At 37.9% G+C, this 53,890-nt stretch overlaps 1 protein-coding gene across 3 annotated transcripts; it reads right to left on the bottom strand.

Moving 5' to 3' along the window:
• Positions 1-5,672: 5,672 nt before the first annotated feature.
• kita (KIT proto-oncogene, receptor tyrosine kinase a) lies at positions 5,673-30,896 on the bottom strand. 3 transcript variants are annotated; one of them, XM_084431515.1, is made up of 21 exons: positions 30,738-30,896; positions 26,307-26,567; positions 25,276-25,560; positions 24,318-24,457; positions 23,377-23,545; positions 22,886-23,072; positions 22,284-22,399; positions 21,669-21,783; positions 19,812-19,996; positions 16,390-16,496; positions 15,679-15,805; positions 15,104-15,208; positions 14,620-14,730; positions 14,398-14,536; positions 14,204-14,286; positions 13,456-13,586; positions 12,555-12,677; positions 11,532-11,643; positions 11,349-11,448; positions 9,919-10,024; positions 5,673-8,721 (listed from the first exon to the last, which is right to left on the bottom strand). In XM_084431515.1, the coding sequence occupies exons 1-21, from the start codon at positions 30,790-30,792 to the stop codon at positions 8,548-8,550; spliced, it is 2,931 nt and encodes a 976-aa protein (XP_084287641.1). In that variant the 5' UTR covers positions 30,793-30,896; the 3' UTR covers positions 5,673-8,547. The 3 variants fall into 3 exon arrangements, with proteins under 3 accessions (XP_084287641.1, XP_084287640.1, XP_084287639.1); XM_084431514.1 differs by having other exon boundaries at positions 25,276-25,563; XM_084431513.1 differs by having other exon boundaries at positions 25,276-25,575.
• Between the last annotated feature and the right edge of the window lie 22,994 nt (positions 30,897-53,890).

Consider the following 53,890-nt stretch of genomic DNA (forward strand, 5'->3'; position numbering starts at 1 on the left):
GTGTTGAGATCGAAAATTGCCTTTGTTAAATGCGAAGGTGGTGTCCCCAGTCCCATGCCCCGCTCTAGTGTTTCTTCTGGGCCAACTTCCCAGAAGAAGGCTGGAGTGCCGCATGGGTTGGGTGATCTGAGGATTACAGTGAGGGGTAATCAACCCGGCAAAGCCCCGTGGATCCCTAACTCCTTCACACCGCAACTGGTGGAGCTCCCCGAGGAACGCATTTCGTTCGGGCCCCTCCAGAGGACAGGATGTCCATCGCAGCATCGGAGGGAGAGCTGGGCTCTGGAGATGACGACTCAGCTCCACTGCCTCCCTCTGGGACACCAGCTCTGCCCGAGCCAGATCCAGAGACTGTAAGTAGTCGGTAGGGCTCGTCTGGAATCCTCCACCGAGTCCCGAACCGTCTCGGTTGGTTGATTGGTTTCTCGGGGCGCGCCGCCCCAGTACCTTTCTTCCCTGAAGTGATGCCACTGCTCAGCAAGCCTGCACTGCTCAGTACAGCAACCGTTGCTCATACGCTTCCCTCGCATGTCACAACTTCCCTGCCACCTCCTCCTATGGAGTCAGAAGCTTCTGAGGTCGCTTCTTCCACTTTAAGTTCCGGCCTGCTCAATCGTGCCGCCCACGGGGCCTCACGACAGCCTGTAGCCGAGGAGAGTGGAGACTCCATTCCCAGGCGGTCCAGCTGTTTTGGGATCACTTCAGGGCCACACAGTTACATCTGTTGCCTCTCCAAACTCGTCCCCTTGCCAGTAGTTTACTCCCTGAAACACGGAGACACTGGCATACAGCTGACCCCAGGGCCTACGCAAAATGCGTTTCCCCAATAAGCCTTCTTGCACAACATTGTGCTAAGTCAGGAAGGAGAAGGAGCAGGAGCTCTAAGTTTCCCTGTAATGGCCCAACTGGACCTCGTTCCCCCGAACTTATGCTCCTCTCGACAGCCCCTCCTGACGCATTCCTCTGAGACATCTCAGGGATGGGGCACTGTTGGCACCCGCACCAGACCTCTGGAAACTCCATGTCTCATTGCGGAGGTTCAGTTATCTACCTCAAAATGGCCGTAGATACTATCACTTCAGCAAGAGCTCCCTCTAAAAAGTGAGGTTTGCTTACGACCTGAAGTGGAACCTGTTCGTTGTTGGTGTTCTTCCCAAACGGAAGACCCCCGAAGGTGTTCAATCACTTGCTTCTTTCCTGCAAGATGGGTCGGAGCGAGGGCTGTCTCCCTCCACCCTCAAAATGTATGTTGCCTTTATATTAACGCACATCATGATGCAGTGGATCTAATCCTTAGAGAAGTACGACTTGATCGTCGGGTTCCTGAGGCGAGCAAGGAGACTGAATTCGCCTTGTGCCCCCTCTATACCTTCTTGGGACTTATCTCTGGTGATACTGCACTCAGAGACCTCCCCTTGAGTCACTGCAGGCAGCTGAGTTAAAAAATCCTGTTTTTAAAGAAACAGTTCTCCTGCTTGCTTGCCTCTATCAAGAAGGTAGGGGACCTGCACACATTTTCGGTCAACGATTCATTCCTGGAATTCGAGCCGGCCAACTCTCACAATATCTGAGACCCCGGCCTGGATACAGAACAGAGTGCAAGCCTCAAGACCTCATCCAGCTCTTGTGTGTTACGGAAACCAGCAGAAGGGAAGACTGTTTCCATGTAGAGGTTGGCCCACTGCATAGTGGTTGCCATCACCTTGGTGTGTTATACCCAAGGTGCACCGTGCCCACCTGGGTGGTGAGCTCCTCCAAAGAGAGAGTGTAGCTCCTTCCTGGGCGTTGACTTAGAGTGCCTCGCTGACAGATTTTTTAGAGCTGCGGGCTGGGCGACACCAGCACATTCGTTAGGAAAATAGCCTATGTGTCGAGCCGGTTGCTTTCCGTGGGCTCCCTTCACATGAAGCCAGCTTCACTGTTAACCCAGTTTGTAGTGTCGGCTTGCTGCGTCATTCCCCTCCTATGGACTGGATACGTGTGCCATTTGCTCCAGTTGAGTTCCCCTTAGCCGAACCCTGTTGAGTTCATCCACACCCCTTCGGCATTGGACGTAGCAGAGCGTCCGATGTAAGCCTACCACTCGTATGCAACTTGTGGAACTTGTGCTAGGCTGGGTCCATATGTTGTGATCCCTACTGCGATCCCATATGTGTATTCTTCCACGGTACGGCTCCCTCCGGCGAGCCTGTGTCTTCCCTTGGCAGATCCTGCTCTGCCGTCACTGACCTGTTGCGTCTCCCCCCGTTATAGGCTGGAGCCACCTCAGTGACATTCCATATGTTGTACTGCCGGCTATTCGCTCAGTCCATATGTGTTATTCTCCACACGTTACTTCCCTACAGGCAGGATGTGGCTTCCGCAGCATATGCCTTCCAACGAAAGGTTAACAGCAGTGGCTTTCCTGGCCTAAGCCCTGTCCTATCTCCGCCTCAATTTGCGGGAGGATCAGCAGGCTTTTGTCTAGGCACTGGAAGGTGGCAGCACTAGTGGCGTTTTTATAGGGATCCCAATCAGTCGACATGTCGACTACGTTGAACGTGAACGACTGAAAGGGAACGTCTCGTTAAAGTATGTAACCCTCGTAGTCCCGTCGCAACTATTGATGGACCACCGCTGACCCCGGGCTCCACTCGGCTCCTCGGCGAAAAACAACTAGTGCGTGCATCCACTTCCACATACCCGGACTGCGGGGCGGAGCGTGTGATGCAATTCACGCACGCCAATGTGCATTGGCTCGTTTTTACAATACTCGAAGATGATAGGCTCCCTAAGCGTGATCCCAATCAGTCGACACGTCAGGTTAGTGATGTCACTAATCCAGGAGGAATGTCGTGTAGTCACTACCAGCCGTTTGTTGTAGTCCTTAAAAAAATATTTCTTTAAAAGCAAATATCTTCCTTTGCTCTAAACTTTGAGCGTTGTAACTTTGCAGGTGTTGTTTATGCTCAAACAGCAACATTACACACTAACTAAAGTTAGAAAAGTGAAATCATAATCAACCACCCCTTAAAATCATTCAATCTGTCTGAGCAATGAGTTTCAAACCTAGAAAAATTAAAAAAATCTTTGTTTTGGATGCTATTTATGCAGTTTATGAGTATGGACTTTATGAGAAGTCACGGTCGGCAGGTTAAAGGGATAGTTCATCCAAAAATGAAAATTACCCCATGATTTACTTACACTCAAGGCATCCTAGGTGTATATGACATTCTTCTTTCAGACGAATACAGTCGGAGTTATATTAAAAAATGTCCTGGCTCTTCCAAGCTTTATAATGGCAGTGAATGGTCGATTCTGTTTTGAAGTCCATAAAAGTGCATCGATCCATGATAAAAGTAATTCACACGGCTCCGGGGGGTTAATAATCCCTTCTGAAGCGAAGCGATGCCTTTGTGTAAGAAAAATATCCATATTTAAAACTTTATCTACTAAAATAACTAGCTTCCGATAGACGTCCGTACGCATCGATTTACGGCGAAGAGTAACCCCTGACCTGACGCATGATGCATCGACCAACGTGGAAGTGCAGAGGATAGAGCTAAACAAAACACCATTCGCAAATTAGAAGTCTAAAACCATAATTTGTCGGAGGAGCTTGAGTTTGTTGCCCAGTCCTGTTTGTTAGAGGCATAAAAGCTTACACTACTCCTACATCCTACGTCATACATTGTTTCAAGTGTTACTCTTTTGGCGCAAGCCGACTTGCGTAGGCCGTCTGCTGGAAGCTAGTTATTTTAGTCGATAAAGTTTTAAATATGGATATTTTTCTAACACGAACGCATCGCTTCACTTCAGAAGACCTTTATTAACCCCCCAAAGCCGTGTGGAGCAATTTTATCATGGTTGGATGCACTTTTAGTGACTTCAAAACAGAAACGGCCATTCACTGCCATTATAAAGCTTGGAAGAACCAGGACATTTTTTAATATAACATTGTATTCGTCTGAAAGAAGAATGTCATATACACCTAGGATGACTTGAGGGTGAGTAAATCATGCGGTAATGATTCATTTTTGGGTGAACTATCCCTTTAAGACTCCTCCTCTTTCCATCTCCACACTGCATTTCTTCATCTTCATTTTTCATCACTTCTTTCATAAACCCCTCCAGCCCTGCCACCTTCCCTGTCTTGCTCTGAGCACATTGAACAGGTCAAACTGTCAGCAATGCCACAAAAACCACAGGAAGGTGACGCTCATTAGAGAAACCACTCCGACTAAAGTGCACACTAAAAGTAGTTTTACAGCAACTTACAAAGACACAAGGGATGTTCTTTCAATATATAATAATTTCAATATATTTTTCTAGCTAGAGTCAGAAGTTTTAAAATTCTTCACATTTCAAGGATTACAGTAGGGTTAGGCTACAGTGTATATGTGTCATGGAGATAAAGGAACAGCAAGACCACAGTTAGGCGGCTGTAATTAAGGACGTTCTGAGTGTCCTTTTTGAAAACTGTCATTATTTTTGCAATTCCTTTTAGTGGCGCCAATGGAAATTACACACTTCAGGTTTAAGTAAATATTATCCCTTCAATATCTGGAGGTCACTGCAGGTGTTTCTTGTCTCACAACAAAACTGTAATGTGTTGTAAATCTTTATTCACTCATTCCCTCTTTCTCTTTTGGCTGGGCAGTGAGTGAAGTCCTCAGGTGCTGCTGACTCACTGTATGTATATTTGGTCATCTTCAATAGTGGGAAATCCTTTGCTTCTTATCAGATATGTGAACAATAAACTCTGACTGTGCTGGGATTCACAAGCTCAGAGAGCTGTGAGTTGTCTTCAAGACAACACAGAGCTCAAGTACCAGCTAAGATCTTCCAAAATATAAACAAAGCACTTCAACCAACTGTTAAGGGCTTCAAATAAACATTTTAACTGAACGATTTAAACAAAACTCGTGACATGGGTTCATGTCTGTGGCCCATTAGAAACAGATGTCCAGATCTGCTTCAAAGCCAAAATCACAGTCCCTGTCTCAGACAACATGGTTTTAACATATTTTACAGCTCATTGGGCATAATCAAATACGAGACATAATTTCTTCTGACAGTTGCATTTGCCGCAATCTGCAGAAGCTATACTGCATGCTCCCCCAGATGGCTGACAATATGGCCCAAAATCATTTGGTTGAAGACTGTATTAGACACAGTTTGATAGCGTTTATTTTAAGAATATACTAAAATGGGACACACTGTTAAATTATTATTATTATTATTATTTTTATTTTATTTTTTCTACATTTATAAGGCAGGCAAATACCGTATATTTTCATGTATAAAGAAGACCCATTTATACTGTTGAAAATAAATAAATAAATAAATAAATAAATAAATATATACACTCATCATTAGTTAAACACTGAAGAGACATTTATACATAAAATTATGGCTGTCAATTAATAAATTAATTATGATTTCAGAATAAAACAATAACATTTCAAATAGGACATTTGTTATTTTACGTATATATTTGTTGTACTTCTTTTTACTTTTCAATGGACCCCCTTGAAGATCTTTCGAAAACACATGTAGTCTATTTTTTTAAACATTTAGTTTTCAAAGTAATGTCTCACAGTGTTTTTAAAATGTATTTATGTATTTATTTTTTTAAAGAACACCAATAATATTGCTCCATGATGGAGCTAATAATCTTAATAACTGCAAGATTCATAGTTTCAGTTATTTATTTACATACTGAAGTAACAAGAGCTACACACAGGATTTGCACATTTGTCTTCAAAATAAAAACTGTAAAATAAATATACAATAAAATACATTAAACAATCTTTTCTGGGGCAAAACACCTTTCAATCATTTCAAAATGCATATGAGAACTGTAGTGACTATGCGGTCACAAATGGGATTCCTGGACCATCTGTTTATTTTCATGTGTTCCTCCTTTCATCAAAAATGCAAACACTGAAAATACTGAAATAACAAGCAACGCTGAATATAATATAAATGGATTAAATATAACCAACTGTACCTGGTGTGTGTCTGAAAACTGCACTTATGAATAAATGAATCAAGAGGCAAAATAATGACAGAAGATGATAACGTGAAATTACATGGAAGTGACAAACTGTAACATACAAAAATATATGCAGCACATGAGAGAACGTACCGTGATAACAAAACAAGAAGCAACATTTTGATTTACATATATATATTATTTACATACAAGAAAAGAGCAAACAGTGATGGTATGTATGTACCAGGCTGAACATCGATTGCTTCAGCGCTATAATTCAGACAATCTGAAGTTCATTAACTACAGTCGTTCTATTGGAGGAACCCATCAGATTTTAACAGCAAATGACCTGCATTTACACATTCATACACGCTCACACAGATGCACAAAACTCATTAGCGCAAATGCAAGCAAAAGCCAGTGCACAACAGGAACAATGTCCCAGTGTGGTGAAAACGAGCGGTGGAGATGGGATACGGGCTGAGTTGGATCTCCCCGGCTGAGTCTTTGTGGAAGTGAGACATCCGCCGGAGGAAGCAGCTGGACACAAAGAACAGACGGAGACCTGGAAAACGAGCTACTGACTGAGTGCCCAGACTACTGATGTTTGCACAGCTATGAGTACTGCGGTTGGTGTCGACTGAATCATTCAGTACCTAGCTCATATTCGGACGAATACTCTGCCCTTTTTCCTTTTGGCAGTGGAATGAGAATCCTATTGGCTCATCTAAGTAACAGAAAGCCACTCTTTTTGCCCTAGGTCTGAAAGCCACCCGTCTATTGGCAGATCCTTCATTGGCTAATTCTACAGAGATCAAGAAGCCATTGGCACCCATTTCTACACAGCAGCAGCAGCTTTCTATTGGCTCAACCTTCAACAGCACGATTCTCATTGGCTAAAGAGCGGAGAAAACATTTCAGGCACAACAGTTGGTGTGGTAAGTAGAAGTAAGATTAACTGAGTCAAGTCTGTAGGAAATGATAACCAGCGATTTCCACAAACACAAGAAAGCAGAACGACGATGCCATCTCAGAGCGGTCTCTCCTTGAAACTACCAGACCCCCACCTTACTTTTTATGCACAAAATTAGACGCAACACAGAAACTGAGCAAAACCATTACAAATATACAAAAGAGCACTACTCTTCCAGTTTCATGAAAGATAAAATGTGGAATCACTCCCATTTTTTTCTGGAATAAAGAACAGAACCAATGCTACAGATGCTACTGATCTTCTACAGTCCACCATTCTGGAACCACATCATACATAAAACTACTCAAAGAAGCATTTTCAGTTTGTTGAAACAAGCTATGTCTGTGCCATACAAATGAAATAAGTATTTTATTTACCAATTATTTTCCTTAAAACACACAGGAGAAGAGGAAGAAACTGTTTCAAGTGATCCCTAAAAGAAACACTGTCTAAAAGTTTGATTCGTCAAGCTTGAATTACTGCTTGACTGGATCATTTTGCTGTCCCAAATTACATTTCTTGGAAAACGAAAAGACGACACAAGCCAATAATATAATACTGCTGTGGAATCAAAATATCGCTGAGTGTTTAAAGTAAACAATGAACTTTGATGAATTGCCTCTTCGTGTCTCAACACCTTTCCTGACAGCGTACTGAAATGTACCTTAATTTGGTCTATTTAAACGTAAAATGTCTTACAGATTCAGCTGCCAACTGACAAAATACTATTCCAAATGCAACATGCATCAAGTAGCTTGTTTTTGGCTTGTGCAGCAACATGATCATGCTGTCAAAGTTACAGAGTTATTGCTGCTTATACATATCATTTCCAAATAGTGTAGCGTTTTGTGTTTGATATTTGAATTTATGAATTTATTGGAAAGACCTGCAAAATATTTGATAGTAAAATAAGTGGGATTTACTCTCACGCCAGGCTCTTTTACTACTGACAGTCTGACATATTCAACACACGAGTGTTACAATATCTTAAAGGTGCGTTGTAATGCATTTTCGGCTAAACGATCACATCAAATTGAACGCCAAGACTTCAGAGATGGTTTGGGAAAGTCTAACTTCCAATTGTTTCATAGTGATCCATCATGATTTTACTAGTCTCTGACTTGAAACAGCCTGTTTGACTTCTGTCACTTGTAAAGACTTGACAATTAGCAAAATAAGCATTATTGTGTTTATATATCCCATATAATAAAGGGATAAAAAAAGAAAAAAAAAAGTTCAGTCCTCCTGCAGACTCACATTGAAGATATAGTACCATGGGATGATACCAGCATGGATTATTAGCTGTCTCAAAAGTTTGATGTCCCACAACTCCAAAGAAATGAATACATGAAATATAAAAGGAAAGCACACCATCACTGTCCTTTCTGGCAGGGGGGCTTATATACACAATCTGCGAGAAAGGTGAATGGAAAGAATACGACTGCTCTTGGACCCTAAAAGAGATTTTTGATCAGTGTTTTCCACCAAAGTCCTCATGCATGTCAGACAGCTACAATGACGCTTAGCTAAGGCGAAGGGTCTCAGTAGATGAATGGCATCTGTTAGAATGCCTGCTTTTTTGCTTGGAATCAGATCTTCACACTGGAGGGTGATGTGAACCTGTCCCTTCCAAGAAGACATCATTGTTGGACAGCAGGGGCTGAGTGGCGGTACTGTGACTGCCTACTGAGTTTAGCCGCTGGACAGGAGAGCTGGATTCCTCACGGGGTCCCGGAGCAACAGGCAACCTGGAGCTGAAGTTTAAGTAAATCTGAAGAAGAGAAAGGAGATGTGGTGTCCACCACAAAGAAAATGACATTTAAAAAAAATAAATCTACTGTCAAGTTCTGAGAAAAGTAACATTTGTATTCACATCTGTTTTTTTTTGTAGAAATGAAAATGTTATGTGATATAAAGTGAGAAGAGAAAAATAGGAACATTTTCTTTACACCATGAATACATGTGACTAATTTTCAAAACAGCTTTTAAATATATTTTCAAGGTAAAAAGTATACAAATATCATGATTTATTAATTAAAGGTGCAATAGGTGATTCTCTACAGAAACATTTTTTGGTTTATGCTGGTTGAAAGTCTCCTCATATCCTGATAGCAATCACTATGTTAAGAGGTCTAAATATATTTTTTAGAAATATATATCATCTGTGGAAGGCGTAGGACCATAAAATGTTCGTTCGATCATTGCATTCGGTCCGAATTAAACAATAGCATGTGCTCCGTCAGTCAACGTGTTTTTGCATGCCACGTATGGAGTGACTCTGATGATGTATGATTTCTGCGTGAACAGGCGCAGACTGAATCATTTGCCATCAGCACGTTTCACGTACGCTTATTGTAGTACTGTTACTTACTGTACTGTAAAGTTTTCTCACCGGTGAATGATACATGATATAATCCAATAACGTTGTCTCTGGTCGTCTCGCTTCTGGTCTGTTGCTTTGGACTGCGATTTGCAGGCTAAAGTTAGCATTTCCCAGATCCCCTATTGCACCTTTAATGTTTTTAGGGAGTCGCACACCATGGCATTTCACAACCTGAACTAACCTTGCCTTATCATTAAAAGATCAAATTATTTCTGATATCTTATGACACTTTGACAGTCATGTGGGGGTCTTCTCTATGATACCATTTTTATATGCTTCATGTGGTTTTTTTTTAAACAAATATTAACACAATTAATAAAGATTATATTGAGGCATTCTTTTAATGAGGCTTTTTTCTTCATTAGTATATCATATATAATATTGTATCTCTTTCTTTTTCGACTTTATGCTCCACCCTCCTAAAAACATGTTTATCATGTTTCAAATCATTGTATAAACTGCATTTTCAATATACTTTTGCAAAAATTTATAGCATCATGTCATTGATCCATGCATATGTAACCCCTCAGTTATACTTTTACAATGTTTTGTGTTCTAAAAAGGAAAAAAATAAGAAAGACATACGTGTTTGGTGCTGTCTGAGATTTGCTGTTCGATTTTCTCCACTATCTTGCTAAATGAGGGTCTCTTGAAGGGGTCGGCATCCCAGCATGAGTGCATGATCTCGTACCTGAAACAACAACACACGCTGGTTTTATTGGGAACATTGCAAGGTTATTATAGTTTTGCATTTTTAAATTAGTTAAATTATTTTAATATTATTTTCAAATTTCCTATCAATTTCAGATTGAACAAAGAACCAAACAAATGCAAAAATTAAAAAGTAAAAATAAATACTCATTCATATTATAGATGAAATCTTGTTAAATGTGGTGTATAAGAAAAAATCCAAAATATTTTAATATTATTATTTTATGGTTATTTCTATGATTAATCCTTTTAAATATTTTTTCTGGTATTGATCCATTTATGCATTTTGTCTATTGCACATTTTTATATCATATACTCATAGCTATACTCATGTTCATAAGTTCTATTCAGACCAGACATTTAGTTTACTTCTACTCTGAAAATGTAAGTCTATTTGTGGGCTAGACATGCTATTTGTTTTCTGCTCAGTTTCTTCTATGTGGGCACGTCTCTTTCTGTCACACACATGAACAGCGTCGGCCAATAGTGAGCCTACGTTCTGATGTACAACAGAGAAGCGCTGCGCTGTTACACTACGCAAACTATGTATAAAGTCGTTATTTTTGTTTGTTTTTTTTTGCGCAAAAAAATTATTCTCGTCGCTTGATAAACTTATGGTTGAGCCACTGTAGTCACTTGGACTATTTTAAACATTGTCTTTACTAACTTTCTGGCCCGGCAAGTTTCGATCCCATAGAAGCCTATGGAGGAGTGATCCAGCTCTCAGATTTAATAAAAAATATCTTAATTTGTGTTCCAAAGATGAACGAAAGTCTTGCAGGGTTGGAACAAGTAATTAAGGGTGAGTAATTAATGACAGAATTTTGGGTGAACTAACCCTTTATGGTACAGCTGTATTTTCACATGGTCTAGGCATGATGGAAATGCTTATTTGGCCATTTCTGCTTCTTAGGGCTGGATCACACAGAAAGCGTTTTTGCTTTGAAAAACGAGAGAGCGCAATGGTCATACATGTCCGTCTAGAGCATGTTTAAATTGAAAAATAAAGTCCAATGGTAAAACGTGATTTTCCGGTACAGGATGAGAGCTTATTAATTACGAAAACAATTATTTATTTTTGCTAATTATTCTTTTATTTCAGTTAGTTTTCAGTAACTGTTGTTAGTTTCGTTTCGTTTCATTTTAGTTTTTCATTTTCATTTAAGTTGAAATTTCTATTTTATTTCAGTTTTCGATGTCTTGGTTTCAATTTTCGTTTATGAATGCCAATATCATATGTTTACATGTTACATGACATGTTTATCTACAGAAATGTATTTTAACTAATTAAAGCTCAGTCTTACATTTCACTTGGGGAAAACTCTGGTGACTCCATTCGGTATCCTTCCTTGATCATCTTATAGAATTTAGAGTCCACAGGCATGCCCGGGTAAGGACTGCTCCCTAAAGACGCACATTATTAATATTTGGATTAAAAGCAGTATATCATGCCAAGTCAAAATAATTATGAGATAAGTTTAACTTACCGAGGGAGAAGATCTCCCACAGCAGGATGCCATAAGACCAAACATCACTCTCAAAGGTGTACACACACTCAAAGATGCTCTCGGGGGACATCCACTTCACTGGAAGACGGGCCTGTGCAGAGAATATCCTCATTAAATACATTCCTTAACAACATAGGTAGAGCATGGAGGCATGCAGTACAACACACATTACTTGAAGGATTCAGTCTGTGACTACCACTGAAACAATTTACAATCAAAAGCTGTGCTTGGAAACGTCCTCAATCATACAGTTTTGTTCTAGTTAGCAAGCGATAGATTGACATTACCTGACTTGGTTGCGGAATAAAGAATACGAACTCAAAGACTATCAACACTATAGTCCAAGTTTGCTTGACTGTTTGTTGCTTTGGGCTTCTTTTAGACCATGAATCCAAGATGCAAATGGAGTAGTAGAATATTATAGCAGCATTAGCATTATGCTTTATGCAAATTCTGGAAAATAAATCAACTGTCTTAAAATTGCAGAAATTACCCCGTTCCCGGCTTGTTTTGCATCAACCTCTTGCCATTGTAAGACACTGGGTAATTCACGCCTAGTACATGTCTCAACATGAATAAAAGCTCTTGTATTTTAAACTGAACATTGTCATTTTGCTTTAGCAGGGATTTCTTCGCAGTAAGCTCTTTGGATAAAGCACATCCAACACCCACAGAATAGATTTAAGAAGAGGGTTTGACAATGTTGGATGACAGCCATTAGCAGTGCACCAAAGCAAAGTAAAAGCATCCAAAAAGGAAGTGTCTTATTTATGGATTACACATTCTTTTTTCCACAGCTTTTCATGATTATGTGTAGTTAAGCTCTGGTTCCTAAATCAAGCATCACGTAAGAAAACTATGATCTGTGCTTGACTATTCACTTAATCCGATAATTAGTATACAGTGTGACATGCAAAACCTAGTGGGAAAATCAACAAATAAAATAAAGTTAAGGTTAAAGTTGTTTATATGTCGCAGCATGTAATGACAGTTTATACTTACATTGCCCTTAACAACATAGTTTGAGTCAGTAGTGATGTCTCGGGCTAGTCCAAAGTCACAGATCTTGGCCACTCGGCCTTGGGTGAGGAGAATGTTTCTGGCTGCCAGGTCTCTGTGAATACACTGCACAAACACGCATACAATAAACACACATGAAGAAATACTAGCCATCATACACACTAATATGTTATGTATTAAAACAGAGACAGTACAAGGGATAGAGACAGACCACTTATACTGTAGAAAAATGAATGGGAGAAACTGGCCGTATTAATGGATGTCTTGTTTTTTATCCTGATTTGAGCAAAAGAAGCTAAATTTACGATACAACTGTGGTTACGATACAACTAATGCCTGTTAGCTGCATAGAATTTAGTGTCCTGGAGGCACTAACAAAGTGACCACCAAGTGGACTGGCTTCCCTTGTAAAGGTTTTGCTTAATATTGCTTTCATATGTCAGGACTGTCACATATTTACAATAACAGTGTCAATATTCAAAACCTCATTAGCAAAAAAGTGTTGGAAATACCATATTCTAAGTTAGCGTTGAGGTGCTGAAATGAATTCACTGACAGAAAACTCACATGCCCACTTAACAGCGGGACTAATTTAGTTTCCTTCCACTAAATTGAATACTGGACCTACTGACCAGGTGGGGAAATGTGATATTTCTCAGCATGACCCTCTGTGAATGAGTGTGTGCATGTGCTTGACAACTTGTGTGCATTTGTGCATGACTTTGTGTAACCCGATCTAGGACTGGGCAGAGGTAATGGAATGTGAGCCAATGGCATTGTAGAGGAAAAGAGAGATCTGCAGTATGGGATTACTGCAAACACTCGGAATATAAAACTCAACATTCGTCAGAAAGAACGAATGCAAAAAAAAAAAAACACTCACGTTCTTGGATGCCAGAAAATCCATCCCTTTGGCTACTTGGTAGGAGAAGCTAAGAAGATCTTCAGTGTCCAGAGTCAAGCCATCTTCCTGCAGAATCTCACTGACGGCATCCGTATCGCTGTATGAATCACCTAAAGGGGTGATAAATTCTGTTAAGAATAGACAAGAAGGGACAAGATAAGATGAGACACAAAGAGCTGAGACGAGAAAAGAAGGTACAAGGTGAGACGAGACGAGAACAGACAAGAATAGAAGACAAGGCACAAGACAAAACAAGATGAAGTGAGACAAGACAAGAAAAGAGATGAGATGACATGAGAGGAGACAGGGCAAGAAGAGAAGGCACGAGACAAGAGGAGGTGAGACAAGAAGAGATGAAATGAGATCACAAGGCACAAGACCAAGAGATGAGATGACATGAGAAGAGATGAGAAGACAACAAAAGAGACGAAGAAGATAAGAAAAGAGAAAACTTAAGAAGAGAGACAGAAGGTTAGATGAGACGAGAAAAGAAGATAACAGACAAGAAAAAAGAAAAGAAGGAGAATAGATGAGACATAAGGGACAAGACAATATGAGAGTCATGAGACAAAAAGAGATGAGACCAGAGAGAAAAAACAGGAGGAAAGAAAAAGAAAAAGATATAGGACAAGATGAAATGGGACAAGAAGAGATTAGATGACATGAAAAGAGATGACAAGAAAACAGGAAAGAAAAGTTATGAGAAGACACAAGACATTGATCCAACCTTTATTAAGTGATCTTCTGTTTTCTGAGGACAGAATTCCCAATACAGAGGGCTTCATGGTCATGTATCCATTCCTGCTCTCACTGTGATCAAACATTAACTCTATTTAGTGAACCCAAAAGCAGTTCACACTTTCACAGTTGCACTGATCATGACTTTCCTAACTAACTACCAGTTGCATTGATCATACTTACTTTGGTTCTGGCTGCAGCATGATGTTTCTATAGTAAGAGTCTTCTCCCAGTGTAGAGAAGTAGAAGGATTCTCTCCTTTTGCGCAGGAAGTTCAGCAGGTCACCAAAACAGCAGTACTCTGTTATAACTAGCGTTGGACCTGTGCAACAGACCATTTCAGTAATGAAGAACAACACTATACACACAAACCTGGAAAAAGAATATCTAGCCTTAGCCTCTCACCTCCTATAGTGCAGGCCCCTAGCAGGTTGACAATGTTAATATGGTTGCCAAGATAACTGAGCACCTTTAGCTCAGACATCAAAGCCTCTTTCTCAGTGGCATGGGCACTTGCTGCGGGAAAAAAGACCAAGACAAATAAAAGCATTAATAAAAACAATTTCTTTAAAGTAATACATAAAAATACACAGAGAGAATGTTCCCCTAATGTTAGTGTATGGTTCCCTTTTGGTTATTGTTCTAAGAACATTCTGTTTAAAACCATAAATCAACATTATTCCCAGAATGTTCAAGGAACCAAAAATTGTGGGTTACTGGAAATGTTTAACCTCCTTTCTTCAAATCATGCATGTTTGTGTACTTTCTGGTGTGTCATTACACACTACCTTATTTGCTTAAATAAACATGCTGGTTAAACACGCCTTGGTGTTACTGTGCTACTCGTATTTCAAAATTATGAACATGGTCTCTGTTGCTTTTCACTCACGTTTGAGCATCTTCACAGCTACAGTCATCACAGTGTCTGCTTTGGACATCCCATAAGCAGTGGCCTCCACCACCTTTCCAAATGCTCCAGATCCTAGAGTTTTTCCTGGGGATGCAGGGAAGCAAAACTGATTCAGAAATGGATACAGCATGAACGGATCAATTTCACTTTTCCCTGATAAAGTTGTTTACAATCAATGGATCAGCCTGGAAACTGGTCCAAAGCCAGTTTTCAGCTGGAACATTAACTTGTTTTTGAATCCAAGGAGGTGTGGCTTTTGGGGAAGCGTGATATGCTAGATCCTGTTGGATCCTGTTTGTTGACGGATACAGCTATTCCTTCATGGGGAAGATATGATCACAAGGCGCTAGCTATCAGTGTCAATAAACCATGTATACAAACCATGTTTTGTAAAAATTCAAAAGGATTTCATGCTTTTTGGTGCGTCTAACCTTGTAAACATTTCCAATCATAACGTATAAACGAAAGAAATTTTCCAGATAAGAACGATTATTTGGAATATGATTTACGAGGCCCAACAAGTCAAAGCAGACCGATTCAGGAACTTCACTCACCAAAACGCAGCTTATCTCTGGGAAACTCCCACTGGTGGTCGTATGGAAGCTGGGTAGGGTCAATGTACACGTAGCTATTTCCATGAATACCTTCTATGACTTTCCACTGTATTTGGTATTTAGGTTTCTGTTGGAGACAGACATGAGAGAGGGAGAGAGAGAAAGAAAGAGGGATGGGGGAAGAAATAAGTAATGAGCGACGTTTTCAGACAAGCATAACCAACCTTTTAGATCTAGTTACTGCAAGTGTAATGAGGTGCTCTGATAGACAAAAGTAAACAGAGTCCACTAATAAAAGCTTAGTGTAAATGCACATCAATTATTCAAACCCAAATTTGGACAGTAATTTGGTGTGTGTGCGTGTGTGTGTATACATATATAGCCAATAGCTCCCCTATGCAACAGTGCGAAACTGCACAGTGAAGCATCAGGTCTTATGACATGCTAAGTAAATATTTTTTTTACTCGAGTGTTTATTGTTTCAGAGTTTCCCTGAAGTGCGATAGGGCTGCCAGGTGTGACAGGTAAATTGCATTGAATTTGAGGATCAAGCTTAATATTAAATAAACATAAACAAGTTACGCTATAGAATAACAGTAGGTTACAATATTTATTACTATAATAGGGAGAGAAGTAAAACACCTCAGTGAGTCAGCATGCATGAACTTCATGTGTTGGAAGACAAGCTATATGTAATGAATGACACTTTACCTGCATGTATTTGTAGGACAGCACAATCAGGATGAGAACAAGGATAACAGCTGCGGCAACAAAACCGATGAGCAACGGTGTGAAGAGTTCATGAGGAACAGTGTTCTCTGTGAAGATTAAAGCATTCAGTGGCCATTAAAAACATATGTACTCCATTAACTGCAAAACACAAATGTGTTCCTTTTAATTATAGGGATGCACTAATATTTAAAATTCTGGCTGATATGATATAAACATATTAGAAACAATTAAAGATACTTGTGCAATACTGATAACCAATATGTTGCCAATATATTGTGCATCCCTACTTTTGGATCAAATTTAGTGTTATCATTCAAATTATTTCAATTAATATTAATCACATTAATAATGTAATGTAGTATTAATGTAATCATGTTTTTAAATGTATTAAGTGTAATTTGATTGCAAATCAGATTGGAACCAGTTGGGAATCACTGCACTAGACAGTGTGTTTGCGTAAAGAAGGCAATCTCTCACAGACACCGATGGATAATCAATATACATGGCTCATCCCTGAGGATCAATTCTGTTAGCACAAAAAAAAAAAAAACACACACGTCCATCTGATGCTTGTCTTGGGACTTGAGCCAGAGGATTAATGGAAATAAAAAATGATTATTGCACTAAGTACAGATGTTGAAAGAAAACCACAATAGGCTATTTACACTGTTGGAATACCTATATAACAATACATTCCCATCAAAAATAATGAATAAGTACCTAAATAGTGGAATTATGTCCTAAGTGCTTGCATTTAAAGAGGTGTGAATAATACTCACTAATGAATTGAGGTAAAACTCTTTACTGAAGATTTATGTGACTCAATTTTCTTTCACATTTTGAAACTATAGCAGTGTGTTTTTTTTTGCAATGTGTGTGTATGTGTTCATGTGTGTTGTGTTATTGTTTTTCTGTGTTGTTCTGAGCAGTGTAGTAAGCTCTTAAGCTATAAGAAGCTTTCTCTCCATTTCAAGTCAAAGAATGCAGACTCTGCAGTAAGTAATCCCATGTAAACCTGCCACTGGCTTTTACAGTCCTCTTCTGCTCCCTCTCTCTATCTCTCTCTCACCCCCCATCCTTCCCCGTCCATCCATCTATCATCCCACTGCATCAAGGCATACCATCAAGCCCTACCACAAACCAACACACACCATAACAAAACACTTCTTTTTTCTTTTTTTTTTGCATCTCGTTCAGCTGAGGTCGAACAGTTTTAACAGTCTAGCCTAAGGCTCATTGTCCCACTGGTTTTCCTGGATCTGCTGCAGCCTAAACCTTGAGAGTCTAAACCAGTTCTCACATCCTGAGGCAACTGGACTCAATTCATGCTCACAAACCTCAAAATCTCCAGTACAACTCCTGATGGACTCTACAAAAAGGTCAACGTTCAACTAGAGGTTTTTTAACCTTCCAGCTAATTTAGTTGAGAAAATGCAAAAACAGGCAATGTAGTCAACAACTTTTACCAAAGACAGGATTATAAAAATAATAAAAAATTGTACCAGACACAAGCTACGCTGAACGTGGATGACCTTTTGTTAACTATTCTGTCTTTAAAAATAATACCAGCACTAACTGGGGTGGAAAAACTTGGTGTTTTGCAACAAACCAAACCGTAACCCCCCAAAACCCTTGAGATAATCCCCAACAGTTGGTGATGCTAGGTTTACAATGGAAACAAGATTAGGGATAAAACTCTGCACCTCTGTTTATATAATAGTCTGCATATCTCTTATCCAAAAAGTCTGCCTACACAGGTTGAGCTGGAGCAGGAGTGGTGACCTGCGAGTTGGCAGCTGGTTTAGATTTCCTTAAAAAGATGCAGCCAGCAGATAAAGCACAGCTGGATAGAACGTGAGGAGATGAGCGTTTCCTCTCGTTTGGTTGTTTAACCATTCCTGGGAAACCAGAAGCACCTGGGTCGAGGTCTCTGAGTCTCATTCCACTTCCTCGTTTTCTATGATGTGCATAAGAATAAGATGAAGGCTAAACATTGGGACTCTGATGACTGAAGGTCAAGGTTCTTCATCTTCATTGTAGGTGTACACTGCCATTATGAAATATGCGCTATATTCTGTATTTCCTTTTAATGGGCAGAACAGATCATGTACATATAACATTCAAAGGTTTTGGGTAAGAATATATATAGCAGCACAAAAAAAGAAAGAAATGTTTCTTGAGCTCCAAATCAGCATATTCAAATGATTTCTGAAAGACTGGAGAAATGAAGCGGGAAATTCATCTTTGTCATGAATAAATGAATTACATACTAAAAATATATTAAAATAGAAAACAGTTATTTTAAATTGTAAAAGTATTTCACAATTCTACTGTGTTTAATATTTTTTATTTGATCAAATAAATGCAGATTTGGTGAGCATAATCAAAATCTTACCCCAAACTTTTGAACAATAGTGTACATAAGGGCATACTTTAAAACAAATAAAATAAAATAAAAGCACAAAATGATTAAAATATAAATATTCATACCTATAACGATAACTATATTAGTGTCCACACCAGCGGACGATATCATTCTGTTTATGTTAAGCGCGTTCTTGTCTGTCAATTTAAATGCTCGAGCTCAGGATTCTGATTGGCTCTCAATGTTTTTATCATTCATCAGCTGGATAAAATCGTTCTGAAAGTGATTCATTTCTCTGTGCAATTATCGTTATAGCTGTGGTGTGAACTCTGCTATTCTTTCATTTTGAAAAAGATTTTTAGAACTATTTCTTTATCGTTATCTTTATAGTTATCATCCTTGGTGTGAACGGGCCTCAACACTACTTCATGTATAATATTTAAAGTTTGCAGGATTGTTTTCTTTTCATGCACATTAGAAATATACTGTGGGACCGTGGGACAGACTGATTCCCTGGCCAGTGCAATGACTACTTAACTAGGGAGAGAACTGAGACACACCTTCAGAGTCAACGATGGAAGACAACCAAAAAACAAACAAGTCAACAAAATGAACAGAATAGTTTACTACTAGCACACCAAAGCAAAGACACACACCCAGACCTGTGAAAAATGAGCAAAACCTAGACAGGCCACGCTGGGACAGTGTGCGTGTAGGCCTATGTGATATGCAAAGGTCCAGTGTCTGAATTCATAAAATCAAATCTCAGATATATTCAGGTAAATAAAAAAACATCTTCAATGTGCCCTAACTCTCAGAAGTTGCATAAATCAGTCAACCAGATTATATCCTGCAGATAATGAAAGTGCTTTCCAGTTTTGTGAGTAGTATGGATCAGAGGGTCAGCAAACAGACTGTAGTGGGAGTCGTCTGAGGCTGATACTTAGTAATTACAAACAAGAGTCTTCAGTCAATGTCTGAAGGGGTGTGTATGTGTGTGTGTGTGTGTGTGTGATTTGGGAAGTTATTTGCTCACCGCTGATGGAAAAAAGAGTGTACACGATTTCCCCATTGGCAGATGCCACACATTCAAGGGTGGCATAATTGTTCTTGGTTATGTTTAGACGGCTCTCCACTGCGCCTTTCCCAAAGGGAGGACTTGTCATGGTGACAGTGACAACATCCTCCTCCTCCTGAGTGGCATTCAGCAAATTAGAGCACCTGAGGAAGCATGCAACACGGATGTAAATTCTTAATCTTGCACTTCTCAAGAACATGTAATTACTTTGTAGAACTGTTTCCCAGAAACACTCCATAAAAGGAACTATTGAAAAATACTACTACTAAAAAGGTCTTTCATGCACAGTTCTAAACATGTTTAAAAAAAAAAAAGCTCATAACCCTAATATTCAAGATAATATTCAGTACTTTTTTCATAGCCTTTAAAGCAGCGTTTTATTATTTTTATTTTTAGTATTATTTATATACAACTATAGTTTTTATTAACATTATGAATTAGATTTTATTTATATATTTAAGTATTCATTTTCAGTTCATAGTAAATTACTCATTTGTATTAGTTTTTATTTATATTTAAATATTATTTTAGTATCCAGTTAGTTTAGTAATTTTCATGATTCTACTTATTTCAGTTAGTTGCAGAATTTTTTAAGTTCGTTTTACATTTTTCATGTAATATTTATATTTGAGCTAAATTAAACTTTATTTCAATTAAAAGAAATTCCTTAACGATAATAACCCTGCTTTAAAGTCAAATTAACTGCCCATAGCAACCCATTTTATATTTTGAGGAAATATTCCGAAGAGTAACATTTTTCTTTGAAAAATGCACCCATGAATTGTTCACACTAACACCAGGAGCATATGGGGTCAATTTTCGTTTTATGTAGATCTTAAGATCAAATGTTAAGCGCAATTGCATGCTCTAAGGATAATGATAAGCATCTCTCGCTGCATTCAGGGTCTGTGACGGATTTGTACAGATATGTGTGAAATAGATTCTTGCTTAAGAATGCAAAATATCAAGCTGTGAAGTGACAGACCTCGAGGGCTCTTTTTAAAAATAAAAAAAACAAACATGAGAGTGGAATGCAATGCTGTCAAGTGCTTTGATTTATTTGCTTAATTTTTGTACAATTTTTTTTTGTCTCTCTCCGCTCTCAAAATGAAGTGCTACTGAGTTGAGTTCAAAGGTAGCTTTTAAAATAAAGGCAGAACAAATAATCTCAACTGGTTTAAATTTCTTATTCATCTCTTTCTTGTTGAGTGATATTGTTAATTACTTTATTTAGCATGGTGGAAACCTCTCATTATGTTTCTCTGTTTGCTGAGAAAACCACCAAACCGGTGACAGATAAAGCAAGCATCACACGAACAAGATCAAAAGACAAATTGCACTGCATGTTTATATGCTCAAATTGAAGCAGGTCATCTTATCCTGATCGCATTTGATCACCATGAGGAATTGATTGGATAAGCTTGTGACTAAGTCTGTGCTAAGGTGTTCTGTCAACACTGTTACTATCCAAGAATAAACAGCCCCATGGGAGTGGCTTGTTCCCATGTTGTCAGGCGTTGTCACATGACTGATAGCAACCAATCGCTTTTGTGAAGTCACAATCATGACAGAGTCAAATTGCTTATCCCCATCAATAATAGGCTAAAGCTTTGTTGTCCAATCATCAAACATCAAGTTAACGGTAAGTGGCTAATCCACGCTGCGTCACAATGTACCCTTGGAGAAGCTAATATGTTAACGCTGCTCAAGGGAGGTACCGCTAATTGTGGAAACCAACTTTGGAAGCCCATTGTAGGAACTTTTCCAAAATTGTGGGTGTATTCGAAACAAACAAAAATGTAGAAAGCCACGTACCTGGAATGGGGTTGGTCACAGTAATACCACTTGATCTGAGGAGTGGGGTAACCCTCTGCAGCACAGCGCACCTGTCCATCAATCGGCCCCTCATAGGACACAATCTGTGGTTTACCTAACAGTCACAGATTAATTCAGGGTCAGTTTTACAATTCTGGTTCATGGGATGGATGTTTGTACAGCTGTCTCATTTGCGATTACTTTCTAAAATATAGACAAATTGACCTAAAATGGCAGATATAAAAAATTTCACTGTTTAAAATGTGGGTCGAATGGGAGACCTGTTTGATGAAAAATGATATCCGTTTATAATGGGTGATCAATAATTCTAATTGAAAAGGAAATGATTGATGATAAATTATAATGATAAAAGGTATTATTTGCAGTCCTTTCATGTCTGTTTTTACATGGCCTCTACTATTGTTAGTGGGCTTTAAGCCAGGGTCTTACCTAGACAATTAAGTTATTTTACCCAGCACAATGTCCAAGAAATATGAGTGATTATTACTGAACAAGAATACACACAAAAAGTCCTAATCACATACGTTCTATACTCTTTTCTGGCAAGCGAAAAGTGCAAATATTTGCCATTTGCATTCAATTTTTTTCACTCACTTATGACATAGACTTCGAACGTTTGATGAACAGTTGTGTCTCGGTTTGAGCATGAAAATGTGTAAACTCCGCTTTCTGACACCTTGAGACGCACTAGTTTCAGCTCGCTGGTGTAACTGTTGAATAAAGAGAAAAAAAAACATGAATTACTTAAAGTATTTTTAAGTTCATTGAATTAATGGAATAATACTGATGAGCCAATAATTATTTTCATGTTATGGCTGATAACCTATAAACCTATAAAAATAAATAAAAGTAAATCACTTTAAATGTCGCAAGTGAATGTAGGCTTCACAACATTATAATGCACCGTATTAAAAAAAAACTATTATATTGAGAGATTTGTTAAAGATGATACATGCTTTTAAATTATTAGTGTTTTTAAAAATGAATTATAACTGAGTTACATGATGGCAAAGGTGATCTAAATTTAAAAACACAGTACAATTAAATGCACAATATCGACAAATATTTCCAATAATAATATAAAACCAATATTGTCCAGATAACTGATATGGTACCAATATGATGCACATCCCTAGCAATTGCTACATATGAAAGACAAGAAATGTTAGGAGTAAAAAAACATTACAAAATCATACCTGTTCCCATGTGACCGGCTGGTAATGACATGATCAGTAGTATTGGTTAGTTTTACACCCCTGTAGCTCCAGGAAAACGCATGAGGTTTTGGGTAAGCGTCCATTACCACTCGCAGGGACAGACTTTCTCCAGCGCGCACTCTCTTAGTGCTGTTATTCACACTTGTTAGGTTAATAAAGCCTTTTTCTACACACACAAACACATAAAACATCATTTTATCCTTCGAAACAGTCTCAATAAAGAGTCTCATGATTTTTTGGTAACAATTAATGTCACAGTGTCCTTGTTACATGTACTTACTGTAGTAATAACTGTAAATTATGCATAACTACATGCAAATAACCTCATTCAAACGCTAACTCTAATTACATAGTAAGCACATGTTGTTAATTAAAATTACTCAGCACTTAAAATACGTAGTTAGACTGTAACAAGGACCTTAAAATAGAGTGCAAAATTGAAAATGGTGTTTGAAACAACAGAGACCTACCATAGATGTCGACCCAGATCGGCTTTGCACTGGTCCCTTTTTCGTTCATGGCCTCACAGTTGTAACTCCCTGCATCCTGCGTCGTCACAGACCCCAGGCTGAGGATGGCGGTCCTCACGTGAGAAATAGGCTCAGTCAGGAGACGCGAGGACAGCTGCACTGACGGTTGCTTGGCACATGCAGAAAGAAAACAGACACAAAGCTGATTGGGCAACTCTGGAGAGATGAGGCATAGACCTTGTCTTGGGCAAAGTGCTTGTGGTTGTCTATATGTGTAGGTGTGGCTGTTTTTATAATCTTTATATGAAACAAAGCGTGTTATTCATCTCTCAAATATCAGTCTCTGATGCCAGTTTAGTCTCAATGCAAGACTGAGGACCTGTCCATCCATCCGTCTATCCATCTCTTCAAACTTTTCTCAAAACTTTTAAACAAGGCTTTAAACAACATTCAGTTTGAGTTAGTTTTAATTCTACTTCGATTTGAAATTCTGCATCCTGTTTGCAACCTCAATTAAAATATAAATCAAAATTGGAATTTAAATGTCATTTTCAATTCACTTCTGAATGACACACGACTCTGCTGACAGTCGTATTCTGCTGCTGTGTAAACATGATCATTTCGAATTTTGAGGTGTACCTTGAACCAATTAAGGTCCAATTTGTCTCTGGGCATAATATCAAGAACAAACACTCACACTCAGTCTACAAACACATTAGAACATAAGTAGGTTAACTGGGACGTGCACCCATACCTACTGTATGCTTTTCTATAAGTATGCTTTTCGTAAACATTGGTTTTACTTGATTGATTGAAGCGGTTGATGTGTTTACAATAATAAAGCCTGCAGTATGTACTGTATATATGTGTGTGTTATGGTCATGAAGAGTGTCACAGTGTGCTCAGGTAAATAGGTGAGAGCCGGTTAGTTTTTGTCTTACCACTCCGCGTGGAGCCTTCCACTTGATTGTGATGTCGCTGTTGACATTTGAGGTGGAGCAGGATAGGGAGAGCTTTTCCCCCTGAGTGAGCAGCACTCTTTGAGGCTGACCCAGTGTGATCTGAGGAGGCGCGCCTGGAACTAAAAGCAAAGAAGTATGATGCATTGTATCTAAGCAGCAGGAATATGTGGGAAAGGAAGAACAAGTATAGTGGGGTGACATGGACATGCACGTGCCTGGTGTCTGTCTGTGTCCACTTGTTATTGCATTTGGACTGGCAATCAATTACATTTTTAATCAAACTAATTATATGATATGGTGATTAATTAATCAATCAGTCTATAAATTACCATTCAAAAGTTTGGGGTTGGTAAGATTTTTTTTATGTTTTTGAAAGAGGTCTCTTATGCTCACCAAGACTGCATTTACTTGATCAAAAACAGTAATATTATAAAATATGATAATTTAAAACTTTCAGTGTCTTCAGTGTCACATGATCCTTCAGAAATCATTATAATATGCTGATTTTCTGCTCAAGAAACATTTCTTATTATTATCAATGTTTTGTGGAAACTGGGATCCATTTGTTAGGATTCTTTGATGAATAGAAAGTTCAATGAACTGAGTTTATTAGAAATAATATTCTGTAACATTATAAATGTCTTTACTCTCACTTCTGATTAATTGAATGCATCCTTGCTGAATAATAGTACAATATTAATGTCTTTAAAAAAATCTTATTGATGCCAAACTTTGAATGGTAATGTGCGTATACCATCTGCTTTGAACGCAGGAGCATATCCTGCATGAATGGTTCCGTACTCATTCTCTGCTGCCCATTCTCGGGAAGATGGCACTTCAAGCTTGAATTAATTTGCAGTGGGTTTTTTTATTCATTATTGACAGCCCTCTAATTTGACAGCCCTTATATTTATAAATGCCTCTCTTTTTTTCTCACCAAGACGGACATTAAGTTGATATTGTCCGGATTTAACCGTGGCGCCTTCTAGAGTCCCGACGCAGACGTAACATCCCTCAAAGTCCTTCCTAACAGCATCCAACACCACGCCCGTCTCGATGCTGGATGAATATCGCAGGTTGTTGGGAAGGGGCTGTCCGTCACATTTTTCCAGGTGCAACTCCATCATATTTGGGTCTGTGGCCAAGCATGGGATCATGGCCGTGTCTCCTTCTCCCGCAACAATGTCAAACACGATGCTCCTCCTGAAGAGATTTTCAGGATCTGCTGAGAGGAATGCTAAATCAAAAACCAATGAAACACAACCAATGGGGCTTAGATCATGACATTACAGCTCAGGGAAAGAGAAAGAGTGTCACAAATAGAGTGAAAGTGAAAACTACCCTCCATCATACCTAATAAACAAATAAAAATAACCAACATCTGCAGTGTAAACATTTGTAAAATCATGTAAATCTGTCCACTTCCAAAACTGCCAGGGATCAATTTGAAGATTCTATTATATGGGATTATAAGAACATGCATGAAATAACACATGACATAGATGTACTGTATATATATTAAAGGCCATGTAGGTCACAGGTGAATACAGAGAGTTGATTGCGGGTATTTAGGGCCCCTAAAGTGTGTTTTTGGCACAATATGGAACCACACAGGAAGATGAGAGATGCTGGAGTGTGTGTTCATAGAAAGAGAGGGAGAGCGAGAGAGTGTTAGAAAGTACTATAAGATCATGCAAACACATGTAACGTTGCAGACACATTACCTATACGGTATGTATATTACTATACAGTATCTAATCACACATATAGCCTACTGTTTCCTACAGGCTTGTACAAACATAAAATGTACAGTAGCTGCACTCACACGAAGGTATAACAAGACAAGGTACACACATAAAGGAGGGTTCCTCATTACTTCTTTAAATACTGCCCTACAGACATGTCATTCAGCCAAGACAATTTACTACACCCAATTAAGATACTCGCGAATGCAGAAGGCTGACTTACCTTTTACATACACATAGATGGAGCTCTTTTCACCAGACGGCTCCTCATGGCATGAATATTTGCCCATGTGATGAGGGGCTGCTTTGCTCACTTTAAAAACTGTTAGGTGACCCTGCCTTTGTTCGTCCTTCAAGATTCGCGTGGGACGGTCTTCTCGCATCCAGCGCACTGAACTGTTGCTCTGGCAGCGCAAGCTGAAGTCGCCGTTCAGTGGTACTGTAAGCCGGGGTCCTTCTGGGGTGATCGTGGGCCTGGACCTGCCTGAGAGGAAACAAGAATGTGAACATGGCACACAGCTGGAAGATAAAGAAGTTTAACACTTAATAAACTTGCAAGAGGATAGATTATTTCTAAAGTAAACATGACAAGTTATGAAGCTCTGCAGACTTCATTGTATTTTGTCAAATGCATTTAACTCTCCAGTATACTATGGTAGGCCTACTGATTTTGCAAAAAAAAAAAAAAAAAAAAAACAGCAACATTGATAAACAGAATATACCAGGCACATACACATTTATACACACATACAAATCAAATCCCACTCAAGTAAGTTGCATAAATGACAGTTAATGGTGTGAAATAAACAGTTTCACAACTTAACAATCCAAAAAAGTATGTCTTCTGAGTTCCTCTCATTCTAATTTCTCTAGAAATGGTCATTTGGCATTAGACAATTCTACAAAAGTCTACAAGGGCTGTGCTAATTCTTGGTTGGTACAGCATCATTCTCCATTCAAAGTGATGTGTTGCCTTATACAGCTACAAGGCTTAAAAGCAACAGATTAGTGTTTTAAACCAACAAAAGAGTCATTGTCCTCCCCACCCCGTATGACTGGGAGAATGGTGAAATATACAAAGAAAAGGGGGAAAAAAGTAAGGTTTTAAGTAAAGGTTTGAAAATAATCAAACTGAAAAACCCTATGTAGCATGACAGTAAAATACATACTTGGAGAAAAGCAAGCATTTGGGGAAAAAAGGCTGCAGTAGAAAATAGAATAGGGTTCCATTTTGAATATACATCCAGGTCCAAACATTATTAATCTCGCATCCTATCATCTTTATCAAGCATCATTAGCTTTGAGTGAAAATTCAGTTCCTTTACATCACCTCTTTTTTAAAGACTCATAATGGTGTCGTAATGGCGTAATCAAGATAAAAGCTCTCTTTGCATGGTTTAAATATTTACCAGAGAAACGGTTGGGTTCTATGTGTGTGCGTGACCAATTGGTCTTGTTATTGTTTAAGGCTTTTCTTTCATGCAGTGATTCTTATGTGTCATTTTGATGTCGACAGTGTTCACTGGAGAAAACAAGTCAACATTAACAGTTGTTCTGTTAGGGTTTTCTCTGGAAAAGCACCTGACTTTGCAGATGCCGTTTTCGTGTCATAGAGTGACAGTTTGCATCGGGAAAGCTACTCATCAGGCTAAACCACAGTTCACGTTTTTATCATGTTATCTCATTTTAGCCTGAAGCAACTATGGAAGCAACATTGCATACTCTACAACCCCCTGTCCCTCATGTTATCAGAGAAAAAAAAAGAAAAGAAAAAAGGTTCTTATAAACAAGAGAGAAAAAAGGAGATGCAAATATGTCACATTTGCTTATTTGGACACATTTTGAAGACATTACCATTGACAATCGTGATTGCCTTAATTTGCCTATATCCATCAAAACTACAGAAACCAGTTTCCAGGAACCAAGAGTACACATTATTATTACTACATAATCTTTGAGTATCCATGCAATCCTTTACCTGCCAAACAGATGTTTACTTGCACTTTTGCCCTTTGTTCACTGCTTACTCTTGCTCCCTTTATTTGTATTATTTTTATTATTAAGTATTTGTTATTTATATATTTTAATATAAGCACATACATACAGACACACTTATATATATTATCACTACAATCAGAGGGAAATGATAGGTGAATAATACTGATGTAGAAGCACCTAACCCTGTGGTTGTAAGTATAACTAAACTTCACATAAGCTGTGAACTGTCCCTCAAATCTGATTGGTTGATTTGAACGTTGTTCCAGGATCAGCAAAGATGTTGATCCAGGAACATGATGTACTTGGTGAAATCACGTTGACCATAAAGGTCTGTGCATGTTCTCTGGTCACACTTTTATTATTAAATATATATTTTTTATACATTTTTAAGAAATTGTACACTGTAAAAAAAGATTATTGGACTATGTTTTACAAGAAAATAAAATTTTAGTCGAATCGAATTGTTTCAAAGTAAATCCTACACCAATTTATTTTCCAATGTATATATTAGATAAAAGTACTATAATTTATATCTGGCTGTAGTTTCGTAACTTACGTTACCACCGTCAGCCACAAGGGGCACTAGCCCGAACATAGCACGACCACCTCCATTCAGACACCCACCAGAATACTGACTTCTGGGCGTAATTTCTATATTTCAAACAGTGTACAGTAGGCCTATGCCTATATCAGAGCACTCTACTGTTAACTAGCCTATGGATATTTCCATGTAAATGGTTTTCTCATGGCTGTTATTATGTGAAAGTATCGCTATTTGTTTGAAGGAACCCGATGCAAAATAGTCACTTGAGCGGTGAAGCCCTCTGGCGTTACAAAGTTGATCTTCAGATTCATGCCAAAACCACAGCAAAAGTTAACCGCATGTGTTCAGTATTGTCCACGCTCACTTTAAACCTGGTCATTTGAATGCATTGAAATGTTTCATAATAAGACTTGGGTTTACATAACCGGGTTTCTCCATAGGCTACACAGTAACACATTGTGGTGGATTTCAAATTAGTGAACCTTACAGACCTCTCTCCCCCCCCCCCCAAACAAACAAACAAACAAACAAACAAACAAAAAAGGAAAGCTAGCCTGTATGTTCCTTTTTTGGAAACTTGAATGTATCACCCCCCCCCAAAAAAAAAAAATCTTTATCACAGCAGCTGAAAGGACAAAAAGCGGTATCTTTTCCAAGCACGAGTTTTCCAAGTATACAGGTCTGGACACGTGATGCGCAATGGTCAGTTAACAGATGCAGTCCAGATAATCATCTTTTTTTATCTGACCACCACAAAAGACCATCTGATATGACCATGAGGTGCAGCATTCGCAGGCAAAAAAAAAAAAAAAAAGTCAAGCTGCAGCATGCAAAACAACTTCTCTGGCTTTTGGAATTGACGATCATTTAGCTACATGTAACAGCTATCCATGCTGATAGGATGAGATAAAAATTAACTGCAAATGAAAACCCATATAAGGCACCTTTTAAAAACTGAAGCCTACCTGTTCCAACAAATTAACCGTAGGCTACAGAGTCTTTTCAGCCTACCGTCACATCAATGCAATAGCCTGGGGCTCAAATTGAGCGCGCGACGTTTGGCGACACAATTATAAAGACATCTTAAACATAAGCGTGACGTGAATCTCTAATGAAGTATTTAAAAAAAAAAAAACACGAATTGTTTAATTTTACTGATACGTAACGTGCTCGAGCTGCCTGTTGCTATGGCTACCTCCTCAGATGAAGTTTGCCGCTTTTTGGTTACGAAAAAGTTGCTATGCATTAAATATGTAGGCTATAACGTGTGGCCTATAAAGTTTAATATTCTGTAAGACCCGCATTTTTTTCTAAACCTTTTGGGGGGCTTAGGGCTTGCTTAGCGGAGTCAAGCCACCCAAGTTCTTACCAAGCTGTTATGCTATCTGAACTATATAAAGTTAATCATATCAAAGTGCAATTTTGTTCAGCGTTAACACTCTTTCCTTCACATCGTTCGCTAATTATAGGCTACCTGAAACAAGCATCGTATTCCTATACACTTGACGCGAAGACGGGCACGCGCGAGCCTGAGAGATGAATAATTGAGAGCAGCGCGCGAGGATCGGCTTTACTTTACATTCTCACCTGCGCTCCGGATCAGTATCTTATTTCAATGATCCCGTAACCCCTTCAATTGATGGTATGTAGAGCCTCCACACGGCAAGTGAAGAGGATAGGATTCACTGGGATTATCAGTGGGAATTCTCGTGCGTTAGAATGTTTCATGTTCAGAGTTCTGCACTGATAGAAGGTGGACCGAAGTGCGAAAGCTCCTTATGGACAGTGATATTCATCATGAGGGAAAATAAGAGAGCACACATGGGGTCGTTTAGTGATAACAGCCAAAAAGTACGATTCTATAAAGAACCTACATCTAGATTAGTTAAAAGTAAAAAGCAACAGGTCCATACATTATTCTCTGAATGATCGCATATCCGTTTTGTTTTGAGTTATAGCCATAAAGAATAATTCAACAAGGCTGCCTCACATCTACAGCAAGTGCAATATACATCCCTAGTCTTCAATGAACAACTTTCTGGAATCTTTCCTCTAAACTTGGAAAGCAATGTGAGATCATAAAGGACCAATAAATGATAAAACTCATCCTACCTGGTTGGATGATTAACTGCAACAAAACAGTAAACAGAACGCAGTGATATTCCATTGTTATAATTCCATCTATCTCATGTGTGTTGGTAGCTCGATAATGCCGCGGAACGGTCGCCAGCCGAGCGATCACTCCCGTCTTAAAGGGCCAGCGTTGTTTTCTACCTTGTACTCTGCGCGCGGGTCATGCGGAACGACGAGCGAACATGGGCGGGGACAGTGAGGTAACATCAACAGTAATAGCACTAGTCATACCTGAGACGCACAAAAGAGGTTACTAGTGCCACAGGGTGACACGTGGCTTGTCAGAAGGAACTCTGAATTGTCCATTACAAACTATGATAACTATGGAAAGGGGTTATCTAATGGATTTATCAGGCATCCTTCAAATTCAATAAAAGCTCCTCTGTGACTGATAAGGCCGATCTGGCAATGATAAATTCCTAACACAAACTAAAACATTTAAATTGTTACAGACCAGCATGGATTGTTATCAGAGCAGAAAAATCCATCAGTTGCATTTTAATCTGCTGAAATAAAGGATTGCTTAACAATTGTTTTACAAAACAAAATGGCACATTATCTTATCTCAGGCAAGCCATTTTATTTACAGCATTAAGTGATAGGTGACTAATTTAGAGAGGTTGTATATGTCCATTCTTTTTCATAAAACGTTGATTTATTTCACTGTTATCACTAAATGTGACAAACGGCTGTGTTTATGAATGTTGGAACCATCGAGATGAGTCTCATCTGTGCAGTCCTTTCATTTTGCCTGAGAATAAAGAGAAATGAAGAAATTAGGCATAACCGAATGAGTGGATATAACGATGGCATTGTTTTATGCGTTTGTTTGTCATTCATGTCTGTGACAAGCTCTATATCTCTACTAATCTGCTCTCCTGATGGGAGATCCATCATTATGAACAAAATTTGTGTTGGTTTATAAAATGCCATCATTGATCTTATGCTTTTATTATTGCTCATCTTGCTTTAGATGCTCTAATAAAGCCAAACTTGTGACCCAAGACATTGTGATCAATGTGACACCCCTGACCTCCCTTTCACCCCATTTACCCCATTTCTCCATGACTCTCTAGTCATTTTTAATTATAAAAAAGTTGTCTTTTCTGTATTCCCATTCTTCCATATATCTTGTGATTTGACATCATTCCAGCCTCTGAGATAAACACATTTGTTGTTTTCTTTTAGCATCAATATTGAATCTGAAATAAAACTGCTGAACAAGTTCGACAAGCCAAATAAAACCTTTAGGGAAGTCAAATGTATTGACTTTGAATGATTCTTGAATTTTACTGACTATTGCATTACAACAGAAAAAAAACCATAAAAACAATTCACATGACAATTTTTTTTTTTTTAAACCTATAAGGACTGCTAGGAAATATGTATATGATATGGCACAAACAGTTATTTAAGTCAGGGTAGAATGAACAGAAAGAAGTTGAACAGAAGTTTGTTTCAAATACAAAAAGAGTGTATGCTCAAAAACATTGCACTCTGAAACTGATATACTGATATACAGGTCAGATATCCTGTGTACTAGCAAGAGCCCAGACCTGGTGGAAGAATTTTAAAACAAAACACAAAAATGTATGACTAGCAATAGGAAATAACCTAACAGAACACGTCCACTTTCTGTGTCAGCAAAGAAAACCTTCCTGATTAATTACACTATACTTTAATGCCATTGCAATTTAAAATATTTAATCCCTTTAAATTTGCACATTAAACCAGTTGCAAAATATGCATATTAGAAAATCTATCACTACACCAAGTTCTCTAATTTTCATTATGAACACCCCAAGTAAAGGTATAACAACCCCGAGCTATTTACATGTGGGTATATCATTACTCTATACTAAACCAGTCACCATACTTTATCGAAACCAAAATATTTACCTTTCTTCCTCTTATAAAAAAAAAATCACATGAATCCAAGGCTATGTGTACAAATGTAAATTACTGCTCCCCCCCCCCTCCTTTCCACTGCATTTGCTTATCTTTTAATCAAACTGCTATTCGTTTTTGTGTGTGTTTTTTTTTTTTTTAATAAGTGCATTTGGAAAATAGGTCAGTCTCGGAATATTAATGTGATCTCTTTTCAACACATACTCTGCCATCCTTTCATTTTCCTTTTCAGAATAATCTATACTGTAAAAAGAGAGAGAAAGAAACACTGATTCTGCTCAATTGTAATATCCAATTATTTAAATTTTGCTAGTCATTTTAAGCTCATCTTGGTAGAAGAGTAAAAAAATGTAACTTCAATGGCCCTATTTTAACGATCTAAGCGCATGGTCGCGCAGGGCGCAAGTGCAGTTACGTGTCCGAATCCACTTTTGCTAGTTTAACAACAGGAAAAATGTGTTTTGGGCGTAACCAGGGGTTAAAGTGGGCGGAACGGTCCGAAACTGCGTTCCGGCACCTCAGATAAATTGTTAAATAAATAGATTCATTGATATCAATGATAGCGCGATGGTAGGCTATTGTTAAAAAAATGTCGCGTGCACCGTCAAATTGCAGCCAGCCTGGTCCTCCTTCTGGAGGAGTCCTTCCGCATCAAATCGAAACGTAATATCACAAACGCCTTCACAAACACGATTCCCGACGTTATGTTCTCAGTCACGGTTCTCCTGTCTGATTTGAGTGCATCTAGATTCAAGCATACAGACAAAGTCCTTCCTCCCCTCCCCGCTGAACGCCAGCGATTACAAATGCGTGAAATGGACTCACGGTGGTTGAGCGCGGTAAAGTTAGTTTTGGGTTCAATATTCGTCGGACATTTGTTTTACCTTTCCACTGTTCTATAGGGTCGGCAGTCTTAAGATATCAACAGGATTCGTTTGAACACTATGTAACCATTGTATATCGACACGAAATATTCATTCAAAATCACCCACGTGCCTTAATGCTGCATATTTATACCTGAGAACGCTTCGACGTGTTTCCACAGCGCCTGGAACACACCAAGCCGACGGTCGATCGTCGGGCAGTTTTTGTGCGTCGGCCGACTAAGTTTTCTCAGTGTTCTGCAGTCGGCTGAAATTTGACCTCGGCCTTTAACCAACTGCTGTAAACGTAGCCTATAGTTTGTATTAATTCAAATTACTTTTAACATTTAAAAACAGACGTCTTCAAATTCCAAAGCTTGTAGAAGGTTCCTATACTGACTCAGCTTTCCTGGTAGCCTTGAGTAAATTAACTTAAAATGATTAATAAAACATATAAATATCAGTTGAGCCTATGTTTACTTTCTTCACTGACACAGACAGAAATGAAAAGACTATCAGTCAGCGTTCAGCTTTAGGAGGAGAAGAAATAGCGCAGGATAAGGAGACTGAGAGAAAAAGAAAGATGGAGATGAGGAGAGAGCAGGTATTGAGAAATAATCTAATGCCCACCGGCATGGTTTTAGGTTTTTGACATGAAAATGACTGCGTCGGGCTGAATCTTGCAAAAAACACTCGCGTTGCGTCTTGCGCTGCATTGCACCGGGTGGGCCCCAGGACTGCAAAATGAGCCCAAAAATATCTCTATGCAATTTCTTCATGTTCATCCTTTACGCTTCACATGCAATCATTTCATTTTTGCTCCACCTAAGTTATCAGGAAAATCAGATAATATTCCAATTAAGGTGTACTGCTGTGTCAAACGAAGCAAACATTAAGCAAAGCAGTCATTTTGGAGAATTCACATGGGCATGCTGTTACTTGTTTTAAAGGTTTAACTGAATGGTATCTAAACTAAAACCACACCATAAAAAAGTGGGTTAGATGCAGCAGGCTTTATTAATACAACATATCTTTCAGGATCTGCTGGTGTCCAAGGGGCCTATCGCTTGTGCCTGGTCATGCTTGTCAAACCTCATGAGATGATTTCAAGCTCCTGGGCTCCCTGATTCATCTAATTCCCATGAACACAACGGCTGTATTTGCTTATGACTGCCGTGTTGAACTGTAAGACAAAGCCTGACAGAAAAACTAGTCCGGGGGTTGAAGGGTAGTTAAGGTAAACATGTGATAGGAGTATGGATTTGCCTGTAGTTATATTTTCCCATAGAATGTTATCATTTATTGTGAAATGCTTTGCATCTGAAGTGATGTCTGCTAGCTTTAAGGAACACAAAAGGAGATATTAAAATGTCCAAGCTGCTCTTTTCCATTTAACGAAAGTAGACCGTGATACAAAAAAGCATCATAAAAATGTAAGAAGTGGTCTGAAACCAAACCAAAAGTTAAGTAATTAATAACTCATAAATTGACAGGTGTGGTCACCTTTCACTTTCATTGTATGGAAAAGAGCAGGTTGCACATAATACTATAAATGTCTCACTTCACTGAGAAAAAAACAACAACTCTCTCTGCAGCTTTAGGTTTACTCTCAGGTTATCTATCTTAAAATGTTGTTCAAGAGCACACATCAGTTTGAAAGAAAGAAACTAACATAGCCTACAGCAAGGTTAAAGAGCACCTGTTTCAAAAAGTCAGATGAGTCTCTGTATTTGTTGCAAACACAATTTTTTTGACCTGCAAGATATGTGAGAAGTCGGCGAAGAGGTGCAGTTAAAAAGTGCATACAGATTTATCTTCCTCTCCATCTCTCTCAGCTATTTCAAGTTTTTTCTGATTATCAACAATATTAGTTAGATATTTCTGTTCTTCCAATTACATTCCACGCAACTACCACTTTGATGGTTTAAAAAGCTCATAAAGAGGTCGTGAAACTCGGATCGTAAAAAAAAGCGGTTTAGTCCGAATTTTCTGAAGAGGCACGATTGCTTTTTGATGAACAGATTTAATTTAGGTTTTATTTACAAACATTCATCAACTCACACATCTCACACAGTATGTTCGCTTGACGTGCAAGAAGCAATGAGGTTCATTCTCGTGTCACGCAGCACGTTTGAGCTTCCTCAAGAACCAATGAGGATCATTCTCATGTTATGCAGCATGTTTGAGCTTACGCAAGAACCGATGAGGTTCATTCTCGTGTTACGCAGCACGTTTGAGCTTCCGCAAGAGCCAATGAGGTTCATTCTCGTGTTACGCAGCACGTTTGAGCTTCCGCAAGAGCCAATGAGGTTCATTCTCATTTTCTCTGGGACGATATGAGGGTGAGTAATCGGTGATTTTTATTTTAATTTTGGGGTGAACTAACCCTTTAATGCATTTTTAATTGCTACTCGCTACATTGCTTGTCAACCACAAAAAAATCTATATTAAGAATTATAAACTATATATTTATAGCCTATATATATTCATAATTCAACATAGTCATTTGAACATTGGTAATAATAATAGTATTGTTCCCACTAGAGTTGTGGTAGCCTTCTTGGACTCGAACTGCAATTAAGAATGAACTCGGACACACTCGGGTGGATTTGTATTAGACTCTGACGATATATAACGACATAAAATTAAGATGACAAGACATTAATAAATGTCTCACACTCAAACTCAGTTGTTCAAGGCCTGGGACTCGACTGGGACTCAGCCAGGCGAACTCAGAGTTGGACACAGACCCAATACTAGTTCCCACCATTTTTTAAAAGAATTGACTCAAGTCTATGCTAACACACAAACTCTCATGGCTTATTACTGTATTAAAGGAGAACTCCGGTCAATTTTAACATTGAGCTCATTTTTTTGTACATTTGGAGTGCTGTCAGTACAGAGAACAACGACAAAAATCGGTGTTGCCCGAAAACAGGATGTAAATACAGGTATGTGCGCTGGCTGAATAAACATCATTTTTTATATATTTCTTTCACATCTACTGCAGTCAGATTCACCCGCGTTCACTCCGAAGGAATCACTCACATGACCTGTGCACTTGTAATGACACATCAAGGATGTTAAGAGGCTAAAAGCAGGTTTAAAACTTGCCCCATTGAAGTCAACAGGGTGCAAATTTTAAAACGAGGATAACACGTTGTAGGCAACACCGATTTTTGTCGTTGTTCTCTGTATTGACAGCACTCCAAATGTACAAAAAAATTAGCTCAATGTTAAAATTGACCGGAGTTCTCCTTTAACATACAAATGGATGACATCCTACATTCTCAATAAAGTATAAAGGTAGAGCGTGCCAAACAATTATTTGTTTTTATAATATTAATTCCAGCTGTATGTATAATATTAACCATATTTTATTAAATGATAACCATCTACCTCTTATCACATAGTTCTAGCCTGGTCTCTCTCTCACGCATAGCCAATAAATGGGGTCAGGCGGTTAGCCTCAAGTGGAACTCGATATCCATCTAATTTAAATCAGATCACTTTAAACTATTAACCTCCTCAGAAAGTCCCATAATATTCACTCATAACACCACTTATTGATCCACCACCCAAACTCTCGGACATTCAAAGTACAACATTTCACAACCCAGGGGAGGTGTTTCTTCTGTTTAGGTAATACTGATCTTCAGGCCACTTGCATACATTGCAGATAATGTTTCATGATAAAAGGCGCCATACTTTATGATCCATTTAAGACAACATTTAAGTGGCATCACAAGAGAGTGCAATAAAAAACTGAATAGACAGCTTCCTTGTGCGATGTGACCAAATTTAAAAAAAGTGGTTGTTGAGCTCCCTGAATGCAAGCAATAATCCCCCATGTCTTTCCGCCTCATACATTCACATACCCCAGCAGTCTCGGACAGAGGCCCCTCTGTATGTGCTTACGGAGCCACCCCACACCATGCGTGTCCGCGGGCCATGCACAGAAAGAAAAACTATTTTTATGTCGGCTAATAACTCTCTATCCAATGACACATGACTATGAAACAGATGTGTGTGTGAACTCACATAAGAAGAGTGTGTGTTGCCTCTTTGTGCTATCTCAGTTGATAGATCATAGATCACACTCATTTATCCCTCATACTGTATATAAATACATTCCATAACACACACATTGACTACTTCGACAACGTTTTATTTATTATGATTATTAAAGGACAGTAAAGAACTTAAAGGAAATTGGGAGGAGAAAAAGAGACAATGGGATTGGGAAATGACCCAGGATTTAAACCCAGATCTTCATGAGCATGACAGCCCTACACACTTCCGGTCAACATTTTGGAATACGTTTTTGAAAGAAGTCTTTTATACTCACCAAGGCTGCTGCATATATTTGATTACAATTCAAATAACTGTTTTCTATTTGAATATATTTTAAAATGTCATTTATTCCTGTGATGGCAAAGCTGCATTTTCAGCATCATTACTCCAGTCTTCAGTGTCACATGATCCTTTATAAATCATTCTATGCCGATTTGCTGCAGTTATCAATTATTTTATTCGACCAAACTTTTGAATGGTAGTGTATCACAGTTTCCACAAAAATAGTAAGCAGCACAACTGTTTTCAACATTTATAATAATCATAAATGTTTCTTGAGCAGCAACAGCATATTAAAATGATTTCTGAAGGATCATGTGACACTGAAGACTGGAGTAATGATGCTGAAAATTCCACTTTGTCATCACAAGAATAAATTACTTTAATATAAAAAAAGTTATTTTATATTTGACAATATTGCTTTATACTGTATTTTGATCAAACAAATGCAGACTTGGTAAGCATAAGGAACGTTTTTAAAAAAATATTCAAACATTTTAATTATTCCAAACTTTTTACCGGTATAGCGTATAAGCATAACTTTTTTCAGTGTTATCACTAGCTGTCTAAAATGGAAGACCAGACTTCCAGAGCTTGTTAGGGTTTGGCCTGTTGGGTTAGGGCTTCTCTTTTAGCCCAGCACATGTGATACAGTGAAGATTTTCCTTTGGGCAAGCCTCCTGCCTGCTTCTGTCCACGAGGCAGATGGCATGAAGACTCCTCTTTGTTTACACCCTCTGTCCAAATTGGGGTCAAGATATTTGTGCTCCCCTCTCTCTGTATGTCAACTTTTAAACAAATGTATAAGATTTAGCAGACTACTCTGTAGGGGAACACTCTTAATAACAAGATTTTAACCACAGTATTATAATCAACAAAACAGTGTGAATACCCATGAGTCTATATACACTTTTTTTTTCTTTTTTTTAGGACATTTAGGATTAGCCTGGTTAATTATCCTAGCAATTTCAATAACAACAGTAATGAAATAATGAATACTATTTAAAAAGATTACAATATAAAATAAGCCAAACACACTTTGCAATGGTACTTTGCCTTCTCTTTCTGTAAAAGTGCATCAATGTCATGTCTGCCTATTTTGAAAGATTACCTATCTCAAATCTGCCCTTTCTTGCTAAGGTTTTGGAACGTGTTGTTGTAGCACAACTCCACTCACTATTTGTCATCCAACAAGCTTTTCGAACCTTTTCAGTCTGGGTTTAGAAAGGGACACAGTACAGAGACAGCCTTGGTTCGTGTTATGAATGACCTGCTTGACTCTGGAACCTCTACCATCTTGGTCTTGTTAGATCTCAGTGCAGCTTTTGACACAGTGTGCCATTCTATCCTTCAAATCTTACCTCACTGATCGTTCCCAGTTTGTTGTCTTGGGAAACAACAAATCTGAAATTGCCATGGTGTTCATCAGGGATCTGTCCTGGGTCCCATATTGTTTAATGTTTATTTGCTTCCTTTGGGGCAAATAAGTAGGACATATGGTTTGGGGTATCACTTTTATGTTGATGATACTCAAATTTACATCAGCTCCAAATCTGATCCTACTGTCACCTCTAAAATTCTCTCGGAGTGTGTGCAGGAAATAAAAACATGGATGCACCATCATTTGTTTTATTGAATTCTTCCAAGACAGAGATTCTACTCATTGGCACACCTTTTAATTTTAAGACATTTTAATTTGATTATGGGTGATAGTGTTTTATTTACAACTTCTTATGCTTGTAACCTTGGTGTGATCTTTGACGCTCACCTAACACTAGACTCACATATCAAGAGTATTACAAATTCTGTATTTCATCATCTCAGAAACATTGCAAGAATTAGGCCCTATCTTACTCTACCTGACGCTGAAAGGTTTATTCATGCATTTGTTACTTCCAGGATTGATTATTGTAATGCACTATTTGTTGGTTTACCAGTGCTAAATCTATAAAACGGTTGCAGTACATCCAGAATTCAGCAGCACGTGTGCTTTATAGCTTGCGTTGGCTTCCTGTTCAGTCGCGTATTGCTTTTAAAACTCTCACACTAACATACAAAATAGTCCCTTCTTATATATGTGACTTAATCAGCCTGTACGTGCCTTCCCTTTCCCTTCGGTCTACTGATTCACTTACTCTTCAGCAGCCTCCCTGTAGATTACAATCTATGGGGGTGTGAGCTTTATCTGTTGCTGCACCCAGGTTATGGAAGACACTTCCTCTTATTGTAAGAGATGCTCCCACATTAGCCATGAAGTTGATAAAAACTCATCTTTTTAAAATTGCTTATATACTGTAGTCATGATTAGTATTTTACCGTGTTGTACTGTAATGATTATTTTTGTATTACTCTTGTACTTCTGTATTTTATTTGCTTTTACTGTCTGTAGCGCTTTGGGTTTTAGAAAAGCGCATTATAAATAAAATGTATTATTATTATGATTATTATTACACACTTACACTGTATAATTTGGCACATGACAACCCATTTAACTGTTAATTTTCAGTATTTGAGTCTCGTTTTGCAGTACATCTATGCATTCCATCAAAACATTCTACTTCAAGAAATATTCACTTGAGAAGCAGGAAAAAAAAACTTTATTTCCTTTGAATTCAGTTTATTTTTCTTACACCATTTGCAGATTTTTCCTGTTTTAAGCTAAAACACTCTGTGTAAAGTACGACAAACAGAGTTTCCAGTCACTGTTTTTCATGACTAATCTAATCAGGAATTGACAATTGTTTACAGTAAGAATATTATACAGTACCTGTACGCTGGGGTAGATTTCAAATGTTTATGTTAGATAGAGACCCAACATAATATGATTTCTCATTTTAACGATTGGTCATGTAAATTTTTTTTTGCACTTCCTCCAATTTTGTATCTACTGCTAGCTTGTGTGATACAGTTCTGTGTTTATTTTGGTAGTTGTAAAGTTGTCACCATGTTCCTGATGAGGGCAGTTAACATGTCAGGCCAGCTGTGAGAGAGAGGAAGTTTAGTTTCACATGCTCTTACAGTACATCTGTATTTGGAAGAGGTGTCAATAGTATTCAATATAGTTCTATAATTAGGTCACTTGTGTTGAGGTCAAACTGAACACAGACGGTTGTTTGGCATATGAAATATCACTAAAGAACAAGAAGTCTGACTGAGGAAGTGCTCTAAGCTATTATTTTCTTTTCCAGAGGTGTGACAACCTGTTGCCAAAAAACAAAGTACATTTACATTTTCTAACATGTTTAATATTCTTCATGAATATAGTGTTTGATAAGGAACCCACCATTAAATAAAATAAACATAAAATAGTTTTTCAGTGCTTTTCTTTGGTCTTCTTAATCTGAAACCTTTTCCACAGACCTCACTTAAATGGTGCATTTTGACATTTGGCAGATAAATGTATTCAAAGCAAACTTATGGAAGTAAAATAGGTGCAAACAGCTTTTATAATCCATATAAATGATTAAAAAAAAGTTGTAACACTTGACATTCATTCATTTATTGTTAGTTCATTATATCTAATGCATTAACTAATCAATGTTACCAAGCTGAACCTTATTGTGAAGTGTTACTGAGGAGTATTTAGTAAGTTAGTCTTGTCTCAATGCAACACTCACTGTAATATCCTAAAAGAAAAGATGAATTTCCTATTTTTCTAGTCTGCAGTTAAACAAATCTAACCTCTAGACAGTTTTGAGGGCTGCAATAACAACCAGATCTGAATTGGCTGCGGTGGTGTGGTAGTTTTATCACAAGGCCAACTTTGATGAATGATGCCATTACGTTGTCTCAAACAATAAGGGAGGCTAAATGTGAAAAGAGCTGCTGGGGGTCGATCGGTTAAGAGCTTCCAGCTCATCAGTGCATCGATTTTCCATCCTCACTCACAGTTGTATTTAAATGAACATCAGCAGGGGTGTTGATGACAGTCTTTCATGATTGCTCGTGCATCATATCATGATGACAGAACAGCGAGAACTGTATCTTCAAATCACCTCATAAGCTTTGTGTTTTTCAGCCACCAAAAAATTGTCAAAAGAGCTTTGTTTTAAAGACACAAGAAGAATGACAGTTATGTACCATCCCACTTTATTGGAATTAAACATTTACTCAAACCCTATACTCATGGCCACATAAAATATTGTTTCAAACAGGTTTACAACTCTAACCCATCTGCCATTAGTCAAAAAACAGATAAGCTGTGTCCCAAATCATTTTATCGCTTTGCCAAAAAACGTTGCCTTCTGGTTTAGGAATACTGTGTATTTAGACATACTACTCATTTTCCATACTACATTTCACACACTAAACATGCAAGGATAGTCCCACCCCAAACTCACGCCATTGGTTGAGCTAATGTGTTCGGCTGGTTGGGATGCTTGAACTAACAGAATAATGTGCTGAAAGAGCCTCAGAGCCACAGTGTAACTGTTTTCAGGCAAATCAGCCTACGAATAGCTTATTAAAAATCATTAATAAAAACCAAAGCCACTATGAATCAATCAGTTTTACACACATCACTTAAACATAAAAGTGACAGGACGTAAATGACCGATATTGTATTGCCAGAAATTTTCACACATAATGACTGATGAGCCCGATCATTTTCAACACCCTCAGTTATTCATGCATTTAGCAAAACTAGCTACAAGCACATATTTAAACATAGAGCTGTGTGATAGCGCAATCCTTGCTTCCTTTGATTGTGTTTCCTTTCCAATGTGACCAAACTCTCCTATTTTCACAATTGCCATTCCTGTCAGTTCCCATACATGGGGGCGCAGAAAACAATTTCTCTGTTGTAAAACTGTCATGGTGATCTTTATGAGAAATGGCATTCTCTCAACACCATGCTGAGTTTCTTTATCTGGCTTCAGTCAGACAGGGATGTCATTTCAAAACATGTCTACAAGCTACATATGCTCAAGATGTGTAAATCTGACACGCATTCCTCAAAGTAATATGTCTACGCTAAATGTTTTGACATTAAATTGGCCAAACCTAAAATGAATTAGCAAATCAGATTTTCTCCTTATTTAAATAAGGATATGAAAGGAATATAAAAAAGCACTTTCCTTCATAATACATCTGAAATTGTTTTGCAGGGTGGAGATTCTTTCTGTAACTTAGAAATATTGAGCATATCTGGCTAGTGACGGCAGGCAGTTTCAGATAAGCAGAACTGATTTGTTAAAGCCAGACTAAAAGGTTTGAAACTGGAATATGTAGAGAAGAAAAGCTAAGAGAGAAAAAATCTCAAAAATGGTCTCAAAATACTTAGCAAATAAGTAAAAAGCCAAAAAGGGGAAACAGAGGTCAACAGTTTGAAAAGTGACCGAAGACTGAAGATTTGTTGTCTGAGATATATGAAAGAAAAGAGGATGCGAAGGATAAAGCAAAACTGCAAGCTCATCTCAGCACAGGCAGATTCTAAAGCACCAGCCTTGCTGCAGCAGCATTATTGCTTGGCTCTGAGCATAGAAACTACTGAATCTCTAAGCTATAGATGCCATTTTGCCTGTCTAATGCTAAACGGTTTAAACAGCTGCAACCATATAGTGTGCAAAATCATTTGTTTCTAGCTGTAACATTTACCAGAAAAGTGAAAAAAGAAAAAAGAAAAAATGATGTTGGGGATTGTGCATCAAATGTGTAGATTAATTAGGGTAACATCAGTCTTTTATACAGAACAAATATTGCTTAGACAGCAACGTGAAAGATAGAAAAGAATGCATATTCTTAATACATTTGGAACATATTTAAAAAAAAAATAGGTGCATTTTTGCCTATATTGGGATAGGATAGTGAGTGAAGGAGCTAGGAATTGAACACTAGAAAAAATATAGCAAATCTCAACTGCATGATGTTGCAAAATGTAAACTATATTAACACACAGCAATATATAAAGTTGGATATATGTATATCCAACTTTATCCACATACAGTACACTAAAGCATATAAATACTACTGATAAATACACTTCTAGTACTGGATTGGACCCCATTTTGCATTTAGAACTGCCTTAATTTTTCATGGCATATATTCAACAAGATGGTGGAAACATTCTTCAGAGATTTTAGTCCATATTGACATGATCGCCTTCATAATGTGAATTTCCCGTTCCACCACATCCCAAAGGTGCTTTATTGGACTGAGATCTGGTGACTGTAGAGGCCATTTGAGTTTAGTGAACTCATTGTCATGTTCAAGAAACCAGTTTGAGATGATTAGAGCTTTGTGACATGGTGCGTTATCCTGCTGGAAGTAGCCATCAGAAGATGGGTACACTGTGGTCATAAAGGGATGGACATGGTCAGCAAGAAAACTCAGGTAGGCTGTGGTGTTTAAACAATGCTCAATTGGTAGCCTACTAAGGGGCCCAAAGTGTGCCAAGAAAATATCCCCCCACACCATTGCACCACCACCAGCCTGAAGCATTGATACAAGGCAGGATGGATCCATGCTTTCATCTCGCCAAATTCTGGCCCTATCTGAATGTCGCAGCAGAAATCGAGACTCATCAGATCATTCAACGTTTTTCCAATCTTCTATTGTTTCTATTACTTTAAGGTTCGACATGTTGTGTGTTCAGAGATTCTCTTCTGCAGACCTCGGTTGTAACGAGTGGTTATTTGAGTTACTATTAGCTTTTTATCAGCTAGAACCAGTCTGGCCATTCTCCTTTAACCTCTGGCATCAACAAGGCATTTTTGCCCACAGAACTGGCGCTCACTGGATATTTTCTCTTTTTTGGTCCATTCTCTGTAAACCCTAGAGATGGTTGTGCGTGACAATCCCAGTAGATCAGCAGTTTCTGAAATACTCAAATCCAGCCGTCTGACACCAACAACCATTCCACGTTCAAAGTCTCTTAAATCATCTTTCTTCCTCATTCTGATGTAGTTTGAACTTAAGCAAATTGTCTACACGCCTAAATGCATTGAGTTGCTGTCGAGTGATCGGCTGATTAGGTATTTGCATTAATGAGTGGTTAAACAGGTGTACCTGATAAAGTGTAAATTACTCCACAGCTCTAATCTGCTAAATGCGACTATAAAGTTTTGGATATTTTAAGATATTATAAACATTAACATCATAACCGGACATGACTCGGGCAACCCTTACCGCTTCTATGCCGCATGATTAACTAGCTCAAACGGAACTGAAGAGTCACTGTCTCAAGTAAAATGGTTAACATAGGCTATTGACAAAATACAGACCACAAAAGACGTTAAATCGGTTCACACACACGCGCGCGCGCGCACGCAGACAAACAGTTCTACAGTATAGTCCTCCACTAAGACTCCAGGGCTGGCATCCTCTGCCTTCAGCTTCAATCTGTGAGAACTCACATGATATTCACACACACACACACACACACACACACACACACACACACACACACACACACACACACACACACACACACACACACACACACACACACACACACACACACACACACACACACACACACACACACACACACACACACAGATAAACTATACAGGGGGGGAGGGGGGGGGGGCCTCAGGTCAACATGCCAGTATGCAACAATAAACAGCAATGTTTGAGCAGTCCAAACCTAGACTCCAGCTATTGCACGGCAGGGCTTGCGAAGCAAAAAGCCTGTCTTAGTACTGCGAATACAAGCTCTCTAAATTTAAAGGCTTTCTCCTTTCCCTGAAACCACACAGATGCAAGATGGATGTGAAAGGATTATTTGTTGTTGTTTTCTCCCATACACAAAAGAAATGTATTTGAAATATATTTTCAGGATATATTTTGGAATATATGCAAATATTTGAAATTGGCCCAATAAATATATTTCATACTTATATTTCATATATTTTTGTTATATTTCAGAATATATTTCAATGTATTTTTTTCTGTATGGGTCCCCAAAAGTGTCAAAAATATATGTGGCATATATTCCAAATACATTGAAATACATTCTGAAATATAACAAAAATATATGAAATATAAGTATGAAATATATTTATTGGGCCAATTTCAAATATTTGCATATATTCCAAAATATATCCTGAAAATATATTTCAAATATATTTCTTTTGTGTATGGGCTATGATTACTGTATTTCTTTTAAATGCAAAAGCTATGAAATTACACAAAAAATGTATTTAATAGCATTTATTAATCTTGTTTAAGGTCAATTCCAAAATATAGATAGTATATATACAACATAAATGATCAATGAACAATCGTATATTTCTAAATTAACCTTACACTAAATTAATAAATGCTCTAAGAAACTTGTCAATTGTTAGTTCATGATAATGAATGCAATAATTATTGAGGAATGCTAATGCCTAACTTGTTATCCATATCAATGGGGTCTCTAGGACCCCAAAACATAATAACGTTAATCCCATTAGAACATGAGGGTTCGCATAAGCACATATGTATAATACCGTTCAAAACTTCAGGGTCAGTAAGATTTTTGAAGTCTATTCTGCTCACCAGGGCTGCATTTATCTGATGGAAAAGACAGGTGTTTGATGGTAAAAGTGTGAAAAATGATTACAGCTTAATATACTGTTTTCTAATTTATTCCTGAGAAGGCATTAGCTGAATTTTACGTTGCCATTACTCCAGTCTTCAGTGTCACATGATCCTTCAGAAATCATTCTAATTTGTTAATATGAAGTTTAAAATAACAGCATTTCTTTAAAATAGAAATGGCCTATTGTAAATGTCTGTACTGTAACTTTTTATTAATTTGCTATTGCACTATTGCATAGTGTATATCAATAAAAGAAGCTGACCTGATCTGATCTGTTACATCTGGTTGTCCTTGACCTCATACAGTATGTACAGCACAGAAAAAAGGATGGGAAGGAGATAGAAACAAAAGCAGGGAAGTGCTGATTAGTCCTTTCCAAGATGAGTACTTAAATTGCATATAACTGTTATATGCTGATTAGTATTTTCTGTAATTGTATGAAGGCATCTACAAAACAAATGCTGAGAGTAACAACCCCCTCATTTCATTGTCAGCATTAAAACAATGAGAATAATACTGGTTTGAAAGAAAACAAAAAGTCTCATGGAGCTTTTTCATGGGTTTTAGTGGGAGTTGGCTTAAAGAAGAGACGAGGTTACGAGGACAATATGAGTATGTTTGAGTAAAATAAAAAGAACATTAATAAAAAGAAAGAAATGAGGAAATATGAGAAGATTGTATTATATTTTCTAGGAACAAAATTTGACTTCATAACCTTTGGCATGACTTCATGAGGAATGTTGTCAACAGATGTTGACCTCATCGAATGCGGTCAGCTAGTGGTAGACAATTGACCCCTTGACATTAAATATTTGCAGGATAATATGCATTGACCTTCATAGCTGTCCCAGGGTGGAGGTCTATTAGTTTTTCTAGTGTGGAAAGTGTTCTTTTGAGGACACTTTGAGAAAGGTTAAGATCACTTCTTGCTCAATATAATTGGCTGGTTTGATGCATTGCCATTATGCACTTTTGGAAATACTGTATTTTAAAAGTAATTTTAATTAGATTTCCATAAAATAAAAAAAATAAAAATAAAAACCTAGCCAAAATAATTCAAATATACTTTGAAAAATATATTTAAATCAATTACACTCACATAAAGACACCTGTCATATCAGAAGTAGTAAAAGCTGTTTTATTTACATGAAGTGGATAACATGTTGAAATCACATTCATTTATTTTTTATTTTTTTATATATATATTATTACGATCGTTTATTTATATTATTATATGATCATTAAATGATTAGTACTATATTGGGTGGGGGGTGGGGGGGTGGAATCCCCAATCTTCATTCTATATTAAACAAAACCAAAGGAATGATTAACCTGAGTGAATTAACCTGAGTGTTATCAAGTTGTCACAGTGGCCAAATGTAGTCATTTTTTGCCTGTCAATGTATCTATATCAATACATTTGAATAAAAAAAATAAAAACCTTTGCAAAATTTGTGAGATTCAAAAGTGAATTCTTTTACTGTCTCCCTGTATGTGTGAGAAAGAGAAAGGATGTTTGTTTCTCAGCTTAAACTTTGCCTGTAGCACATATTCACATGATAGAGAAAAGCTTGATCTTAGATCATAAGACCCAATAGTCCATTTATTAGTCAGTTTACCTACTTTTTTGCTAAATTACAGCACAAAAAAAAAAAGAGAGAAAACACTAGGGTATTTGTGTGCATGTGTTTTGTACTCATTGCATGTGTACATAATGCCTGCCTCCAAGTTGTTTTACTCGTACTTAAGGCAGTTGATTTGTTAAACCAGGATGTCTAAAGACCAGATGACAACCTGCTGAAAACTGGACAAACATTTCTTACCTGTCAACAAATCGTATTGTGGCTGGATTAATGTGGGAAAAAAGTGTAATAATGTTTACTGAACAATTATGGATTAATAGTATCAAGCAACAAGTCTGACACATAATGGCTCATTTAAGTCATTTACTGGCAAATACCTCCAATAATAACGTATGAATAAAAAGTATATATGCCTACCTACTGGAAAATATATTAAAATATATGTGAACGATAATGACATTATTAAATGTATGTGAGTGCAAATGTAAAAATACCAGTTAGGCCAGTTATTTTAGGCTATACAGTTACTGTTAATGTGTTTTTATCTGTTAGCATAATCTGTTAATGTGCTTTATAACAACATTAAGAAAAAAGTAACAAAATATCTCATGGGACATGGTGCCATGGTAATAGCTACTATATTTTTAGGACATGTTCTATGGTAAAAAAAAAAACTGGTAAAACAACAACAACAACAAAAACATTTTTAAAGTAGGCTATATCTTGGAGAAGACTAAAATAGACTGAATATAGTATTCATTCAACCATTGTATCATCTTATAGGCCTACAGTACTTTTTTCCTGGGGGAATTGTGGTAGTATAGTTAGGCCTACCATGGTAAATTATTAAGCCTAAATACTTAAGCATATGCACACAGATAAGACAGCGTATAAAGGGAAGGGCTGTTTTTCCCGCGCAGCTTTGGTCAGTTTTCAATTTGTATTTTGTTGCGGCTGTTATTGTCTGAGTGATAAATCAATCAAGGTATCACTTACAGAAATGGCGTTTTAATCTAGATGCGATACCCTGTTCAAACAACAAGAGCGGTCTGAGCACCGGGCCATGGAGACGGGCTGGTAACGAGAGACGGGCTCCGGGGAGGTTGCGGGGTCCAAAGACGACACAGCACAAAAGCCCGTCCAAACTCTCTCTGAGCGATATTCTCTCGACCGAGCCAAGCGATGAGAGGTGATGAGAGAGCAGCGCTATTAAAGCAGAGATTCAGTTACACCTGAAAGACTGAGAGATTACTAATGTGATTATCCTTCACATGCATCTGCAGCCAAATACATCATAAATCCAATTCTACCCCGCTGCGTTCGCATAAAGTACAACAACAAACCAATATCTTATTTCACTTCATTGCTCTCCACGGATTGAGTTAAATCGCGTGCTCTTTGATGTGCCTTACGCTTGCAGGCCTTCTTCTATTTGAATCAATATAGGTCCAAAATGTTCCAGCTGAGAATGTTTGCTTTTGTAGTTTTTAGTATTTACATGACAGAACTGGCAAATGTCTCATGTATAAATGACAGCTCAGCTTAGTGCCCAAAAGTAGCCTACCAATGGCAGGTCAAACGTGAAGTTAAGACCTGTTGAATTCACTTGTTCACCCATTCATGCAAACTGTTTGAACACTTAGAACAACCCGTGCTTAATTTTCAGTGATGTAATTCTTAGGCAGGTCTGGGCCGGGAAGACAGGATGATTGTTGAACGATGGATTAATTAGGTAGGAGTATTTCTCTAACTGTCATCATAATGTGAGAAAACAGTAAGATTATACACACACATCTATAATTTTTCTCCCCACATTAATGAGAGATGCATAGACCTAGGTGGGGCAAATATGAGTCTTTTTGAGTACAGCTGTTATAGGCTACTATTTGTAAATGTATTTAAGGGAAGTTTGATTCCTCCATCTAATCACCTTTGGAACAAGAAAACAAGGTATATTTAAAAGCAGTTTGACTGCTTTGGTAAATCGTAATTATAACATAAAGGGCCCTATCTTACACCTGGCGCAAGTGTTTTTTTATAGTTTCAGTCCAATGCAGTTATCATTTTCATGTCCTGCGCAACGTTGTTTAAATAGCAAATGCATTTGCGCCCATGGGCGTGCTGGTCTGAAAACGAGGTGTGTTCTGACGCATTGTTGGCGCGTTGCTATTTTGAGGCAACAGAAATAGACTACGCCAACTGAAACCTGGTCTGAAGTCAATGGCGCAATATTTTTTTGGTTATTTAATGAGCTATTAGTCAGGTTCACTATATATTTTTGTGGGAATTTTGGGGGGATTTGCTAAACTATACATTTTTGGAAAGGTTATTGTATAAGGAGTCAGAAAATCAATGTTTGCATTTGCCCAGATGTCTATGTGGCGGCCATATTTAATTTTTTTTAAATGCCCGCCGTAAAACTTTAATTTGTAATATCTCGGCTTCTGAATAAGCTGGAATGTTGATTTTATTTGAACTGCTAAAGCCTTATTTTCAGGGTCAGGGAATCCAATGGTGCTAGTTACAAAGCTGCAAGACTTTACCACATTAACCCATAGATGCAAAAGTGGGTCAAAAATGACCCGGTGTGGTTGTTTTCGTGCAATATCATTGTAATGAAAAGTTGTTTGCATTTAATATTCCATGTTCCTCAAAAAACGTTTTTTTTTTACCATCCCATTGAAATACATCCACAATATGGGTAAAAAAAAACTACACATCACAAGCAGTTGGTCACAGTTCCTTTTATTGAAGAGTTAAAAATTAGCTCATGTAAAACGTGGCTGTTCTGGAACTATCGACATGCACATTCAGACCATAGTATGATTAAGCAACCTTTTTAATTAGACAGGTTCTATACATCATCTTATCATCATCGCTTTCATACATCACGGGTGGGGAATCGTCATTGTTCTGGCACTGGCTGCTGCACTGACACATGTCAGTACAGGCTAAGTCCTTAACTCTGCAGGAGCACCTCCCAGAAGAGCAGTCAGATTTACACTTGCATTGAACCAACTCAAGGATGGCCTTTTGGGCTGGGAGGACCTCTGTGGTCACTGGTGTTTTGTAGAGGATCCAGCTGTGGATCCTGCAGAGCAATGGCTGCCTGTGCCCATACCCTTGTTTGGACATGGACTCTCAAGATGTGCTGCTTCAGAGCTCCAAGTGTTGGAGGGAGCTTGTCACTTTCTGCCCTATGTTTCCAGAAGAGATGCCATCACTTATCCAGTGGATTTGTATGGGATCGTGTGAATGGCAATGAAGAACCAGATGTTGACGGGTCTGGCTCAGCCGTTTCTGTGCTTCTTCTTTTCTGTCCACGCTTTTTGGCAGTGTAGTGTCCTGTAGCTAAAGCATGTGCATTGTGGTCTCTTGCACGTTGTATTTCAACCTTATTAGTTGCACTTGAGTGACAGGAGCGATGTCAGATTGCATTCTCTGTGCACATTGTTTCTGGTATGCAGTTCTGCAGTTGCCTTTGTACTTGGACATAGCCCCCATCATTCAAACTGGCCCTCTCTTGAAGCACCTGAAGAATGAGCCCATAGGACTCTAATCTAGGGTGTTGGACCAGGACTCCTTTCTTTTTATCATCAGACTGGCATAAAATGCACTGCTTTAGTATGTTTATGTTTAGACTCCTCAACTAAACATACCTTCTATCATGATGCATGATAACACATGCTCTCGACATAATAATTATGAATGTAGGCTACATACAGTAGCCTAATGTTAGCTAGCTAGTTAGCTAACTATAATGTAGGCTAATTTGTAGGGGGGGGGGGGGGGACTCTTTCAAACAATCTTCATTTATGACACTGACACATACTATACAGTAATGTTAGCGACCTGTTAGCAGCAGTCATAAATGTATATGTTGTTGAAATATAACATTCTGAGGTAAAAATTAAGATAATAGGCTACTTACTATACATGTACCAGATGCTCTGTAAAACAATGTTCTTGAGGGATGACACAGCTAATATACTATGTTGTGTGTTCCACAACAACTATCCCAGTATATCAGAAGTCATATATGACACACACTGTACAGTAATATTAGCTAGTTTAGTTAGCTGTAGTCATATATGTATATATATGTTGTTGAAATGTATTACATATTTTCTGAGGTAAAATGACGATAATACTTACTATACATGTGTTAGATGCTCTGTAAAACAATGTTCTTAAGGGATGACACTTCTGATATAGCAAGTCTGAGGAGAAGGCATTTGCTTCGAAACATCACGACAAATAAAATCTTTCAACAGGAACTACTTTGTGTGTGGATCACTCTCAGCACCCATACTAGTAGGTTTGCAATGTGCATGTCTTTGTAATCATTCCCACAATAAATATTAAATGTTTTAATGAGTGATATAAAAAATCTTTATTTTTTGAAGAACAGCTGGAATATGAAATGATAACTTTTCATTACAAATATATTGCAAGAAAACAACCACATGGGGTCTTTTTTTTTTTTACCTACTCATGCATCAAAGGGTTAATATGGTAAAGTGTAATTAGCACCATTGGATTCCTTGACCCTTACAGTGTGGGTTTTTAGTAGTAAAAATCAACATTTCAGTTTATTCAGAAGTCGAGATAATACACTTTTAAATTTTACAGCGGCCATTTTTTAAACTCCAATATGGCCGCCATATAGACATCTGAGCAAATGCAAACATAGATTTTCTAACTCCTTATACAATAACCTTTCCAAAAATGTATAGTTTAGCAAATCCCAAAAAATTCCCACAAAGGTTAAAATCTGAATATAATGAACCTGACTATATAAGCGGGTCCACAACGTGCGTGCACTCTGCTTATTAAACACACAGGGACACACAGCAGCACACAAACATGCCAAATATTTATGAACATGTTATGTAAAATTATAGTTAGGAGATAAAGGCCTGGTTTCACAGACAGGGCTAAGTTTAAGCCAGGATTAGGCTCTAGTTCAAATAGGGCATTTAAGTAGCTTTTTTAAACATGCCTTAGAAAAAAACAAAAAAACATTACTGGTGTGCATCTTTTAAGTCAGTGCAAGTGTCTTTCAGTTGAAACAGCTCAAACATGCATTGTAGGACTAGGCTTAGGCCTTGTCAATGAAACAAGAATTAATATATGACCAAAACATTTTTTATCTAATAAGTATGACTTTGTGTCAATTGTTTTTTATGTCCAAGTTTTGGCTATTTTATAATTATGACTTTTTTCATGGTATAGAGAGAAGCAGAGAGGTAAGTAGTTCAAAACAAAATTTTACTGAACAGAGGCATGGAGTGGAACAGCAGAAGTGACTGTTGAGTATGAAGAATCTGAACTGGATGAGGAACTTAGCTGAACAATAATCTTGATCTCTTGTTTGCAGATGATGAATGTGGATACAGCGGGCTGTTGGCTGGAGACGAAAGACAAGAAGCAGGTGATCACAGATGAAGTTCTGGTGAGGAATCTTCGAGGTAGGTAGAGGTAGGTAGAGTCTGTGAGATCAAGTTGGGACGAGACCAGACAAGGAAGTGAAGGGGAAGTGTCTCTTTATAGTGTTGATGAAGTCACTTTTATTTATATATAGTGCTTTATTCAATACAGATTTGATAAACAGGAAAATAATGTTCAATGATGCAAATTTCATCAATTATGAAACAAATTAATATTCTGCTGTATAGCATCTCTGAAAAGACAATAGTGTCATCATTCAGCTCTACTGGATAGAGCTCCAATAGAGTTCAAATCAGCTCTACAGTAGACACTAGACTTTGTCAAAAATATCATACTAATCAAATTGTCATTATTATGATTTACCAAAGCATGATTTTTATTATTATTATTATTATTATTATTAAACAAATCTGCATCTGTTTCTGATTCATTTTGGCACTCTCCCTCTCA

The sequence above is a fragment of the Rutilus rutilus genome (assembly GCF_951802725.1).
Source record: "Rutilus rutilus genome assembly, chromosome: 15".
Taxonomy (NCBI): domain Eukaryota; kingdom Metazoa; phylum Chordata; class Actinopteri; order Cypriniformes; family Leuciscidae; genus Rutilus; species Rutilus rutilus.

Excerpts from the sequence above, each read along its gene's own strand:
- kita (XM_084431513.1), bottom strand. The coding sequence starts at position 30,792 with ATGGAATATCACTGCGTTCTGTTTACTGTTTTGTTGCAGTTAATCATC. Across the intron at positions 15,806-16,389 it reads TGTCCTACAAATACATGCAG|AAACCTAAATACCAAATACA; the intron begins GTAAAGTGTCAT and ends TGTCTCCAACAG. Across the intron at positions 11,644-12,554 it reads ACTATGTTGTTAAGGGCAAT|GCCCGTCTTCCAGTGAAGTG; the intron begins GTAAGTATAAAC and ends TTCTCTGCACAG.